This window comes from Oncorhynchus masou, chromosome 32 (genome assembly GCF_036934945.1).
Source record: "Oncorhynchus masou masou isolate Uvic2021 chromosome 32, UVic_Omas_1.1, whole genome shotgun sequence".
Taxonomy (NCBI): Eukaryota; Metazoa; Chordata; class Actinopteri; order Salmoniformes; family Salmonidae; genus Oncorhynchus; species Oncorhynchus masou.
The window spans coordinates 55683829-55755386 of record NC_088243.1 but is presented as its reverse complement, the minus strand read 5'-3'; the positions used below and the strand labels follow the sequence as shown (position 1 = coordinate 55755386).

Sequence of the window (71558 nt, the reverse complement as noted above, 5' to 3'; positions counted from 1 at the left end):
TGCCAGGCTTTCCTCCAGAGAGCCCACCTTCCTCACGCCCACCGCCCCGGCCCCATACTCCAGCTTCATGACGGCAGGGAACCTCACCACCCCTACACTGGCCCCACCAGGCCCCTCCTCCCCCCCACTGGCTGCCTTCTCCAGATCCAGGGCGCTCTCCACATGGATACAGGGAACAGCATAGGAAGAAGGGGAGGGAGAAAGGAGGGGAGCGGAGGGCCGGAAAGTGCAGAAGGACAGTGAGAAGGACGAGGAGGCTGAGGCGGATGAAGAGGTAGGGGCGGTAGTGTCGGGTTTGCCCATTGCCTCATTGAAGAGATCCCCCCTGTCAAAATCGGCCATAGCTCTCATGCTATCCCCTTCCATGTTGACCATGCCGTTGACCATACCGTTCTGCTGTCTTCCTCTCCTCTCATCTTCTCTAAACTCAACCAGGCCATCCGCCTGACCGGAGGGTTGCTCAACACTGGTCAGGTTAGTCCCAGTAGACTTCCGTAAGCCCAGGAGGTGCCTGTGGGTGCGGCTCTTCTCCTTCGCGATGCGGATGGCCTCTGGAGGAGGCCCCCTGAGCCCCAGCCTATCACAGACCAGAGACGTCAGCACCACGCAGTCATCCCAGAAACACACGCAGCCATCAGGGCGGAGCCCAGAGGACAACAGCCAATCACAAATGCGGGAGCAGTGCTGGTCGTCACGGCGGTGGTCGGGTAGGTCTGGCAGGGGCAGGAAGTGGTTGACCAGCTGGGAGGCGAAGTGGGCGGGGTCACAGTCCACAAGCAGGATCTGATTGGAGGGGAAGGAGTTGGTGAGGTCAGTTCAGCACATTAGCATAACTGGCTAACCAGTAACCATTAATGTGTCACTTAATTAGACTTTGCAATGCAGTAAAATGCACTTCTAAAATAGCGGAAAAGTCTGTTGCGGCAATCTATTCACTTTCATTAGTTCATTCCCCATGTAGACATTCACCTTGAGTTTGTACTTTTTGGCTGCTCCCCAAATGAACTTCTTACTGTGTCCTCCAGCTCCCACCACCAGCACAGTCTTCTCCTGCATCAGGTAGTACTGGGAGCGGAGGAGGGGGGTGAGGAGGAGGGTGCCCCTACTCCACCCCTCTATCCCACTGTCACATCCCTCCAGTCCCATCCCTTGCTCTGGGAAGGAGGAGCGGAGACAGAGGGAGGGGTGGAGGCCAAGGACAACAGGGCTGATGATGTAACCATCCATGGTGAAGAGGAGGTCTACGCCTAGGAGAGAGGGAGTAGAATGGAGGGAGTGGAATGGAGGTAGAGAGAGAGGGAGTGGAATGGAGGTAGAGAGAGAGAGAGAGAGAGAGAGAGAGAGAAGAAAGAGAGAGAGAGGAATGGAGGTAGAGAGAGAGAGAGAGGAATGGAGGTAGAGAGAGAGAGAAATGGAGGTAGAGAGAGAGAGAGAGGAATGGAGGTAGAGAGAGAGAGAGAATGGAGGTAGAGAGAGAGAGAGAATGGAGGTAGAGAGAGAGAGAGGAATGGATGTAGAGAGAGAGAGAGAGAGGAATGGAGGTAGAGAGAGAGAGAGGAATGGAGGTAGAGAGAGAAAGTGGAATGGAGGTAGAGAGAGAGAGAGAGAGAGAGAGGGAGAGGAATGGAGGTAGAGAGAGAGAGAGGGAGTGGAATGGAGGTAGAGAGAGAGAGAGGGAGTGGAATGGAGGAAGAGAGAGACAGAGGGAGTGGAAGGGTCAGACAGCAGCTCAGGGAGACATAGGAGTGTTGACAGAGTGAGACTTGTGATGGTATAAGTAGACCCATGTTTTCAGAGAGGCTTCGACATCAATCTGCAGTAATCTATATCAAGTCATAGATCAACTCAGACGGCCTCATGCTACATTAGAGGGAAAGCTTTGGCAGTTAGACAACACACACACACCTATCATGTCTGTCTGGGCGCCCGCTCCACCACGCAGTTCCGCGGACATGCTTGACTCTGTTTCCATGACAACACGAAGGCAGGACAGGGCGGTGTCCGTTGCTAAGCGATGGAGAGAAGTTGCCATGGTAGGGTCAGTGAAACCGCACTCTAATAGGGTGGTCTCCAAGGACTGAGAGAGGGAGTGGCTGTGAGAGAGAGGGGTGTCGGACATGCCCACTCTACACACCAACTGAGGGAGAGGGATAGAGAGCGAGGGGGAGGGAAAGAAGAGAGAAGTTAGTGAAAAGGTAATGGATTTCAAACATTGCAGTTAATGTATATGGTGTTTTACAGGAATTTGTCTCACATTCCCAAGTTAGACATTTACAGAGTTATATACATTCATATATATATATACACACATTCATATATACATATATAGCTCTGTAAATACACACGTACATACATATACATACATCTATATATATACACACATATATATCTATCTCTACACACACACGCAAATACATATATACACACGCTATAGGTTTACAGTATTGAGGGTCAATACAAATTGTGATGCACATAGTCAACATCTCATTTCTCTCTCCTACCTCGTTCTCTCTCGTTCTCTCTCTCTCTTTCGCTCACCTTGTAGAGGAGAGGCAGGTCCAGAGGTGAGCGACTTACGATGGCACACAGTCTGAAGGACAGGTCTGGAACCTGAGGCCTGCAGTCTGACACACACACAACAACTACTACTTCACTATGATAACACCAAGAGGATGTGGTAATGGCCGTAGTACATCACATTGTACTAGAGTCCTTACAAGTCATGTGAGGATCACATTCAAATAATCATGAAAATAAGGTCCTTAAACCTCTAACTACTCCCATCTGTCCCAGACTCAAAGCCCTCACCGGTGTACTGTTCCCAGGTGCGGTCCTCTACCCGCGGCCCAGGCTTCAGTGGGGAGCAGTAGGCCTCCAGTAGCACTGCCTCTCCAGGGAGGAGCTGGGGCAGGAGATAACCTACCTTGGCCCAGACCTCATCCCTGTTGTTCCTGGACAGGTAGACAGGGGGTGAGGTTGCCTCGCCCACGAACGTCCCACCACTGCGCCTGAGCACCACCTATACACAAAGTGAAAGGAAAGCTTGAGGAGTTGTGTACAGTTACACAAAGGCTGACTAAAATATCCTCTAAGAAACAGGACATACACTCTCAGATCCCTTCATATCCTCAGACTCCAGGAAAGAGTCCACCTTGTTTCGGACGGAGTTCATCCCTCCCTCCACCCCCTTTTCTAGGTGCACCACCTCCACCCCTCCTGTCCTGCCCTCCTCCAGTCCCATCTGTCCCGGGGGCAACAGTAAGGCCAGCGTCGGGGGGCAGTGGATCTTGGACTTTTGCAGCAGAACCCTGGTGGTCAGAACATCCCCCAGAATCGGCACAGTGCGCCGGAACCTCCGCTTGGGCAGTCTGTCTCCCGGGTCACTTCCTCCTCAGCCCAAGGGTCACATGACAGGAAGTAGGTGACCTTGCGAGGGGGGTTGAAGTTGGAGAGGAAAGTGCGGCCTCCCAAGTCAAAGGTGACAGCCTTGTGGACCAGGAGGGAGGGGGAGGAGTGAGAGAGCCAGGAAGGAGAAAGACACAGGAGAGCATCTCCTAGACAGAAGAAGAGAGAAATGGGTGGGGTAGAGAGAGACCGAGGGGGGTGGGGTGTGTGAAAGGGGTAAACGAGAGAGAGAAAGACGGAGGGACAGAAGGAGTGGGTAATGGGGAAAGTGTGGTCGAGAGAAATTGGATTGGGGTAAGAGAGAGAGAGGAAGAGAGAGGAGAGGGGAAGGGAGGGAAGAGAGATTCTTGACCGGTCACAGCTTTCCATGAAAATATAGAAAAAGGTCAAAAGTCATAGAAGCCTGTCAACTAAAGTGTAAAGTGTTTTAGTCTGTTATTGGTCATAACAGAGACAAAGCAGGAAGGAGAATTACTATTTATGTATAAATAGAGTAATGAAGGGCAGTGGCAATCTCATTAAATGTCAACCTGCACTAGTGATCTTTTCCCTCAACCTTTTGGCCATCAGTCTAAAATTAGAGCCATCGCTGTTTGCCTTTTCTCTGTAGGGGGTGATTATGTTATTTTATAATGACACCAATGAATCCCATAAAAGGATTACCATTCCAACATGTCTTTTCCCGGCGATCTGGCAAGGCAAAGTTAAGGTCCATAGATGGTGAAGAAAGCCTTGTTCAAGCTAACACCATTATGGGAGGCACTAAGGAACACTTGGAAGACCTCTTGGAAAACACTTTGGCACATACTTTGAAAGGAGGGGTGTATGTTTTAACTATTGCTATGGCCAAATAGGCTTTTACATTGAATTACTGTCAGGCATCTACAGGTTAGCACAAACTGGTACAGGTTGGTATAAAGTACCAAATTATAAATATAACGGAGTGATTTACAGCCTGTTTGTACACATCGGTTGTGTTTCCTGTCTGGCTGCGTTCTGCTAGCGTACCTGGGCTCCGTTGGCCTGCCTCCAACAGCAGAGAGAGGTAGGGGAGGGGGGATCCCAAAACACAGACACACAGCTCAGAGTGACTCATACCTAGAAGAGAAGGAAAACAGTACACCAGCCATTAGTGGCAAGGTCACATTCCCCATGCATCAGTGCAGCCCTTCACTATGTAATAGAAAGTAGTTAATGAATGTTAGCCAATACAAAAGTTAGGTCCAAAAACAACCATATAGGGGCCAGCAAATATGGCAGAAGGTCATCTTAGCTCATTGAAGGACCCACAACCTTTTTGCTTACACCCCCAGAGTCCTCTGGCCCTTTCCCCCCTGCAAACACTAAATGGGTAGGAAATAGGGGCTAGGGTCTTGCCTAGGGGTTGTTTTTGGACCAGGTAAGAGTAAACGGAAACACACCTGTTCACCTTGTAGCCCATTAACATATAGTACTAAACTCACTTGGTCTGGGTGACTCTGTGCAGGTTAAGATCCAGTGTTTGTGATAGGTTCACCTGGCCTGGGGGCTTAACTCAGGTGGTTCAAACATTCAGAGCGTTGTAGATAGAAAGGTAAGGTCATAGAGCGGCCACAATTCCCATGTCATAGGGATTGTAATAAACAGCGTCCAGTCTCTTTCTAGCCTGGTACATTTCTATCTGCGTCATCCTGTACGTTTCAGCCGGGTGATCGTAGCCCGGGTCTCACCCTGTGGCAGGTCCTGTGTTTCAGGCAGGTCGATCTCCCTCAGAGCCTCTTGCAGGGTCTGGAACAGAGCCACCTCCTGGTTGGAGGACCATACCCTCGGTCCTCCAGTAGCACATCCTCCTGGAGAGGAGAGGCTGGGGACAACGGTGGTGGGGAGAGCGCTGAGAGAGAGCTGTGGGAGACAGGATGTGTGGAGAGACATAACATAAATGTTAAAAGGATACCTGTTGAGAGATGGAGACGGCGAAAGAGAAGGGGTCATCAAAGGGATTGTAAAATGAGGGAACAGATGGATGTTCAGGGATAAAAGAGGACAAAGAGGACAAAATGGTGATCCTGAGCCAGAATAATGAGCCATTATAGCTTACTACTGATTTATAAACCATCTACAAATAACTACTTATAAACCATTTACAAATCCTCCATTAACTGTTTTTCCTTGATGTAAAACATGAATGTGTCTTACCAAACACTGTCTGAGAGGAACATGAATGTCAGAGTGCCACTGATACTGTTAAACACATGCCACTGGCAGCTGTGTGTGTACATCAAACCCATGTAGTAAACCCATTCATTAACACACACACACACACACACACACACACACACACACACACACACACACACACACACACACACACACACACACACACACACACACACACACACACACACACACACACACACACAGTTATGGATTTATTAACTTTAAAACACACATTTATTCTACCAAAGCATTGACTGATTGATATGTCGACCAGAAAACACTAAGAGCTCTCTCTTCTGGTTATATGGGTATTAAGATAATCAAATCAGTTTTATCCTTGAACAGGGGAAAAAAACAATGTTTGAAGTTGATATTAAAAACATTTTTTTTTTACAGAAAATTATATCTTAGAATCTTCGAGTTAGCTGACTAAATCATTAAACGTGCATTGTAAGAGTCTCCGTGGCTCTCTCTACTTCAATACCAGGTTGTGTGGGCGCTCAGATTAGATGCGATACATACTAACAAACCACATGCATTGTTATGCAAAACGATCACCTACACAGCAACGGCATTGTTTGGTGTGCAATCATGTGAGAACAATACACACGGTCCACTTGTTCTCTCCTTCAACTCTCGTCACCCTCTCTTTGTCCTCACTCCTCCTTCACCCCTCTCTCCCACTGTTTGCCCATCACCAGATATGTTTATTTACATTTTTTTATTTCTCTTCTAATGACCTAGACACCTGTAGGGTTTTTAAACTCTGTTTAATTCCCACCATCGTATACTTGTAGAGCTCCAGTAGTTTGCTGCCTCAGAGTAATATCTTGTCAAAGAATGCCAAGGTTTTCAGTTTCACATACTGTATAAGACATTCAATGAAACTATAAATACTTATTGGCACCGTAGAAAATACAGCCCCACCTCTCGCTCAGCATTACTTGCACTGTAACCTATGTAAATCAAACTTGACACTCTAAATTTAACACGATACGCACAGACCCTCAGACACTTTCTCTCACACACAGACAACAGGCAGAACTGTAACAGTTCCCGAGATTAACAGTCGCAGCTGTTTCCCTCCAATCTCTCTCTACTCCTCTCATTCTCTCAGCAGCCTCGCTCTGTTACACCTAGTCCTTCAGTCTCTGCCACCCTGTCTTAGTCTCTTTCATTCCCCACTGAATCAGCGATTCCCTCACAGGCATTACTGTCAAACATAAAATGTCTAACTTGTATTTCAACACATACATGTTGCACTCAATTGCATTTGCATGCTAAATACTGCAAAAACTATTCAAACAACTTCTAAAATGTAATAAAAATGCAGAGCAAGAAGAAGCAGACCTTTTATCATGCAATAACATACAACTATCACGTTCCCACAATTATAGGAGAAACTTTGGAGAAAAGCTAAAAGAACACTTCCTTAAAATATAAACATTGAAATCCTGCAGATATAAGCTCACATCAATGTCCATGCAACAACTCTCCTGATTAAACTCACCATAGTGTCTGCAGTGACCAAGTGGCAACCTGGAAATGACAGAAAGAGAAAGAAAGTGAGAGGGTAAGGTAAGAGAGGGAGGGGAGGGAGGGAGGGAGGGAGCAAACTGGAAAGGGCCAGAGGAGGGAGGGGGACAGAAAGAGGAAAAGTGGAACATACGGATAGCAGAGAAGAAGAGTACAAGGAAAACACAACAGATGACATGCTATAAAACCTGTCTGTTTTCTTGTGTAATATATTGGAAAAAGCCCACGTGAGCCTAATAAATCTAAGTGGCAGTATTATTAGTATGACCTGTAGGCTATTTATAAACACAAACACATTGTAAGAGCCAAGGCACTTCCATAGACCTTGGATATCACAGGAATACCAATCTGTTGTTCTGTTGTGATACCCTGCCATGCAAATGATGCTATGGATGTTACATCCCCAATTACATGTAAATACTTATTGGCGTAGTCGGCAACTTAAATGGGCAAGTTCACTTTCCATCGTTCAATCCCTTTCCGTAATTGAAGTCCATACAATAATCTCTGAAAGAACAATGGTAAATCCCTTGTACACCAAACACATTACAATCCAACAAGCCACTGATGCAGACCTTTGGAACATTTACATTTTAATAAAACCATTTAATATAGCCTACACTATCACAATAAATCCATTATTTATTTAAGGCAGGTCTGAAGAAACATTATGATATGTAGAAAATGTAGCCTATTTCAGATGAGCAAAATAGCATATTCTGAGTCATCCTTATGTATTTTTATTGAACCAAATGTCGACCGCATTATCTACCAAGGGAATTCTCTTCGATTACAATCACAGCCGTATATATTCCCCCCCAAGCAGACACATCGATGGCCCTGAACAAACTTTATTTGACTCTATGCAAACTGGAAACCACATATCCTGAGGCTGCATTCATTGTAGCTGGGGATTTTAACAAGGCTAATCTGAAAACAAGACTCCCTAAATTGCACAACCAGGGCTGGTAAAACCTTGGATCATTGTTATTCTAACCTCCGCAACGCAAATAAGGCCCTCCCCCGCCCTCCTTTCGGAAAAGCTGACCATGACTCCATTTTGTTGCTTCCAGCCTACAGACAGAGACTAAAACAAGAAGCTCCCGCACTCAGGTCTGTTCAACGCTGGTCCAACCAATCTGATTCCACGCTTCAAGACTGCTTCGATCACGTGGATTGGGATATGTTCCGCATTGCGTCCAACAACAACATTGACGAATACGCTGATTCGGTGAGCGAGTTCATTAGAAAGTGCATTGACAATGTCGTACCCACAGCAACGATTAAAACATTCCCAAACTAGAAACCGTGGATTGATGGCAGCATTCGCGCGAAACTGAAAGTGCGAACCACTGCTTTTAACCAGGGCATGGTGACCGGAAACGTGACGAAATACAAACAGTGTAGCTATTCTCTCCGCAAGGCAATCAAACAAGCTAAGCGTCAGTATAGAGACAAAGTAGTCGCAATTCAACGGCTCAGACACAAGAGGTATGTGGCAGGGTCTACAGTCAATCACGGATTACAAAAAGAAAACCAGCCCCGTCGCGGACCAGGATGTCTTGCTCCCAGACAGACTAAATAACTTTTGTGCCCGCTTTGAGGACAATACAGTGCCACTGACACGGCCCGCTACCAAAACCTTCGGACTCTCCTTCACTGCAGCCGATGTGAGTAAAACATTTAAACGTGTTAACCCTTGCAAGGCTGCAGGCCCAGACGGCATCCCCAGCCACGTCCTCAGAGCATGCGCAGACCAGCTGGCTGGTGTGTTTATGGACATATTCAATCATTCCTTATCCCAGTCTGTTGTTCCCACATGCTTCAAGAGGGCCACCATTGTCCCTGTTCCCAAGAAAGCTAAGGTAACTGAGTTAAACGACTACCGCCCTGAGGCACTCACTTCCGTCATCATGAAGTGCTTTGAGAGGCTAGTCAAGGACCATATCACCTCCACCCTACCTGACACCCTAGACCCACTCCAATTTGCTTACCGCTCAAATAGGTCCACAGACGACGCAATCGCAACCACACTGCCCTAACCCATCTGGACAAGAGGAATACCTATGTGAGAATGCTGTTCATCGACTACAGCTCAGCATTTAACACCATAGTACCCTCCAAACTCGTCATTAAGCTCGAGACCCTGGGTCTCGACCCCGCCCTGTGCAACTGGGTACTGGACTTCCTGACGGGCTGCCCCCAGGTGGTGAGGGTAGGTAACAACATCTCCACCCCACTGATCCTCAACACTGGGGCCCCATAAGGGTGCGTTCTGAGCCCTCTTCTGTACTCCCTGTTCACCCACGACTGCATGGCCATGCACGCCTCCAACTCAATCATCAAGTTTGCGGACGACACTACAGTGGTAGGCTTGATTACCAACAACGACGAGACGGCCTACAGGGAGGAGGTGAGGGCCCTGGGAGTGTGGTGTCAAGAAAATTACCTCAAACTCAACGTCAACAAAACAAAGGAGATGATTGTGGACTTCAGGAAACAGCTGAGGGAGCACCCCCCTATCCACATCGACGGGACAGTAGTGGAGAGGGTAGTAAGTTTTAAGTTCCTCTGCGTACACATCACGGACAAACTGAATTGGTCCACCCACACAGACAGCGTTATGAAGAAGGCGCAACAGCGCCTCTTCAACCTCAGGAGGCTGAAGAAATTTGGCCTGTCACCAAAAGCACTCACATACTTTTACAGATGCACAATCGAGAGCATCCTGTCGGGCTGTATCACCGCCTGGTATGGCAACTGCTCCGCCCACAACCGTAAGGCTCTCCAGAGGGTAGTGAGGTCTGCACAACGCATCACCGGGGGCAAACTACCTGCCCTCCAGGACACCTACACCACCCGATGTCACAGGAAGGCCATAAATATCATCAAGGACAACAACCACCCGAGCCACTGCCTGTTCACCCCGCTATCATCCAGAAGGCGAGGTCAGTACAGGTGCATCAAAGCTGGGACCGAGAGACTGTTAAACAGCCACCACTAACATTGAGTGGCTGCTGCCAACATACTGACTCAACTCCAGCCACTTTAATAATAGAAATTGATGTAAAAATATATCGCTAGCCACTTTAAACAATGCAACTTAATAAAATGTTTACATACCCTCCATTACTCATCTCATATGTATATACTTTACTCGAGACCATCTACTGCATCTTGCCTATGCCGTTCTGTACCATCACTCATTCATATATCGTTATGTACATATTCTTTATCCCTTTACACTTGTGTGTATAAGGTAATAGTTGTGGAATTGTTAGGTTAGATTACGCGTTGGTTATTACTGCATTGTCGGAACTAGAAGCACAAGCATTTTGCTACACTCGCATTAACATCTGCTAACCATGTGTATGTGACAAATACAATTTGATTGAACTAGGCAGTCAGTTAGGAACAAATTCCTATTTACAATGATGGCCTACCCTGGCAAACCCGGACGACGCTGGGCCAATTGCGCCGCCATATGGGACTCCCAATCACGGCCAGATGTTATGCAGCCTAGATTCGAACCAGAGACTGCAGTGAAGCATCTTGTACTTAGATGCAGTGCCTTAAACCGCTGAACCCACTTCCTCAGCCTCTCATTCACAATTTTACAAGCACTTAATAGTCTCATCCATCAGACTATTCTCAATTTAATCTGGTCTTTACATATAGCCTACGGCAATACAGCGCCTTCCAAAATAATTCACACCCCTTGACTTTTTCCACATTTTGTTGTGTTATAGCCTGAATTTAAAATGAATTAAATTAAGATCGTGTTAATGGCCTACACAAAATACTCCATGTCAAAGTGAAATTAAGTTTATAGAAATGTTTACAAATGAAAAGCTGAAATATATTGAGCACAGGAGGTTGGTGGCACCATAATTGGAGAGAATGGGCTTGTGGTAATGGCTGGAGCGGAATCAGTGGAATGGTATCAAATGCAATCAATCACATGGTTTCCATTATGAGCTGTTCCGCCCTCAGAAGCCTCCACTGGTCTTGAGTCAATAAGTATTCAACCCATTTGTTTTGATGATTTTTGTACAACGCGACTCCGACCAGAACATACCGGACCTATTTTTCTCTCCAAGTCCCCGGATTTCAACCCGCAAGCTCTGGACATTTACACCTGGATTTTGCAGCGAGCCTAGCAGCGAGCCCGCTGCTATCCGTGTGACTATTGGCTTACGTCGATCCCGGAGCAAACATCAATTATTCCGGAGCTAGCCAGCTGAAGAGTTCCATCAGCCACTCCTGGGCTTCAATCACCTATCCGGACCCGTTTTACTGCCGATGCGGAGCCCCACCGGGCCTTCACGACTGGACTATTGACGTTATCTGCCCGAGGGAGTTATCCAACTGGGCCCTCCGTCGCAACGTTACCTGAACGCCGATTTGCGGCCCGCTAATCGTTAGCTGTCTTATCAGCAGCTATTTGAATAGGTCCATCGGGACAATTTTCTTGGGTCACTATAACTATATCTATTTCGCCAATTGGATTAATCCGCTCTACTACACGGAACCCCACTAATCTACCGACGGAAACGCAAGAGGTGGCTAAAAACAGACCTCGATCCGATGCTAGCCTGCTACCGATGGCCCGGCTAGTTGTCTGAATCGCCGTGACCCCAAGCAACCTCACAACTCACTGGACCCTTATGATCACTTGACTAAGCATGCCTCTCCTTAATGTCAATATGCCTTGTCCATTGCTGTTCGGGTTAGTGTTTATTGGCTTATTTCACTGTAGAGCCTCTAGTCCTGCTCATTATACCTTATCCAACCTTTCAATTCCACCACCTACACATGTGATGACATCACCTGGTTTCAATTATGTTTCTAGAGACAGTATCTCTCTCATCATCACTCAATACCTAGGTTTACCTCCACTGTATTCACATGCTACCATACCTTTGTCTGTACATTATACCTTGAAGCTATTTTATCGCCCCCAGAAACCTCCTTTTACTCTCTGTTCCAGACATTCTAGACGACCAATTCTCATAGCTTTTAGCCGTACCCTTATCCTACTCCTCTGTTCCTCTGGTGATGTAGAGGTGAATCCAGGCCCTGCAGTGCATAGCTCCACTCCTATTCCCCAGGCGCTCTCTTTTGATGACTTCTGTAACCATAATAGCCTTGGTTTCATGCACGTTAACATTAGAAGCCTACTCCCAGTTTGTTTGTTTTATTCACTGCTTTAGCTCACTCTGCCAACCCGCATGTTCTAGCCGTGTCTGAATCCTGGCTTATGAAGACCACCAAAAATTCTGAAATGTTCATCCCTAACTACAACATTTTCAGACAAGATAGAACGGCCAAAGGGGGCGGTGTTGCAATCTACTGCAAAGATAGCCTGAAAAGTTCTGTTCTACTATCCAGGTCTGTAACCAAACAATTCAACTTCTACTTTTAAAAATCCACCTCTAAAAACAAGTCTCCCACCGTTGCCGACTGCTATAGACCACCCTCTGCCCCCAGCTGTGCTCTGGACATCATATGTGAACTGATTGCCCCCCATCTATCTTCAGAGCTCGTGCTACTCGGCGACCTAAACTGGAACATGCTTAACACCCCAGCCATTCTACAATCTAAGCTTGATGCCCTCAATCTCACACAAATTATCAATGAACCTACCAGGTACCACCCCAAAGCCATAAACACGGGCACCCTCAAAGATATAATCCTAACCAACTTGCCCTCTAGATACACCTCTGCTGTTTTCAACCAAGATCTCAGCGATCACTGCCTCATTGCCTGCATCCGTAATGTGTCAGCGGTCAAACAACCTCCACTCATCACTGTCAAACGCTCCCTGAAACACTTCAGCAAGCAGGCCTTTCTAATCGACCTGGCCGGGGTATCCTAGAAGGATATTGATCTCAACCCGTCAGTAGAGGATGCCTGGTTATTTAAAAAAAGCCTTCCTCACCATCTTAAATAAGCATGCCCCATTCAAGAAATTTAGAACCAGGAACAGATATAGCCCTTGGTTCTCTCCAGAACTGAATGCCCTTAACCAACACAAAAACATCCTATGGCGTTCTGCATTAGCATCGAACAGCCCCCGTGATATACAACTTTTCAGGGAAGCTAGAAACCAATATACACAGGCAGTTAGAAAAGCCAAGGTTAGCTTTTTCACGTAGAAATTTGCTTCCTGCAACAAAAACTCAAAAAAGTTCTGAGACACTGTAAAGTCCATGGAGAATAAGAACACCACCTCCCAGCTTCCCACTGCACCGAGGATAGGAAACTGTCACCACCGATAAATCCACTATAATTGAACATTTCAACAAGCATTTTTCTACGGCTGGCCATGCACTGCACCCCCCACAGCAACTCGCCCAAGCCTTCCCCATATCTCTTTCTCCCAAATCCAGTCAGCTGATGTTCTGAAAGAGCTGCAAAATCCGGACCCCTACAAATCAACCAGGCTAGACAATCTGGACACTTTCTTTCAAAAATTATCTGCTGAAATTTTTGCAACCCCTATTTACTAGCCTGTTCAACCTCTCTTTCGTGTCGTCTGATATTCCCAAAGATTGGAAAGCAGCTGCAGTCATCCCCCTCTTCAAAGGGGGGGGAACACTCTTGACCCAAACTTCTACAGACCTATATCTATCCTACCCTGCCTTTCTAAGGTCTTCAAAAGCCAAGTCAACAAACAGATTACCAACTATTTCAAATCCCACCATACCTTCTACGCTATGCAATCTGGTTTCAGAGCTGGTAATGGGTGCACCTCAGCCACGCTCAAGGTCCTAAACGATGTCATAACCGCCTTCGATAAGAAACAATACTGTGCAGCAGTATTCATTGACTTGGCCAAGGCTTTTGACTCTGTCAATCACCACATCCTCATCGGCAGACTCGATAGCCTTGGTTTCTCAAATGATTGCCTCGCCTGGTTCACCAACTACTTCTCTAATGGAGTTCAGTGTGTCAAATCGGAGGGCCTGTTGTCCGGGCGCCTGGCAGTCTCTATGGGGGTGCCACAGGGTTCAATTCTTGGACCGACTCTCTTCTCTGTATACATCAATGATGTCACTCTTGCTGCTGGTGGGTCTCTGATCCACCTCTACGCAGACGACACCATTCTGTGTACTTCTGGCCCTTCTTTGGACACTGTGTTAACAACCCTCCATACGAGCTTCAATACCATACAACTCTCCTTCCGTGGCCTCCAATTGCTCTTAAATACAAGTAAAACTACATGCATGCTCTTCAACTGATCGCTACCTTCACCTGCCCGCCCCCGTCCAACATCACTACTCTGGACGGTTCTGACTTGAATATGTGGACAACTACAAATACATAGGTGTCTGGTTAGACTGTCAACACTCCTTCCAGACTCAAATCTAGAATTGGCTTCCTATTTCGCAACAAAGCATCCTTCACTCATGCTGCCAAACATACCCTTGTAAAACTGACCATCCTACCTGCTCCAGCAGGTATATCTCTCTGGTCACCCCCAAAACCAATTGTTCCTTTGGCTGCCTCTCCTTCCAGTTCTCTGCTGCCAATGACTGGAACGAACTACAAAAATCTCTGAAACTGGAAACACTAATCTCCCTCACTAGATTTAAGCACCAGCTGTCAGAGCAGCTCACAGATTACTGCACCTGGACATAGCCCATCTATAATTTAGACCAAACAACTACCTCTCCTCCTACTGTATTTATTTATTTAGCTCCTTTGCACCCCATTATTTCTATATCTACCTTGCACATTCTTCCACTGCAAATCTACCATTCCAGTGTTTTAGTTGCTATATTGTATTTTCTTCACCACCATGGCCTTTTTTTGCCTTCACCTCCCTTATCTCACCTAATTTGCTCACATTGTATATAGACTTATTTTTTGACTATGTTTGTTTTACTCCATGTTTAACTCTGTGTTATTGTGTGTCAAACTGCTTTGCTTTATCTTGGCCAGGTCGCAATTGTAAATGAGAATTTGTTCTCAGCTTGCCTACCTGGTTAAATAAAGGTCAAATATCATTATTATTATTATTTTTTAAAAAATGTGCTTTTTCAAGTCACATAAGTTGCATGGATAATGTGCAATAATAGTGTTTAACATTATTTTATAATGACTACCTCATCTCTGCACCCCAAACATTAAATTATCTGTAATTATCTGTCAGTCGAGCAGTGAATTTCAACCACAGAGTCAACCGCAAAGACAAGAGAGGTTTTCCAATGCCTTGCAAAGAAGGACACCTATTGGTAGATATTCAATGTCTGTTTTTTTATTGGCTCTCTCTTTGAGCATGGTGAAAGTGTAATTAATATATTAATTACACTTTGGATGGTGTATCAATACACAGTCACTACAAAGATACAGGCGTCCTTCCTAACTCAGTTGCCGGAGAGGAAGCAAACCACTCAGGGATTTCACCATGAGGTCAAGGGTGACTTTAAAACAGTTAGTGAGTTTAATGGCTGTGATAGGAGAAAACTGAAGATGGATCAACAACATTGTAGTTACTCCACAGTACTAACGTAAACGAGTGTGAAAAATACGTTTGTATATCACGTGTCAAACTCATTCCACGGAGGGCTGAGTGTCTCCGGGTTTCCGATCCTCCTTTATACTTGATTGATGAATTAAGGTCACTAACTAGTAAGGAACTCCCTTCCCCTGGTTATCTAGGGCTTAATTGACAGGTAAAACCGAATACCAGCACTCTAGTCTAGGCCCTCCATGGAATGAGTTTGACACCCCTGCTGTACAGAATTAAAATATTCAAAAATGTGCATCCTGTTTGCACCAAGGCACTAAATTAAAATACAAAGCGTGATGATTTGGGGGCAAATCCAACACAACACATCACTGAGTACTGCTGAGTTTTTATTTTATAAAAATAAATGGAATAGAGCTAAGCTCAGGCAAAATCCTAGAGGAAAACCTGGTTCAGTCTGTTTCCAAAAGACACTGGGAGACAAATTCACCTTTCAGCAGGACAATAACCTAAAACACAAGACCAAATATACACTGGTGTTGCTTACCAAGAAGACAGTGAATGTTCGAGTGGCCTCGTTACAGTTTTGACTTAAATTGGCTTGAAAATCTCTGGCAAGACTTGAAAATCGCTGTCTAGCAATGATCAAAAGCAAACTTGACAGAGCTTGAAGAATATTAAAAGGAATTATGTGCAAATATTGTACAATCCAGGTGTTCAAAGCTCTTAGAGACTTACCCAGAAAGACTCACAGCTGTAATTACAGCCAAAGGTAATTCTAACATGTATTGATTCAGGGGTGTGAATACTTATGTAAATTAGATATTTCATTTTTCATGTTTTCACTTTGCCATTATGGGGTATTGTGTGTAGATGGGTGAGGGAAAAAAATATATTTAATCTATTTTGAATTCAGGCTGTAACACAACAAAATGTGGAATAAGTCAAAGGTTATGAATACTGTCTGGAAAAAAACAACATGTAATCCATAGAGCAATTGGAACAATGATTGGGCTTGTAAGAACACATTTCACTAGACTCTGTAGGCTGGGATGGGCTTCCCAACCCTGTCTCAGGGGTTCTAGGTCTATAGGCTGCCCCACTTTAGGTGTGATATACAAACCTTATCAACACATATAGGCCTATGGGCTCGGCTACATGATGCCGTTTCTTGCCTTAAACTGCTCACGCTGGGCATCATTCACAATGAATAATATTCTCACCCATCAGACTATTCTCAATTTAATCTCGTTTTTGCATATACTAAATAATATGTGTGAAATGAGTTTTGATTTAGAATGGACCACTATCACGTACCTGTCGGAACAGAAAAAAAAACACATCATCTATATGCCCTTGAATAGCAAATGGAGGACGCTTTTCCCGCTGTTCATTTTCATGCCAGCTAGGTGGGCTACTCCAGTAGTAAAGCGAAGCAATGTGCTTAATATATGAAAAGTGGAGAAATAAATATAGTAGGCCTAGCATATAGAAAGCTGATGGGATCCTCCTTTTTTTTAATAGAGGGCACCAAAACTCTGTTTTCTCACGCAATTGCATGTTTTTATTTTTATTTATTTACTTTTCTGCTCTTTTGCACACCAATATCTCTACCTGTACATGACCATCTGATCATTTATCACTCCAGTGCTAAAATTGTAATTATTCGCCTACCTCCTCATGCCTTTTGCACACAATGTATATAGACTCCCCTTTTTTTGTACTGTGTTATTGACTTGTTAATTGTTTACTCCATGTGTAACTCTGTGTTGTCTGTTCACACTGCTAAGCTTTATCTTGGCCAGGTCGCAGTTGCAAATGAGAACTTGTTCTCAACTAGCCTACCTGGTTAAATAAAGGTGAAATAAATAAAAAATAAAAAAAAGAATAGCCTATAGAAATGTTGCACAACATGGGCTCATAGGAACACATTTCATTCCATGCATCAACCAGCTACGAGGAACAGGTGATCCTACCCCCGCTCAAACTCTAATTGCCAGGGCTCTCAAATACTTAATTCAATTTTCGATTGTATTTATGTCAGCGTGATTTGAAGGAAAAACAGAGCACTGACTACCAGGCCATTAGCGACTGGCTGTTAATGACCAGCGGCATCAGAGTGCAGTTTTGGAGAAGACTAGTTACCATGACTCAGCGGTGATGTGGAATTTGACTGCGGTCATGACTCGCGACTGCCGGTGTGGCGATAATACGTCGCCAAAACAGCCCAACCCTGGTTGTTGTTGCCCTTTAAGTCAGCCAATCTGTCTGAAGCTTGCCAATGTAAACAGACAGAGGAGATTGCGGGAGTCCAGGACAGGCGTTGATTGGCAGCGGTCTAAGGAGCCAGGCTGTACCCCTGCTCCACCTCTGCCAGCCCTGTACAGGGCGAGTGTCAACTAAGGGACGATCCCCTACCGTACCAGGTGTCATGGAGGTGTAGGATAGGGATGGCGGAGAAAGGTACAGTCTGACACTATCAGTACGTCTCACTACTTCAAACAGCCTCTACCTGCCGGCCTCCCTGGCTCTTAAGACACTGAAAACACACAATACAGACAAAAGTAATGTTATCAGAAGTAATCAACAGTTATCAACCTAATGATTGACGCAAACAGGTGTGTTATGTTTACTGTTGCTGAGTCACTAACCTTGTTCACCGGACACCTCCTCACTATACACAATTAGCTTGGGGACGAGGTTACTGAGTCACTCACACGCACGCACACATGCACACCTGCTGTAGTAATCAAACGAAAACAAGAGGCTCCAAAGACATCACATTCTGTTGGTATAATTTGGCATTTTATTAAAGCAGTGTAAAAATAACATCCTATTGATATCCAGCACATATTTACATTTGAGCATCTTCACATAATTTAAGAAAAACTTGAAATGTACTAGTAGGTTTTCTGAGTAGACCTTTTTAAAGTATTTGTAAGTCTGGGTTTTGTGGCACTCCCGTTCTGTAGGCTCCTCACTGGGATGCAGAGGTATCCACCTTTAACAACAAAACAAAGCATTAACAAATGTCTGTACCCTAAAAACACATACACGGAGTATACAAATCATTAAGGACACCTGCTCTTTTCATGAGATTGAATGACCAGGAGAAAGTTATGATCCCTTATCTATGTCAGTTGTTAAATCCACTTTAATCAGTGTTGATGACGGGAATATTTTAAGCCTTTTGACAATTGAGACATGGATTGTGTGTGTGCCTTTCAGAGGGGGAATGGGCAAGACAAAAGACTTAAGTGCCTTTGAACGGGGTATGGTAGCATGTACCAGGCGTACCGGTTTGTGTCAAGAACTGCAAGAACTGGGTTTTTCATGCTCAACAGTTTCCCATGTGTGTCAAGAGTGGTCCACCACCCAAAGGACATTCAGCCAACCTGACACAACTGTGGGAACCATTGTAGTCAACATGTGCCAGCAACATAAAAAATGTCCTTAATGTTTTCTACATTCAGTGTATATGTATACCTAGGTACACACTCCCGGCCTGTGTTAGGGCAGAGTCCTCACCGTGCAGTGTGGGGGCAGGTGATGTTCCAGCAGGTGTGCTGCTCTGAGGCGGATAGTCTCCTGGTTGCTATACTGGATGGCTTCCAGCACAGGGAGCCCACTCTGCCTTACAAACTCCTCTGCAAGCTGAGAAGAAGCACCGCTTCATCAATGTCATCGTCTAGCTGCCTGTGCTAGTTTGTTTCTGCCAGATATGACATTTACAGCCCCTTTCTCCATACATAAACAACGCAAGACTGCACATTAAACAGTGTTTACGGCTAACAACAAACTATGACATCTGCATGGCAGGCAGCCATCTTTAGTTTGGCGGGGGGGGTGTTGGGAGCCTTCCCTACCTGTGGGTCACTGGCCATCAGCTGGCCCAGCACCTCCAGACTGAAGGTCACCACCTCGGTGTCGGCCATCTTGAGTGTGGCACAGAGAGCAGGCAGCAGGCCAGCTTGAGCCAGGTGGAGACAGTACTCTCTCCCCTGATGGGCAATGTTACCCAGGACCCTTAGCACCTGGTGGGGTGAGGGAGAAAGATTTTTAATTCAATCTAAATGTCACATCCTTTCCCAGACCCAAGTGAAACTGCTGATGTCTATAGTGTGTGGCTCGGTGGATTGGAACAGTGGACGGAGAAGCATAATGCTGCCCACAACTAGGTTGAACGTGCCAAATAATACTGGGAAAAAATGTGTATTAACAGTAAGTTGTAAGTCACGTGAAACTGCTGATGTCTATAGTGTATGGCTCAGTGGATGGAGAAGCATAATGCTGCCCACATCAAGGTTGAATGGGCCAAATAATACTGGAAAAAATGTGTATTAACAGTAAGTCGTTAGTCAAGGGAAGTGATGGCTTGACAACAATGTTACTACCATGAACAGAAGCGTCAGTGCACTGACCATGATGTTAATGCCGTGGGGGAAGGGCAGGAGCTGGATCAGAGCAGGAACCAGATTCAGATAGAACAGGGCAGAACAGAACACACTGGAGTCTGCAGCAGCTGATGGGGGGGGGGTGAGAGGAAAGATATTCATGACCGGTTATCAGCTAAACAAGTGTTCAGACCCTACATAAGTATTCAGACCCTTGACTACGAGACTTGAAATTGAGCTCAGGTGCATAATAGTGCCATTCATCATGTTTGAGATGTTTCTACAACTTGATTGGAGTCCACCTGTGGCAAATACAACTGATTGGGAATGATTTGGAAAGGCACACACCTGTCTATATAAAAGGTCCCACAGTTGATAGTGCACTTCTGAGCTAATACCAAGCCATGAGGTCGAAGGAATTGTGTCGAAGCACAGATCTGGAGAAGGGTACCCAAAAAGTTTTGCAGCACTGTTGGTCCCAAGAACACAGTGGCCTCCATCATTCTTAAATGGAAGAAGTTTGGAACCACCAAGACTCTTCCTAGAGCTGGCCGCCCGGCCAAACTGAGCAATCGGGGGAGAAGGGCCTTTGTCAGGGAGGTGACCAAGAACCTGATGGTCTCTCTGACAGAGCTCCTCTGTGGTGATGGGAAAACCTTCCAGAAGGATAACCATCTCTGCAGCACTCCATCCTTCAGGCCATTATAGTAAAATGTGGCCAGACGGAAGCCACTCCTCAGTAAAAAGGCACGACAGCCCGATTGGAGTTTGCCAAAAGGAACCTAAAGACTCTCAGACCATGAGAAACAAGATTCTCTGGTCTGATGAAACCAAGATTGAACTCTTTGGCCTGAATGCCAAGTGTTACCTCTGGAAGAAACATGGCACCATCCATACGGTGAAACATGGTGGTGGCAGCATCATGCTGTGGGGATGTTTTTCAGCGGCAGGGACTGGGAGACTAGTCAGGATCGAGGGAAAGATGAACGGAGCAAAGTACAGAGAGTTCCTTGATGAAAACCTGCTCAGGACCTCAGACTGGGGCGAAGGTTCACCTTCCAACAGGACAACAACCCTACACACACAGCCAAGACGACGCAGGAGTGGATTCTGGACAAGTTTCTGAATGTCTTTGAGTGGCCCAGCCAGAGCCCGATCGAACATCTCTGGAGAGACCTGAAAATAGCTATGCAGCGACGCTCCCCATCTGGCTTGCATCCCCAGTGATTTTACCCACCACACACCGCTACTGCCCTGACTACGTGACCAGTTACAGTTGCAACTTTCCCTGGCCAGGTCAAATGATACATTTGTCCCGTCAAAGGACTTACTTAAATCATGTTTGAATGAGCTGATATTTATGATATGTATATAACACAGGCATTCAATATGGCCGAGCTCTGGAGTGTGAAGGGAGAAATGTAATATCGCTGCTGAAAATATGATCACTTTATATGACAAGCAGTTATCTATACAGATTTAGAACACAAAACAGATGTACGAGTCAATTCCCTCTCTCCCTCTCTCACCTGTGAGGTTGTTGAGGACCCAGATGCTCTCTCTGGCCAGGGCTGGGTGGGTCTGGAGGAAGGCCTGAGGAAAAGCACACAGCGCAGCCAGGAGACGGCTATCGTTTAGCTGGGGCTGCAGGGCCCCCAGGGGCCCAGATAACAGCAGGTTCCCCACACAGCGCAGCAGGGGCCAGATCAACTGGAGAGGAGAGAGCGAGAAAGGAAGGCGGGATGTAAATTATGACAGGAGCCGAGGTTATCTACATTGCTATTCATCTCATCAAATTGCTACCTTGTGTTCTGGTACAGTTGGTGTCTATCAGACACACAGAGTTATACAACACATGTAGTTTGTTTGGAGGAGTAACTTCGAAAAAGAGTTTGGATTCAGCAACTACTCACCAGCTCAATTCCCTCCTCTATACTTCCTTTAGCAACAGCAACACCAAGTGTCACCAAGAGGGAAGTGCAATGTAGAAGAGTACCTTGGGCCACCAGTGCCCCATTGTCCACGTTGCTTTAGACAAGAGAGCAAAAAACAGACAAAAGAATCACACAGTGCCACCACATTGTATCCAGTATAACAGCACCATATCCATGGCAACCACAAACAGACACAGTAGCTGGTCCTCCTGGGTGACACCCAGGTTAAGGTGATATAGTGTGCATCCCAAATTCCCTACAAAGTGCACTACTTTTGACCAGGACCATAGGGCTCTGGTAAAAAGTAGTGCACTATACAGGGAATAGGGTGGCATTTGGGATTAACTGATTCTAAGGTGAAGTGTCTGACCTGCAGGCCAGGTAGTGCAGGCACCAGGCACACTCAATGACTGGTCCCATGCCAAACTGAGAGTCAGGGGTCAACACTGAGAGGAGGTGAGAGATCAAACCAGACGCCAAGACTGCCCTACAGACAAACAGACAGGAGAGCATAGCCCTGACTACAAACGGGATCTCTCAACGGCATCTCTGAATGGTGTCTGATGAGGTTTCCATAGTACAGTATAAATAGTCTCTCTCAGTTTAGCTACAACCATGATGTTAATTTACGGGATGATTCTCTCTGTGACGTAGTTCGCTGAGATGAGCTGGGAGAGGGTGAACCCTACTGCTTCAACCACTGCCAGGTTAGTCCTGTGAATCTACACACACAAACAGATTAGAGTGTGTTATAAAGGAGACAATGGCAGGTTGGTCGATTAACAGACTGTACAGAGGTTTATAGCTGACCTGGATGCAGTTGTTCAAAGCAGGTATGATGCCCTGAGCTAGAAGCATATCTCTCACATTCTTGCTGTCTGGACACATGTTACCCAGGGTGTAGAGACACAGCTCCTGTAAAGAAACACAACACATACAAAAGTGAGAGAAAAAAAACATACGAGTGTAATAATTCACTAGGCTGTTTGATAAGGCAGGTACTGTGTACGAGCTGTAGGACTGACAGTGAACTTGGGGCTCTGTCCAGAGAGGAAGGTGATCAGGTAGGGTGTGGCCTGTCGGAGCCTCAACGAGTCCACCTCGCTGTGGGGGGAGTGGGACAGCTCGTGGAGACAGCGGGCAACCTCCAGACGACACTGAGGGTTGGGGCCACAGAGGTTAGTCACCAGGATCGCAATACTGTTCGGCTGCCTGAGCACATATGGAAAGGACAGAGACGAGAAATTAAAGGCCCATACTGATATATACACGTATATACAGTCCCTTATCAAAGAAATATTAGATTACTTCACTTTTTATTGTGTTGGTGGGATTAAAATGAATTTAATTGTCATTGTCAGGAATTCACCTTTCAGCAGGACAATAATTTACAACTGGAGTTGTTTACCAAGAAGACAGTGAATGACCCTGAGTGGCCAAGTTACAGTTTTGCTTGAAAATGTATGGCAAGACTTGAAAATTGCTGTCAAGCCATGATCCCCCAAAATCTTGACAGAGCTTGAAGAATTTTGAAAATAATAAATGGACAAATATTGCACAATCCAGGTGTGCAAAGCACTTATAGACTTACCCAAGAAGACTCTTCGGTATAACCGATGCCAAAGGTGTTTCCAATATGTATTGATCCAGGGAGCTGAATACTTATGCAACAACTATATTTTAGTTACAGGGCTGCCAACTTTTGAACAAAGCTTGGAGATTTGCTATGTGAATTTCATTGCCCCGTAGCACAACCACTAGAGGGGGAACATTTGTACTGTTTTAAAGCAAATTTCCTGCAATTCGACATACAGTATTTTGACACGGCTTAGGCCTATGACCAAGGTGGATTTTTTTTATTCATAAAAAACACAGGTCAGGTGTATTCAGGATGCTTTGAACATTAAATGAACACTCACAAATTGGACGACTTTGAAATGTAATGTTTCAAAATTAAAAAAAAGTGGTTTGACACTTTATTCAGACTAATTCAATTAGATAGGGAGACAAGCAAATGCTTGAGGTAGTGGGAAGGTTGGAAGCAGGGATTGATCCCTGTTCTCAGTGTTACCACTACACCAAGGCTCTGCACAGAACATAGTAATGGTTGATGGCAGTGGTTAACCAAATCATAGATTGCAGTCTCCTTGTCCATACTGTAGACTGCTTTCAAGGTAAGGACAGAAACATTTAGTATTTTATAATTTGGGTGAACTCTCTCTTTAAAATAGGGCGGGAAGAAAATACACCCCTGATTTACGTTTCCCAACTGCTGGGTGTTTGAAAATGTTCTTCTTATAAACACTTCATTTCTCAACATCAACAAACCTTCAAGAAAAAAAAATGAATATCAATATTCAGGTGGTTTATACCTACTAGTTAAAGATCCTTGCCATCATCTTACTCTACAGAGACAACATATGACAAGTTTATGAGTTGCCTAGCATGTGCACAATACTAAATGCCTAATTATTTAAAGATTCTTGGAGCATTTAATATCCAATGCTTATTTGTATGACTTATTCAAAACTGTCCATGAATGGCTGCAAAAATACATAGCCTCGTAATTGTTTTTTCAAAAGACAAAGAGATGCATATGAGATTTAAAATTTGATTACACTGGCCAAATTGGTAAGAAGTGGATTAATAAACAAAGCGTGGGGAATAACAGTAGTGTTCTTTCTGACAAGCACAGTAATTACCCTAATAATCTCTTGAAGACAAGATGACAAATCTGCCCCTACACTCTAACAATATGATGTTTCTATTTATTGTCCCGCCTCTAGAATCAAACGTACACTTTTGGGTTCACAATCTGATTATGAAAAATAATTTTGTCAGTTACAAATCAGGTCACCAGATTTCCCTGCTAAAACGTACTGTAGGTCTGTCTGCTGCCTTTTCGTTGTGACAGCCTAAATGCCAATCACCAAACGAGGGGGACTAATGCAGGTGTGACTTAAACCGACTTCAGTACATACTGTCAAAAGGCGGCATTCTTGCAATAGGGACGGGAGCAAAAGCAACCTCATTTTGTTGACAACACCGTACATAAAACAGCACTACTCTTTTTACAGTTTTATAAACACAGCGGAGAACTTTCTCTCTCTCTCTCCATTCAGCTCCACTCTAATCTTGAGGGGCGTTTCTTTAAAACATGCATCCAATCCCCTTGTTCCCTTACATAATGTGACAGGTTCACAGTGCTGTGGCAAGACAGGACAATGATACAAGTTCCGCTCGTGATGTTTAATTGCAGATGCTCCAATTTCAAAACGATTTGGAGCACAGTTGAAAAGTTAACTCGCTGACTATACAATGGACGAAATATAAAAATAAATGCAGTACTTTTTAATGCGTGAGATATAAGAGGTGTACCGTGAGAAGAGGGTAAAATGCGTGTCTCAAGGCCAATGCATGAGAGTTGGCAGCCATATAGTTATTGTATTTTAATTAATCTTTAAAACCTCTTAAGGATAGGACTCTTTTTTTTCATATTCAACATATTCTATCAAGACTGCCCAAATGTGCCTAATTGGTTTATTAATAACTTTTCATGTTCAAAATTGTGCACACTCCTCAAACAATAGCATGGTATTATTTCACTGTAATAGCTACTGTAAATTGGACAGTACAGTTAGATTAACAAGAATTTAAGCTTTCTGCCAATATCAGATATGTCTATGTCCTGGAAAATGTTCTTGTTACTTTCAACCTTATGCTAATCGCATTAGCCTACATTAGTTCAGCTGTCCCGAGGGGGTCCCACCAATCCTGTAGAGGTTTTAAAAATATATAGTAATATATAGTATTTTGTGTAGGTTGTTGACCAAAAAAACGTGTAAATACATTTTAATCCCACTTTGTAACACAATACAATGTGAAGAAATGTACACACACAAAGAGAGAGACAGAGAACAAGACCTTCATACTTGATAAGGATGAGGTGGGCTGAGGGGCTGCGGAGGGCTTTCCTCAGCGCTCTTAGGTCAGCTTCTTTCTTCACCAAGTCCCTGCCATGGCGAACCATGTTGAACAACTCTACCACCTAGATAGAGAAAGAAAACCAGAAAATAACTTCTGTTATACTCAATTAACAGTTGATGTGCTTCTCTGCTGGGTTGCTGACTAGAATCTTCATCTCTGACAGTGGTTGTTATACAAGGGCCCAATACCTGATCGCTGGCCAGTGTGTCCATGGTGCCATCCTCCTCCTCGTCATCATTCAGCAGGAGTCTCTTGCTGACCAGCTGGCTGTCCTTCCGGGCCCGTCTCAACTCTACAGTGAGAGACCCAGCAAATCAACATAGAGCAATGACAACAGTAAACGGCACAGTGCTCATGTGGCATATTGTACTGTAGTGTGATATATTTAATAACTACAATGGAGCGGGTAATTTGTCATGGGAATACGTTAACACGCAGCCCGCGCACGTAACATCAGTACTGGGAGGCCATGAGATTCCACCACCATGCACGATTTGTACGGCTCCGGGTACTTTGAACAAATATGAAATCAGTTTAAGGAGAACAAGTGTTTCTAACGTGTTGTATTCATTTCACAATAAGATACAGCAATGTTATAGAGGGAATATATTGACAGCGTAGCTTGTCAAGTCTAATCACAGCTAGCAAGGTAACGTTAACGTTAGATGGAAAACGTTAGCCAACATTCAGCTAGCTCACCTTTTTCATGTTCTCGTCTCTTGAACTTGAACTCCTCCAAGTCGCTGACCTGACGTCCAGCCTTGTGGCGGACTGCGTTCAACCTCCACATTTCATCTATCGACCAAGTTATCCATTCAATTACCTAAACAGCTACGTTAATAGGCCATATGAGATAGCATTTGATATTTTCAGACAAGACTGTTGACATCATCTTCTTTGCCGGAAAATTGGATACATTAATGTTATTACACAATGTGAGTACTTCCACCTATCGGACAGGCGTGGCATGGTCCAGCTTCAGGAAAGCTCCTTCTTCTGTGATTTTTATGGCGGACTACACCAAAAAATGTGTATTGCCCCACCAACTGGATGATTTGAACCCCCCCCAAAAAAAAACAACTCCATACGTAATAATGAAACTAACCTATCCACCATAATACAACACAGTTTGTTTTGGCAATGTACTAACTCCCACTTCTTACTTATTTGAGTTCTCCATATCACCCTTCTCTCATGCACTGTGTACACTAGCATAAGACGCAGAGAGGGCATTGACCATTTTATTTATTTTACCTTTATTTAACTAGGCAAGTCAATTAAGAACAAATTCTTATTATCAATGACAGCCTAGGAACAGTGGGTTAACTGCCTGTTCAAGGACAAAAAGACAGATTTGTACCTTCCCAGCTCAGGGGTTTGAGCTTGCAACCTTCCGGTTGCTAGTCCAACGCTCTAACCACCAGGCTACCCGGGGCGGTGCTAACATAGCGTGAGAGGCGGTGAAAAATAAGCTTTTCCCAACTTTATGCAAATCACCAGAGGCGACCAATCATATCAAGTGGTTTCTATGACGAATTTGATACTATTGCAACCCAAGGCTGGAGACTTTCTTCAGCGAAGATGGCTGACAAAAGTACCAGGGCGGAAGCAAATGTGAGTGATGATAAAGTCATCACGAATCATGCAAAAAATGTACAGTTGAGAGGAATATGTCAGTTAATGTAGAGATAAACAATTATGCATATTTTATATCATAAAGTTAATTTACAAAATTTTGATTTTGCGGGTGGCAGCGTAGCCTAGTGGTTAGAGCTTCTGATTAGTAACTGAAAGGTTGTAAGATTGAATCCCCAAGCAGACAATGTACAACTCTGGGGTTCTGCCCCTGAACAGGCAGCTAACCCACTGTTTTACTAGGCCGTCATTGAAAATAAGAATTTGTTCTTAACTGACTTAGTTAAATAAAAGACAAATATATTTTTTTAAATGTGCATGCTAGCTGACTAGCTAACATTAGCCAGATAGTTGGCAAGCTTTATGGGTGTTGTGACATGAGTATGAAATTGTAATTCTGGTTGTTGAATGTTTTAGGGACTCCTGAAACAATCAGCAAACCAGTTGTCTTATGAAATAGTGGATGTAAAGAATATAGCTAGCTGAAACATTTACTGCAAAGTGAATGTACAATTTTGTAAGCTTGCCTTGTTTTATTGCCATGCAATGCAGATAGATGAAATAACATAGCTGGCTAACTATTTTCTTGCTTATTGTGCAGTGAAATACCTGAATGCCTATGGATGTGTCGCTAGCTATTTAGCCGATCTATGTATAGACCCTAAAACATTTGTTATACATATTAGTTCAGGACCTAGCTATAAATATCAGCTATCATAGACAGTTGTATCAACTTCAAAACAGTCTGAATTACATTAATGAAGCCTATGGATTGAGTAGATTATAATATAACTTTGTGCCAAGGATGCAAGTCGTATATACATGTAGTTATTAGCATGCATGAGATCCCCACATTGGAGCCTGTGCATTTAATATATTCACTGATCATATACTCTACCTTGGCAAATAAAGGTGCAGTTCAGGTATAATTGCTTTGAGATTATTTTTCAGTCATATCCAATACCAGGAGTATCAAATTCCAGCATTTGAATGATGCTGTGTCTGCATGTATGTATTACAGTTATACACTTCAATAGACTAGAAACATGATTTAACTAGTTAAAGGCTGTTTTGTAGTTCATATATATAGAAATAGAATTAAGAAAATAGTACACTACATTTCCTATGCATCATGTAAATACTCAAACCGGTTCATCTCAATATCTAATTTCCTTCATCTGCATTGATCTGATGAACACAGGATAGGCGTAGTATTTCACCAAATGAGAATTCATTTAAACCAGTAGAGAATTTGAAACGCTTTATTGAAAGAAGTTAATTATCCAAGTGTTATAAATACATGCATTATAAATATTATGATTCTAATATTATAAATACAAGTTCAATCTGTACTTCAATGCACATCTGTTGTGCATTATAAAACAGAGGAAGAAAGAGTGAGTGTCGAGAGAGGTGTAAAAGACAGAAAGGGAAAGGGGTATGTGTCACACCCTGACCAAAGTTTGCTTTGTATGTTTCTATGTTTTGTTTAGACAGGGTGTGATCTGAGTGGGCATTCTATGTTGGATGTCTTGTTTGTCTATTTCTATGTCTGGCCTGATATGGTTCTCAATCAGAGGCAGGTGTCAGTCATTGTCTCTGATTGGGAACCGTATTTAGGTAGCCTGTTTGGTGTTGGGTTTTGTGGGTGATTTGTTCCTGTCTCTGTGTTTGCACCAGATAGGGCTGGTTTTTGTTTTTTTCCCCCCACATTTCTTGTTTTGTTAGTTTATTCATGTATTGTGTCTTTATAAATTAAAACATGAATAACCAACACGCTGCGTTTTGCTCCGCCTCTCCTTCACCACAAGAAAACCGTTACAGTATGAACATAAGAGCAGTGTAGGCAGCATATGATTAATGAATCACAGTGCTACTGTCACGTTCTGACCTTTATTTCCTTTGTTTTGTATTTATTTAGTATGGTCAGGGCGTGAGTTGGGTGGGCAGTCTATGTTTGTTTTTCTATGATTTGGGGATTTGTATGTTTTGGCCTAGTATGGTTCTCAATCAGAGGCAGGTGTCATTAGTTGTCTCTGATTGAGAATCATACTTAGGTAGCCTGGGTTGCACTGTTTGTTTGTGGGTGATTGTCTATGTTGATTGCTTGTGTCATCACAGTTCTCATTTAGCTTCACGGTCGTTTGTTTATTGTTTTTGTATTCAGTGTTCAGTACTTTCTTTAATTAAATAACAAGATGAACACAAACCACGCCGCGTTTTGGTCCGCCTTTCCTTCAACAGAAGTAAACCGTGACAGAATCACCCACCACAACAGGACCAAGCGGCGTGGTAATGGGCAACAGCAACAGCGGCGCAAAGAGGAATGGACATGGGACGATGTATTGGACTGCAAGGGTTGCTACACATGGGAGGAAAGGATCGCCTTCCATGGGAAGGCGGGAAAGGATCGCCTTCCATGGGAACAGGTGGAGGTAATCGAAGCAGAGACTGTGAAGGAGTTAATGGGGAAATTGGAGGAGAGAGTTATGAGGGAGTTGCTGTATTGGTGCATGAGGCACGGAATTCGCCCGACGGAGCGTGTTGGGATTTGATGGCACCTGGGTCAGCTCTCCATACTCGTGCTGAGGTGCGTGCTAGTCGGCTGGTGAAGATGGTGCCAGCCTCACGCACCAGGCCTCCTGTGCACCTCCCTAACCTTGCACGTCCTGTGCCAGCTCAGCGCTACAGTATGCCTAGCAGTGCTAACCGTGGCGGGCGTGGTACTGGTCAGGCACCGTGTTATGCGGTGGAACGCGTGCTTATCCCGGTACGCTACCTCTCAGCTCCTCACATCTGCCGGGCTAGGGTGAAGATCCAGCCAGGGAGGTTGGTGCCAGCCCTGCTCTCAAGATCTCCAGTACGCCTTCACGGTCCGGTCCATCCTGTGCCAACTCCACACACCAGCCCTCCGGTGGCAGCTCCTCGCACCAGGCTTCCTGTGCGAATCCTCGGCCCAGTACCACCAGGGCCAGTACCACGCATCAGGCCTACAGTGCGCCTCGCCTGTCCAACGCTGCCAGAGCCTTCCTCCTCTCCGGCGCTGCCGGAGTCTCCCGCCTGTCCGGCGCTGCCGGAGTCTCCCGCCTGTTCGGCGCTGCCAGAGCTCCCGCTCCTCATTCCAGAGGCGCCAGAGCTCCTCAGTCCAGCGCTGCCAGAGCCTTCCTCTCCAGCGTTGCCGGAGCTACCCGTCTGCCCAGCGCCATCTGAGCCACCCGTCTGCCCAGCGCCATCTGAGCCACCCGTCTGCCCAGCGCCATCTGAGCCACCCGTCTGCCCAGCGCCATCTGAGCCACCCGTCTGCCCAGCGCCATCTGAGCCACCCGTCTGCCCAGCGCCGCCAGTGCCGCCCCGTCTGCCCAGCGCCGCCAGTGCCGCCCAGCGCCGCCAGTGCCGCCCGTCTGCCCAGCGCCGCCAGTGCCGCCCGTCTGCCCAGTGCCGCCCGTCTGCCCAGCCCCGCCAGTGCCGCCAGTCTGCCAGGAGCCGCCAGTCTGCCAAGTGCCGCCAGTCAGCCAGGATCCGCCAGAGCCCCTCAGCCCCTCGGCGCCAGAGCCCCTCAGCCCCTCAGCGCCAGAGCCCCTCAGCCAAGAGGCGCCAGAGCCCCTCAGCCAAGAGGCACCAGAGAATCATACTTAGGTAGCCTGGGTTGCACTGTTTGTTTGTGGGTGATTGTCTATGTTTGCTTGTGTCATCACAGTTCTCATTTAGCTTCACGGTCGTCATTTGTTTATTGTTTTTGTATTTAGTGTTCAGTAATTTCTTTAATTAAATAACAAGATGAACACAAACCACGCTACGTTTTAGTCCACCTTTCCTTCAACAGAAGTAAACCGTGACAGCTACCCTAATATTTTCTCAGTTCATCACAATTACATAATAGTGTCTCTAGTGGTGTCTTCTAGGTGGCGATGACGGCACTGGGGGTTGGCATCTTCTCTCACATCAAAACATACCTGCAGATGAGAGACAGATGGAGAGTGAAAGATTGCATGTTTAAGCCTTGTTTTCTTTTTTTATTCTAACACTGTCAGTCATCATAATCATCAGGAGGTGAAATGCAAAACTGACCTTGGATCATTACCTCTGGGACTACTGCATCTCTATTTCAATGTAAAGCATTGCTTTAATAATAATTCCTGTTGACCTGACCAAGTGACCTCTCACCTGTGATCATGTTGTGCCCTATACGTAGCCAGTTCAAATGCGGGAGGGGTTCACTGACACAGCTGATATAACCTAAAGGTGAAAGAGAAATTTATTGAGAAAATAAGGTGGTTCAAGAGGAATCTGTATGTGTGGCCTCACCTGGTGTCCACACTAAGTGGCTGCAGAGTACTTTATGATGAAAAACATGAACGAACACATGAGGACAAACAATATAGCTTAGTTATAGAAATTATGAAGTGTTTTAGTATTCTCCATGGTTGGCCCTCTTGCCTATTCTTTCAAGGTGGAAGGAGCCACAGTTATACACCTGAGTCTGCTTACTGCACAACACAATCCATCAATCAGATTGATACATGAGTGTGGAGGTGTGGGTTATATGATGTCTAATTGTTCTAAATGTTTTCAATATGGGTGACTTAAAATAGTATTTTTTGTTTTTGTACAGATGTCACACCCTAACTGCACCCACCTGTGAAGTAGAAACTGGGAATTGAGTAACTGCAGTTGACATAGCTAAGTAAATGGAACAATACTCTTATTGTAATGTGAATGGCTCTTAAAAGAGCCTTTGGTTGTGCATAGTGTAGTCTATGGTGTTCCCAGGGAACAGCACCCTCTTCAAAGAAGTAGGAGATGAAGATCTCCCGCTCACAGATTGCCTCTCTTGCTGCGTTGTTGGACCCCATCCTTGAAACATCCTGCAGAGCACCAGACTTCTCCTCTGGCACCCCTGGTGAGCTGCAGATCCCTTCCTGGTCCTCGTGTCCATCCTCATGAAGTTATGCAGGACACAGGTAGCCTTCACATGCCTGAATTCCTCCAAGAGGCAAATGGAACCACATAAAAGTACCTGCTCTATCCAGAATAGCGAACTCTCTCACTTCGAAAGTTGGGGCTGCTAACATGATCATTTTACCTTCTTCCACGGCTGTTAGCTAGCTACCTACAAATGCATTTGGACTTTTTTTACAGTGATAAATACACCACAATAGCTAGCTAATATTAATTTAGGTAGCTGATGATATTTAATTAACTTTGACCGCTATCTATGCAGGATGTAAAGTTGGCTAGATAGCTAGCTATCCAACTAGCTAGCTCATTTAGCAGCTCATTTGAGTTAGTCAACATTGTAGCTAGTTAGCTAATAATTGTTAGAGTTGCGTCAATTTGAATCTGGTATCAGCATAAATATGACAATGAGTCACCGATTGTATGCTATGTATTTTTTATTAGCTAAGCAATAAATGGTAAATGCAATTTTTGTATCTACGGGCTCTCTGTCCCACCTCACAGGGCAACAGAGAACTGACTTGTTCCTGACAAAGATATTATAATATACTCTGATGACAGAAGTAGTTCCTGCAGCCGAGCCGGCCTGTCAGAGTAGAGACTGGGCGTGGTTTAGACTCACCCAGCCTATCGTTGATTGTTGGCGCAGAGGCTGGTCCCAGCCCCCTTAGCGCTTCAGTTGATAGATGTAACTGTTGCTGTGAAGAATATCTATGCGCTCATGCTCGATACCGTTATCTCGCACCTGGCTCCTGTTATCTAACAAAAGACCGTTTGTTCTCGCAACACTACATTCTGACTGTGCCCCCCCAACTCATTGCACAGGTCCTGTCTTCATGTTATTCTGTATTTTTTCATCATGAGAAAGGCCCATGGCCCTGAAACTGTTAACAATGTTTCAAGTCAGCTATGTTGCATAACATACATACATACATACATCAACACAAGCCAACAGCAGATAATATTCAATCACATATATGGTAACGGGCTATAGTGCATAACACAGAATCCTCATATAATACAGTGTTTTTTTTACATTTTCGAAATGTATTTACTTACTTAAATAGGTTCTGCCAGCCAAGTATACAATTGGAAACAGAGCAGCAACGTTTGTTTGTCACCAGAGCGTTTTATTTAGAGCATATTACTTTTGAACTATTTATCCATTTAATAACCAGACCTTCATACAAACTTGCTATGCTGAATTCTTGACGCAAAATCGAACATGCTGCCATACTTTGCCAGCACGTCCACAAGCGAGTCACAATGGGAGGCCTAAGGGGCACTCTGCAATTTACCGCTTGCGAGTGAACATAGCAATTTCTTCTGAAGCACTTCATTGCCAGCAAGCTGATGTTCAAGCTCCTCCAGCATCAGCATGTCCTTCAGAGAAAGCACAATGTCCTCTGGCAAAACCATGTCCCCATGAGACCCATTGGTCAGTTGCATTAAGAGGTTCCTGTTTACTGTGGTATTGCAACTCTCTGATATCCTCTGACAATTTCCTCAGGTACTGAAGAATCAGCCAGTGGGAACATATGACAGTGGGCGATTTATACACTTTTGAAACCTATTCCTTTCGAATTACAAGATAAAAGCTCTATGAAAACAGTTTTAAAGATCAACATTATATAACATTTCACTTTATGTAATTTTGGAGCCCCTCACACTACAACTAAGCAGCACATGTTGCAGTTACCTTCAGACTGACGAGCAGCAGGGGCCAGTAATGAGGAGGATTGTGCTGTTTGAACTGCGTTATGTTTGAAGCAGCGTTATTTTTTACTATATTGGCTCACTCCAATATATTGGTATCACTTCATGGCGGGGGGATACATCCGAGGTGATGATTTACAGATTTACTCCCGTGTACACCTGTGTCATGGCTGGGGTCCGCCCCTATATATAGACCACATGTCCTCGACATACATTCTCTTTCATTTTCTCGGAGGATGTACATATGGTTTGAGGTACAAACTTTCTGAAGTTCGCTTGGTAAGTCACTGTTAAGCGTAATAGCTTGCATGGAAGTATACTCACTCGCTGTTTGCAGCCTGGAGCAGCTGGCCACATGGACAGCCCCTCCTCTTGAGTGTGCCACCTGCTGTATCTTCCGCCCGTGGTTTGTCGTGCTTGAGTTTCGTTAGCATTACACGACGACGCCGTGTGCATCCATTAATATATTGGTGGCTCTTGCTGCCACAAACTATATTTTCCTTACACAACTTGCAGACTGGCTTGTTCTGTTGTGAATTGCTTTAACATTCTCTGCTAATCACCCTACAGTTTTTTTTATTTTCCCTGCAGAATGTAAGAGTATTGTGGTGGGCTTCCACTACGTTGAGACATTAACTTTAGAGTTCCTTAATAATATCCTCTTGATACTACCCATCCCGGATCCGGGACCGTATTCATCGACTGACACTAATTAGCATAACGGAAATATTACTAGATAAATATTACTAGAAAATATTCCTATTCATGAAAATCACAAGTGAAATATATTGAAACACAGCTTAGCCTTTTGTTAATCACCCTGTCATCTCAGATTTTCAAAATATGCTTTACAGCCAAAGCAAGACAAGCATTTGTGTAAGTTTATCGATAGCCTAGCATAGCATTATGTCCAGCTAGCAGCAGGTAACATGGTCATGAAAATCAGAAATGTAATCAAATTAAATTGTTTACCTTTGATGAGCTTCGGATGTTTTCACTCACGTGACTCCCAGTTAGATAGCAAATGTTCCTTTTTTCCAAAAATATTATTTTTGTAGGAGAAATAGCTCCGTTTGTTCTTCACGTTTGGCTGAGAAATTGACCGGAAATTGCAGTCACGACAACGCCGAAAAATATTCAAAATTAGCTCCATAATATCGACAGAAACATGGCAAACGTTGTTTATAATCAATCCTCAAGGTGTTTTTCAAATATCTATTTGATAATATATCCACAGGGACAATTGTTTTTTCAGTAGGAGCCAAAGGAAAAATGGTTGATACCTCTGTATTTTACGCGAGAATCACTCTGGGAGCCATCAGGTGACCACTTACACAATCTAGCCGCTTACGCGTATTCTTCAACATAAAGTCGTAAAACTACGTCACAATGCTGTAGACACCTTGGAGAATACGTAGAAAAAGTAATCTGGTTGATAGCCCATTCACTGCTCAATAGGGACGCATCGGAACGCAGAGCTTTTAAAACATGAGTCACTTCCGGATTGGATTTTTCTCAGGCTTTCGCCTGCAATATCAGTTCTGTTATACTCACAGACAATATTTTTACAGTTTTGGAAACTTTTGAGTGTTTTCTATCCTAAGCTGTCAATTATATGCATATTCTAGCATCTTGTCCTGACAAAATATCCCGTTTACTTTGGGAACGTTATTTTTCCAAAAATGAAAATACTGCCCCCTAGTCACAACAGGTTTTAACGGAGTTACTTCATCATATGGTGCTGTTTTGTTTTCTACTTGGATATTAAACCGGCTAGGTAATATTGCAGTTGACGTAAACAAACCCATAAATCAAATCCATTACCTGGTTGCTGTTTTATGTCTGCCTGTTTATCCACACAAGTCTTCCCTGTTTGTTTTTTTAGAGATACTGGGTAATTTATCCCTCACCGGGTTCCTATTCCTCCAAGTAGGTCATGACAGAAACTCTCCCAGGGTTTTGAACCCCTGCTCCGTGGCCTTGCTGGCTTGGCTGAGTTTATGGCTTCCATTTGTGACAGGTGTGATGGTGGCATCCCCCCTGGAACTCCAAATACCTAGTGTATGCATTACCTGGGTTTGAGCCACGCGGAGAGGGCGTGGAGCGCCCTACTGGATGCCTGTTTTGCGTGGTGTTCTCAGAACGCCTGCACCTGGCGCGATTGGAGGCCATGCGAGAGTGGGTCGGTTAGGCTCTGGCTCATGCTGGGGACAAGCTCCCTCCTTCAGGAGTGGTGCGCCAGTGAGCTTTTAGTCTATCTACTGGGTCCAGTACTCCTCCCAGGAAGTGTGGTTGGAGCCACCGCAGGCAGAGCCCATCTGCTGACAGTCCTGGACGAGGGAAGGAGTCGGTCCGCTGGGACGGAGTGCGCATGCCCTGCGTCAGGAGGTTGATAGCTTCGATGGCGATGACAGCTGTTCCCTGTTGGCCAGTGATATGTTGTTCCTGGGTGACGATGCTGGCACTGTTCACCACCATAAGCTGGGCTACCAGGCTGACAGGCCATCAGAAACCGGCAATGGGGCTTCAGCGGTTTGAGAGGCTATGAGGGGCCTACTCACTCAGGTAGCCACTGCACTGGACATCAAACTGATGGACAGTGATGACTCTCCAGCTTTTCCCATCTCTGCTGAGTTCCGCAAAGCCTTGTAGGAGAGCTGGGCCTCTTCCAGGCGGTGCTTCCTACTTACAGCAGAAACTGGACCATAGAGTTATGTTGCGGGCGCAGAGTCACTCGGCCTCCGAGAGTACCCGACCATGGACACCATGATATCGGCCATGGTCCTGGAGTTTATAGGGCGGAACCCGCAACTGAAGCCAGGACCACCCCAGAGTCTTTGATGCGGACTTGAAAGCCACATATGGGTCCCTCTGCTCTCTTGGCCGCTGTACCAACGCAGCCATGCTGCTGCAAACCTACCTGCAGACTTTGTTGCCCCGGCTGAAGGGGGGCACAGAGGAGGTCCTCCGGCAAGCGATGGTGGTGTCTTGCCTGCGTTCCCTGCTACATAGGGATGTGGCCCGCTCCAACGGATGGGTCATGGCGCAGGTCGTTACCTCTCTAGCTGGCCCAATCCCGTCTGCCATCTGCTCTCCGGAACACATGTGCCACTCTCGCCATCACCCCAGGGCTAATGTTTGGCCCAGGGGTTAATGACATTCTGGAGCAGACCGATAAGGTTCGTAGGGACCGGGAGACCCTGAGATGGTTCATGCTGCCTCCTCAGGCCACGGGTCTAAGGCAGACGGACCGTTGCCACTCACCTGCACCCGAATGACGGTGGGGTCCCTCTCCTGCCCCTTCGCCTCGTGCTGAGGAACAACAGTGGGGAGGAGCACAGCGTGCGGTGGCGCAAAAACCTGTCAATCGTCACCGCCATAGGGATGTGCCTGGGGGACCCAGGCGCTTGGGGTGAAAATGAGACGGGCCCCAGCAGGAGGGCAAAGTGGGAGCAGTGTGTGGAGTCCTCATGGGTGTTGTCCACAATGCTCAAAGGATACCGACTCAAATTCCGGTGCTGGCCCCCATCCTTCAGGGGCCTTTGTGTCACCACGGTGGCCAACCCACTGAGGACAACCCTGCGGCTGGAGATCTCCTCACACCTGGAGACATCAGAACGGCGAGGTGGCTTCTACCGATTCTGGACCTTCGCAACCTCATTGGGTACTTGAAGGTACTGAGGTTCCACATGCTGTCCCCTGCCCTTGTGTTGCAGGCCGTGTCCAGGGACCAGTGGTTTTTGACGCTGGACCTGAGGGATGCGTACTTCAATGTTCCTGTTCATCCAGCTCATTGGCAGTACCATATTCACTACCTGAATGTGGCAGTGAATATGCTGAATTACCTGAATGATTGGCACATCTCCCACATGTAAACGACAAGAGTCATTATCTGATGCCCACCCAGATGGTTGGCTTCATTGAGGGGTTCAGAGCCCGCCACCTTGGGAATGGAGCCTATATTCCCAAGGTGGTGCAGCAGCTGTAGGACAAGTTCGAGAGGACACAGGTGGACCTGTTTGCCTCCCTGGACAATGTGCACTGCCCCTTGTGGTACTTCATGTCAGAGCCACCAGGGCCTCTGGGCTTGGATGCTATGGCACACGATTGACCAGGGCTGGAGCTTTACGCATTCCCCTGTGTTATATTATTTTTTTTTACTGCTGCTCTTTAATTACTTGTTACTTTTTTATCTCTTATTCTTATCCATATTTTTTGAAACTGCACTGTTGGTTAGGGGCTTGTAAGTAAGCATTTCACTGTAAGGTCTACCTACACCTGTTGTATTCGGCGCATGTGACTAATAAGATTTGATTTTCCCCTGATCCAGGCTTTCCCAGAGCATCATCTGATCCAGGCTGTGCTGGATAGGACCAGGATGTGGCATCTGAGCATCATCTGCTTCTGGTGCCCCATACTGTTGCACTGGTATTGAAGTGTTGCCTGAGTCATGGGGGGTGAAGTAAGTCCTCAAATAACTGCAGTCTCGCTTGGATGAGGGCTTAGCAGCCTCTACACTGAGAGGATATTTGGCCGCTATATCTGCCTGCCATGTGGGGTGGATGGATAGGCCAGTGGGGCGCAATCTCTTGGTCTTCAGGTTTATGAAGGGGGTTCGCCGCCTGCGTCCAGCTAGGACCCACTCAATGGGGCAGCAGGGTAGCCTAGTGGTTAGAGCGTTGGACTAGTGACCGGAAGGTTGCAAGTTCAAAACCCTGAGCTGACAAGGTGCAAATCTGTCATTTTGCCCTTGAACAGGCAGTTAACCCACTGTTCCTAGGCCATCATTGAAAATAAGAATTTGTTCTTAACTGACTTGCCTGGTTAAATAAAGGTAAAATAAAAAAATAAAAAAATGGTGACCTGGGATTTGGATATGGTTTTGGCAAAGCCGCCTCTTGAACCGTTGGAGTCTGCTTCCCTGATACATCTCTATGAAGGTGGCTTTCTTGGTAGAGATTACTTCCATGAAGTGGGTGGGTGTTCTGAGTGCTACCGGATGGTGTCACATCAGCTCCTGCCACACCCCCTAGAGGTCATCTGGTGTCTGGGTGACCTGCAGCTCCTCCCCCAGTACACTCTCTCTCTCCCTCCCTTTCTGTTTGTGTGTGATTGTGTGGTTGGAGACAGGTATGCTGGAGTCAGAGCAGATCACTTTCAGCAGCAACTCGTTCCATTATCAAGACCTTTACTCAGTTCTACCATTTCCACTCTGCCAGATTGTAATCTCTGCTCAATCAGTTTATGCTTCTAGCTATTATTATTATTCAAGATCCTGTTACCCTGCTGTACCTGTTTCCCTGCTTGACGCTGTTTATCCTCTTACTGTAGTTTTGCTGCCCTGACTCTGGCTTCTGTCTCCTGTTCCACATCTCACCACCCTGCTACCCTGTTCTGGACTCACCACACCACTTCTCCTTGGATTCTCCTCTGGACCTGTTTACCCTGTCCCAACCCAGCACACTTCAACCTCAGCCTCAAACATTTGGTTTCCTTCAACTCATCCAAGCTTCCCCGGATCTGCACTCCATATCTCCCTGTCCATTCATCTCTGTTTCCTCGTCTAAGTCCGCTCTTGGGTTCCCCTGTGCCACTCCGCATAACAGATGGACCCCGGTGGGAGGAGTATATCCCTCCGCCTTAACACTTCATTCCTCCTGAAGGTTCTGTCAAACAGGTATGTGAACATCCCTTTTATCCTGTCTGCTTACGGACCCCCTCGGCAGTGGTGGGGAATCTGGGCCTCCATCTGGCATGCTGTGCCCTATGAGGGCACTAGCTGCTTATGTGGAGGGGACACGGTCAGTGAGAACAACAGACCAGCTCTTTGTCTGCTATGATGAGAGTCCTGGGGGCTGGGCTATTGTGTCCACTATCTCACTGGATAGTGGACATGATCACGACAGCATACCGCCTGGCTGGCAGGCCAGTGCTAGGATCTGTGTTGGCACATTCAACACGAGGTGTGGCTGCATTCTGGGCTCTACTGAGAGGACTGCCTCTCGCTGATATCCGTGTTGCGGCCAGCTGGGCATCCTCTTGCACCTTTGCTCAGGTAAATGTGGCACCTCCCTCTGCGGTTGGTTCAGCAGTACAGGAAGTCACCTCCCCGTCCGGGGACAGTGCCAGGACCCCCCTTCCTCATTGACGGCCCCTGCGTCTCGGTCCTGCGCTGGGACTTCGCCGCTGGCTGGCCAGGTCCCTCTAGCACTGACTAATTCTGGTACGGGTATACCAATATATTGGAGTGATCCAATATAGTGAAACATAAAAGGTTACATATGTAACCACGGATATGTGAGCTGTATATGGATCACTCTAATCCTCTACAGTACTAGAGGAGCCTCAAAAATGATGTAGAGAACGTGTCACGGCCATGGGGTCTATATATAGGGCCAGACCCCAGCCGTGACACAGGTGTACACGGAGTAAATCTGTAAATCTTCACCTCGGATGTATCCCTCCGGAGTGATACCAATATATTGGAGTGATCCATATAGCTCACATAACCGTGGTTACATATGTAACCTTTGATTTGGAAGCTAGCTACTGCTGGAGGAATGAAGCGCATGCAATCTTAATCAGTCAACTGACGTGTTTCATTTGAACACATGGAGTGAACAAGACAAGTTTGTTCATGGCTAGCTAGTGGCAAACTTTCCCAGTTGAACAACGTTTCGACTGCAAGGATTCGCTTTCGACTACTTGCTAGCAAAGGTAACGAACACTTTCCATAAACGTTACATTTTCTGTCATTTCTCCTTTATTTCTATATCCTACTTGTAAAATGTTTTGAATGAAATCTAACATTGTTTCTGTTGATAATCGTTGCATGAAAGCAATACTTATCGTGAATCACACCGGTGGTAATTTGCTGACAGAATATGTTTTTTTTGTGTGAAAAGATTGTGGAGAATTCTTCCCTTTTCTCCTCCGATAATATGATGGGCAAGATCCGGTACCTTCAGGCTGGTGAGCAGCTGGCGCCTGTGACGAAGAAGACTGAGGACCTGTTCATAACAAAGTTAAGCATAGTTATTTGTCCTATACCTCTGAGTTCACAGCCAAACTATTTCAGCATTCCTTCAAAAAACACAAGATTATGCTTAAGAACTAATAATGTTATGCGATATACTTCATTACATTCAGTACATAAGAGGCCCCCCACCCCCCAGCAGAGAGTGACAAAGAGGGTCTAGAAGATACTGTGCAAATGAAATGCAGGTTGTGAAAATTAGACTTGTACTTTGTATGAACAATTCATTGCCAAGAAATGACATCTTGGATCTACTTTTTTTTTGTGTGTGGAATCAACCCTTTTTGGGGTGAATTTGGGGGTGTTTGGCGTGGGTCGTGCTGGTTGTGATCAGCGTCAGACTCATTCGGTTTGATCAAATTTAGGATTTCGCCTGGGAATGACAGCAAGCATGAAGTTTTCAGAGTACTAGTGTTAAGATTCCTTTTAATTTCAAAAACTAAATCTTACTTTCTTTTTCTCTGGTGAGACTCTGGCTCTGTTTCCAGGCTTGAATGTTTTTCTGCTCGAATCAGGCACTCATGGGCTTTCTCATATGAATCTGAAACATCCCAGAACAGGAGCTTATCTGTTCATCTGTAAATGTCTGCAAACGAGACATTTATATATTCTGTTAAAGTACTCACTCTTTGTCTTCAGTAATTGAATTGAATACACCTCCCGTGTATCAATGTCCGGCCGTTCATGTGACATCACTGCCTTCCTTAACTTCTCTTGGCTCTTGTATGGAGGACAGTAGCATTTGTCCTTGGTGCACCAGGTTTTTGAGATGACAGCTAAACTGTCATTTTCGTTCTGGAAATTAACCACATCAAACATGGTACTGTGAACTAAAAAGCAAATAAGGTTACACAATTAGATTAGTTTACACAAACATTTCACAATAGTAACATCTAATTGTAGGAGTTTAAGAAAATCCCTTCAAGTAAATAATACATTTTCTGTAATGTTTTTTACTGACAATTTACCTTAAAGAGAACGGGGAAACCAATATAAATAACATTGGTGCTTTGTATCCTACAAATGGAGTAATGGCATCCCAGCAAAGCCCTCTTCGCACGAGAGTAGAACACTCGACACACAACTTCTGAAGCACTTTTGTGGCATGAGTGAAAAGAGATTCATCTTTCAATCCAGAGAGATGGAAAATATCAAGCGGTGATGATGGCAGGGGATATGCGAAAAGGTCTGTCTTGTTCCTAAATGTTTTGTACACCGTGGCATGTTCCTCCCCCACAAGGTTTTGCACTAGGACAACCCCCTTGTTCCTCAACTGGACACAGTTATTCCCAGTGGACATCTGCATGGAGAAGTGAGTGAGCTGCATTTTTTTATACTGCTAGACCATTTGGGACTGGGCCATTGTCATGCTGCTTTTGAAGTGTTTTCTCTGCGTCTGACTGTGTTGCTCTCATTGCCTCTCTTTCTGACGGCCTCCGTATAACCTGCTCTAAAGGCTTGTTTCGCTTTCTTATCATTCTCTTTACCTGGCCAAGAAAATTCTCGAAGGGAAAGCAAGAGATATTGTCAACACCAAATGCTTGTGCTTCATGGCTGAAATGGGTTAGGCAATGTATATTATGTTTTCTTTCCCATACAGGCAGCTGCAGTGGTCCACAAACAAAACCAGGAGGTTTCCTGCATAGTCTGCTTGGTCTGCACACAAGGATACACGTAAGAAGATGGTCATGGCATCTGCAAGCAACATGAAGTTTTCATACATCACCCTTGGAATATTCCCTTTTAAACAGACAGGCCCAGTGTACAAGAGGAATGTACGGAACTCAGTTGCCTTCCAACGGTCAGACTCATTCAGTGGTTCTCTTGATTTCTGATGGGAGTGTGAGGTCAGCTGTGAAGATACATTTCTGACAACAGCTGGACCTAAACATGTTTTCAGTAGCCCTTTCTGACATAGTTATCAGTTTCCGTGTAACTCTCAAACATACCAGGAGCATGTAGTCAAGAGGAAACGGCGTCACCAAACCATTTGACAATGATCCTAAAGGTGTTGTCTCTCTGTCATCAGTCAAATCATCAAAAGTGTTGTGGTTGGACCTCGACTGTTGTTTCTGGGAAGGTCATACAATTCAGGTAGTAGACACCCATTTGACGGCATTTGTCACAGCCATAGTAGCCATTGTGACCTTTTGCATTTCTGACAAAGGTCCTGGCTGGTGCGTCACAAATAATGGCAGAGATTTGGACTTTAAGATTTTTGTCTCCAAAAAAACACCTTGAGTTTCCAGCTGCTGCATTTCCTCAAGTCATGCAAAAAATCAAGACGGTTTGGTTTCTTCTTTCAATTTGATGGCCTTTGTATAGAGGAAGGCCACCAAAATTGATTTGGAAAGACACTGACTCAGACAACCTTGTATGAACAGATGTTGTAAGGTGGGACGTTACATTAGCTAGTCTAACGTTAGTGTCTGTCAACTAACTTCCAAGTCCCTAATGTTCACCCTGAAGGTATTGAATGATTGCGTTCTGAGCCCTCTCCTGTACACCCTGTTCACCCACGACTGCGCGGCAACGCACGCCTCCAACTCAATCATCAAGTTTGCGGACGACACAACAGTGGTAGGCTTGATTACCAACAACGACGAGACGGCCTACAGGGAGTAGGTGAGGGAACCTCGGAATGTGGTGTCAGGACAATAACCTCACACTCAACGTCAACAAAACTAAGGAGATGATTGTGGACTTCAGAAAACAGCAGAGGGAACACCCCCCTATCCACATCGATGGAACAGTAGTGGAGAGGGTAGTAAGTTTTAAGTTCCTCGGCATACACATCACAGACAAACTAAATTGGTCCACTCACACAGACAGCATCGTGAAGAAGGCGCAACAGCGCCTCTTCAACCTCAGGAGGCTGAAGAAATTCGGCTTGTCACCAAAAACACTCACAAACTTCTACAGATGCACAATTGAGAGCATCCTGGCGGTCTGTATCACCGCCTGGTACGGCAACTGCTCCGCCCACAACCGTAAGGCTCTCCAGAGGGTAGTGAGGTCTGCACAACGTATCACCGGGGGCAAACTACCTGCCCTCCAGGACACCTACACCACCCGATGTTACAGGAAGGCCATAAAGATCATCAAGGACAACACCCACCCGAGCCACTGCCTGTTCACCCCGCTATCATCCAGAAGGCGAGGTGAGTACAGGTGCATCAAAGCTGGGACCGAGAGACTGAAAAACAGCTTCTATCTCAAGGCCATCAGACTGTTAAACAGCAACCACTAACATTGAGTGGCTGCTGCCAACACACTGACTCAACTCCAGCCACTTCAATAATGGGAATTGATGGGAAAGGATGTAAAATATATCACTAGCCACTTTAAACAATGCTACCTAATATAATGTTTACATACCCTACATTATTCATCTCATATGTATACGTATATACTGTACTCTATCATCTACTGCATCCTTATGTAATACATGTATCACTAGCCACTTTAACTATGCCACTTTGTTTACATACTCATCTCATATGTATATACTGTACTCGATACCATCTACTGTATCTTGCCTATGCTGCTCTGCACCATCACTCATTCATATCTTTATGTACATATTCTTTATCCCCTTACACTGTGTATAAGATATTAGTTTTGGAATTGTTAGTTAGATTACTTGTTGGTTATTACTGCATTGTCGGAACTGGAAGCACAAGCATTTCGCTACACTCACATTAACATCTGCTAACCATGTGTATGTGACAAATAAAATTTGATTTGATTTGATTTGGTGATTGACACATGACCGTTCCTAGTATCCCTGTTAACATTAACCTTAGCCATACTGTTTGTCATGATATAACATATAAAAAAACTTAAACGTACTTTTAATAACTCAACTCTCAATTTTTAGGTAACATCAACTCACCTTGGCTTTATACTGAGACCACAGAGACACCGACTGGGCTTTAATAGAGACAGATGCGTAAGCAAGGTGATCCAGATAAGCTGTTCCCTCCAGAGGATTCCACAGGACAATGTTTATATGTGTACCACACGGACCACACAGCCATTATGACACGCCTTTTAATGGTTATTCGCAAACCAGAGTGTAAGAACACCTTTTCAATGGTGATTCATGAACTTTTGAGAATTTGGGTGCAGGTCTGCAATGGAAGACAATCTCTGAAATATGTATCGGAACGACTAAGGCTTTACATGAATTTCACATTAAGTCGTACGGTGTTTGCACTTCTATATTCGTGGAATCAAGCAGTAAAGGTACTCATCCCAACTAAAAACAACACCGTCATTCTCGAAAGGTTACGAATCACCATTAAAAGGCATCCTTTACCTGCTGTGTGCTACCACTTATCCCCATTTGAATGTCATGATTGGTACAACCTTTTGGACAATTTAATGGGGTGTTAGCTTGAATTTGTGGATTCTTTAACTTGTTCCTCAGGCTCAGGTATGACAACTAGAATTAAACATTTTAGAGATAGTGAGGGAGGGCAGGAGAGGACAGCTCAGTATATGATATGATTTTTCATCGATAGGTGTTGCTTTGTTGTTCAAGCAGGTTCTAACCATAAGTACAAATCACAAACTGAATTGGTTTGCAAAGTGTTAAATCAATACTACATATTGTGTATACGATTACCTGTCATCTTAACATTTCTTAGAATATAATGTTGGGGAGGAGGGTGAAATTCATACGTAAAACAATTGTGATGAAAGTCTACGGATCTTTAATTGTGGTATTTCTTCGACAGGACTTCTCTCTGCTGTCTGGATCCTGAACGATGTTGACAACACTCAACCTCACTCCACTAGCTCATGCGCCCCACAACATTAGACATGAAGCCTTCCTGTCCATCCTCAATACCTTAAGCAATAGACACACAATGATATCCCCATAGACATGTAGGGTGGTTTGTGCCCATATTCAGTTTAAATGCATTCCCTGGTTGGCATGAATCTTCAGTTAGAACATTTTACTGACTCATCTCTGATCAAGATATTCCACGAACGATTGAAAGAAATTGATCTTTTTTAAAACTTGTTGAGAACATCGTTTATAGTTTCCATTAGGAAATGTTATGGAAGACTTCACAGAAAATATTGCCTTGGGGCTTCTTAAGTCTAGAGCCTGCATTGTTTGTAAGTCTAACATCTATTGTAAATACATTACGTTTCAGTTTTGTGCTAAAGGTTGTCACACAAGACCATGTTAAAGGCAGTATTGTTAACTTATACCTAATCTTAATGTGTGTATTGTTGTAGAATAAAGATGCATTTCCTGTCTTTTTTTGTTCTATATTCACAAACTCACCTTCACAATGCCCAAGATTAGTGAATGGGTTAAAAGTAAGTATAAGAAAAAGCAAAAGTAGTGGAACTTGCCATTACATTGAAATTGCATTATGCGATGACAAAATGTGGAACTTCAATGGCCATTTTCCAGAAAATGCTGAATGGTGCAGTTCAACTGTCAAATCTGTGTGGTTTATATACATCTATATATAAAAAAAATGTTTTCAGCAACATTACTTATTCAATTTATGAAAAGGTGTTACAGCAGGTCGCACGCACGGGTCCGCATATCGTCATGCCGAAGTTCCTCCACTGAAGGGCAGACCTCCACCTAGCATAGCGGCTTGCCGCTCAAGAAACGCTAGTGGATGGATGAGCAATTGCTGACCATCTTGTAGATGGTCTGCTGCCAGAGGCTCGACCGCGGCAAGCCGCTAATGGCGTGCCACCCAAATAAAACACTGGCGGACCGACAGGTCATTGTTAGCTGGGTAGGCGCTGAGAGCTTGTGCCAATAATGCAGGTAACTCCTTCGCTGAGAAATCTTTCAGCCCCAGGAACTGCTCCGCAGCAATCACAATGATTTATATTTTCCTAGGCTTCTCTCCACCTTGGCAGTGCCATTAATTACCACAGCTATAAATGCCACAAAGTCCCTTCTGGAAAGAAATTCATCAAAGTGCTGAAGAAGACTCCCAAGACCAGAAAGAGAAAGTACTTGAAGACAAGTTTTTGGCACCTCAAACCCACTAACAAAATGGACACAAACACAAACTGTGGAAAAATGGCTTTATTTTGTGAAAAAGATACAGTAAACACATCTGACCATGAAACTTAAAAAAAATCTATTTTCCTCATAGTATCTATCAAATATTTCCATATTATGCATTTATTACAAGGGTGTAAATGGTTAAAAAATGGCTCTGGGCTTCATTACTGTATTGAGGTTCCTCTGATCATTCGCTCCACTTAGGACTGGCCTTATCCACCATGTGAGGCAAAGCAGCAGAAGCTGTCGTAAACGTAACATTTCATTAACAAAATCATTCCGTTTTTTTCGCTGTCACAAGGACATGCAAGAAAACACCATAATTAAAATGTACAGTAACATAAAAACAGCTGCGGCGCATCACATAGTATGCCATCTTCAAATAGGAAAACAGTTAGAACCTGTACAGGACATGCAGTTACAGTTTAAAAAAAAAAAATTGATAAAACAAATAGGCAAAAAAAAAACACTGTTTCAACTTTAGCAAAACGGGAAGAGTTAATTCGTTACAGTATACAATGTAATAAAAAATAGAACAAATCCCCAGTTGATCTGGTCCAGGGAGACCATCCTGTGGACAGACAGTCTTTACCCGTTGTTGCTGCACTGCCATGTAGGTAGAATGGATCCAGGTCCACATACACTTGAGAGGCCCCTTTTAGATGGTCTTCATCTCCAAAGGCCTTACTTACTCTTAGATGATTTCTTTTTCTGAGGAGAGAATAAAACACAAAACATTTACAGCCTTTATTCTTTGGCCAGGTATAGATAGGTATGAGAGCTGAGGCATGCAGTGAGTAGTATAAGCACGCTGGAATGCGAGGTCAAGAAAAAGCACGTATGTCAATGTCTAGCTATAACTTCTGCGCCTTGATGATGAAGATGAGGTAAACTTCCTTACCTTTTTAGGTGGGGTCTCTGTGGGTGCTGGAGGGTGCTGTACAGGGATGGAGTCTTGGGCAGGTGTGGCTGGCATCTCAGACACTGCAGTCTTTGAGAGTTTCAGCTTTTTAATCTCTGTAGAGTTTTTATTTATATAAACGTTATTACACAATCATTTTCAGTATAGACTAATATACAATATTTTTTTTTCATTTTCTGAAACAAGGTTTTTAGAGGAAGTCACTCACTTTTCTTCTCTGTTGGAGAATCAGGTGTTGATGTGGTGGATGGAGGTGGTGGTTCCTTGTCAACACAGTTCTCATTCGTTTTCTTCTTCTTATCCTTTTCCAGTTCCATCTTAGTCTCATTCTCCTTTCTTATCTCCTCCTGTTTCTTCTTCGTTCCCTTCTCCTTTTTTGCACCATTCTCCTTAGTCGTCCTCTTCTTTTCCTTCCCTGGTTCCTTCTCTTCTACAGTCTCATTGTTCTTTTCATCCGTCTTCTCTTCGCCGGTTTCCCTTTTCTTCTTTTGAGGTTGTGGTGAATTGTCATCTGTTTTAGTCTCATTGTTCTTATTTTTCCTCTTCCTCTTCCTTTTGTTGGCTGACGATTTTCCATTAGGTGTTGGGGTAGGAGGCGTGGTGGGTGGCTGTTTGTCTGCCACAGTCGTAAGGTTGGCAGTATTAGTGTTGATCTCTGCTTGGCCTTCAGGGAATGGGGTGGGGGGTGTTTTGACTGATGGGGTGGGAGGTGTTTTGACTGATGGGGTGGGAGGTGTTTTGACTGATGGGGTGGGAGGTGCTGCCTTCTTAGCCTGACTGGACTTGGCTTTAGCAGATGTCTTGGTCTTCACATTCCCATCTTCCTTCTCTGCTGTAGTCTTGACCTTTTCAGCAGCACGAGACTTTCCCACTGCAGCGCCAGCCTTGGGTTTAGGTGTCTTCGATGCAGCTTTAGCCCTGGGCTTCGTCGGCGCTCTTATTTTCTTCGCTGCTGAGGCAGGGGCAGGTGGAGCGTTCAGCGCAGTGATGGCGTCCATTTTGGCGATGTTTGTGTCTGTGGACAGAGGTGGGTAGACAGTAAATAAACAACATGACTAGCTTGGAGACCTACTCTGAACTATCAACTGTCAACACCTGTACTTTATATAAAAGATGTCATACAGTTCTGTTTATATCGACTCACAAAGTTACTCCATAATTAAGTTATTAAAGGGTGATGCTGTGTGTCTTCTGGCTGTTATGATGCTTTTGGATCCTCCCCCGCTCTCTGACTCATAACACCTCTCTGTCCACTCATCTTCCTCCTGCTCCCTTCCCCCTTTCACCTGACCCTCACTCGCCCTCCTCCTTTTCCACAGTTTTTCCCTCTCTTGCCTGATAGTTCCAGTGCCAGTCTCTTCCACTTCTCCACGTCCAGATCGGAGTCAGAGTCCGAGCCAGAGTCGTCTCCCCCTGTAGGAGGAGGACCAAGAACGGTCAGAGGCAGAGCAGCCATGACAGTCTCAGGGGAGGGCTTCTTCCTTTTGCCTTTAACGGGGGTGTTCCCTGGTTTGTCTTCACCTCTTTTCCTCTTGGCTGATGGAGCTGAGGCCTGAAACAAGGGTTGGTAAGAAGAATTCCGTTATGCAGAATGATCTAGCTCACAAGCACTTAGAGAATATGGTTCCCAATGACGATATACGGATGAGAAAATAAGTCAGTGCAATTTAATACACAGAGAGTTAGTATCTGTACTTGTGCTTTCTTCGATGAGGTTGCTTTCTTGTCTTTTGCAGCCACCTTCTTTCCTTTATTTGTGGCTGGAGCAACTACATACAATAAAAAAAGAGACATAAAACATACAGTAATGAAGACCATCAATGCAGAACACACATCGGGCCACATTGAGGAATTTGCAACAAAATCCTGCACCATGACACCAGTACATACCAGCAGGTGTTGCTGTAACAGCTGTAGTTTCCTCAACGGAGTAGTCTCCACTACGGACACTCTTCTTCTCAATGGCTTTTGCTGTGGGTGACTGGTGAAGGAATATCAAAAGGTTAGAATGAGGTTAATCACCACATACATCTCATAGCATAGCTCCTGGTTTGAACAGGAAGAGGTATATTGATCTTACAGTAAGACTGTTCAGCAGTAGGAGCAGGTCCTTAGAAGCAGATGTATTTCCCTTTCCCCCACTCTGGGCCTTCTTAGCTGAAGCAGGGGTCTTAAGTTGAACCTCAGCATGCTTTGCTGGGGCTTCATCTGGGATGTCTGATGGTGAGTCATTGCTGTCATTGGACGACTCTGGTGCTGTACTTGTAGGTGTGACAGTGGGTGTTGCCTGGGACTTGCTTGGGGTAGCAGCAACCACGGGCTTAGCTGGAGTAGCGGGAGTGGCTTTCGTCTTGGCTTTTGATGTTGCTTTCAGTTTCGCTTGTTTCGCTGGTGTAGTTTGTTGTTTTGAGGTTGTTATCTGCAGCAGTGTGAAGATGAATAAAATGAGACCCTAACGTCCATAGACAGTACAGAGGAAAATATTAGGGACATACTATTATGTATACCAGCAACATATTCACTTTTAAAACTCACCGTTGCTGGACTGTCCTCTTCGCTGTCTGATGACGAATCAATGCAGTCACTGGACTCCTTTCTAGCTGGGGTCTTGCTTGGAGTGGCAGCGAACATTGGTTTAACTGGGGTACTCGGAAGGGCTTTCGTCCTTGCTGTTGGTTTCGATTGCTTCACTGGTGTATCTTTCGGTCTTGCCGCTGTTGTCTGAATCAGTGTTAAGACAGACATTTATGATGAAATATCTGAACAAAACCTACAGATTATTCCATACTCTACAGGAATAGACTAATACCAACTCACTGTTGCTGAAACACTGCTGTCACTAGATGACCCTGGTTTTGTAGTCTTGGCGGTGACAGTGGCTGTTGCCTTAGGCTTGCTTGGAGTGGCAACAGTCACTGCTTTAGCTGGGTTAGCAGGAGGGGCTGTTGTCACGGCTGTTTTCTGAATCAATGGAATATAAAGAAAAATATTTAACCCAGTGTTTCATTTCAACAGTCCTCCTATTGCTGGAATCACTGGTATGGCTTTTGGTGTTGAGATTGTGGTCCACAACAGTGTGACGATGATGAAAAAGATATCATTCATAAATATATAAAGGATAGATTATTATACAGCCAGAATCTGATTAACTCTTTAAAACTCACCGGTGCCGGACCCTCTTCTTCACTGTCTGATGACAAATCAATGCGGTCACTGGACTCCTTACTAGCTGGGGTTTTGCTTAGAGTGGCAGCAACCACTGGTTTAAGTGGGGTAGCCGGAGGGGCTTTCGTCCTGGCTGTTGATGTTGGTTTTGTTTGCTTCCCCGTTGTAGCTGTCGGTGTTACAGCTGTTGTCTGAATCATTGTGAAGACAGATACAACGGTGAAGAAATATGTAAAGAAAACGAATGATAAAGATTATTTCAAACTACACAGGGATATATGAACTCTTCAAAACTTACCACCGATGGAACCTGCTCTTCACTGTCTGACGAATCACTGCTGTCACTAGATGACTCTGCTGTTATAGTCTTGGCTGTGACAGTGGCTGTTGCCGTGGCCTTGCATGGAGGGGCAACAGTCGCTGCTCTAGCCGGGGTAGCATTATTAGCGGGTTTCGCCGGTGTTGTGGCTGCTTCCTGAATCCGTTTGATATGAAGATAATATTCAACCCGTTGTTTCATTTGAGAGGGTAAGAAAATATAAGATCATTCTACAGGAATAAAATAAATGTTTTAGTAAAGAAAGAAAAAACTCACCGTTGCTGGACTGTCCTCTTCGCTGTCTGATGACGAATCAATGCAGTCACTGGACTCCTTACTAGCTGGGGTCTTGCTTAGAGTGGCAGCGACCACCGGTTTAACTGAGGTACCCAGAGGGGCTTTCGTCTTGGCTGTTGATGTTGCTGTCTGTGTTTTCTAAATTGTGTAATATAAAGAAAATGTTCAAACCGGTGTTTATCATGCGAAATATAAACCGACACTTATACAGAAATGATTTGGGTGATTTCAAGTCTTTAAAAAAAACTCACCACTGTTGGACCTTCCTCTTCACTTTCTGATGATGAATCACAGCTGTCACTGGAAGCCTCTGGCGCTGTAGTCTTCGACTTGGTTGTTGGCTTGGCCGTTGACGTTGTTTTACTAATTGGTGTTACCGGTTTTGCAGGTGTTGCTTTTGGTGTTGTGGGTGTTTTCTAAATTGGTGTAAAAAAGAGTCAAATATAAAATGTAATTCGGGGTCTCATTTCTGAATGTAATATATCATGTATCCACACTCCAGAGGTAAACTCACCACCGCGGGACTCTCCTCATCGCTATCTGATTCACTACTGCAACTGGATGAGTCGGGTGCTGTAAATGTAGCAGTTGTTGTAGCCGTAGCCTTGCTTGGAGTGGCAACAACAACTGCTTTAGTTGGAGTAGCTTTCGTCTTGGCTGTTGATGTTGCTTTCTGCTGCACCACTGGTGTAGCTTTCGGAGTGGCAGCTGTTGTCTTGAATCAGTGTTAAGACAGATATTTATGATGAAATATCTGAAGAGAACATACAGATTATTCCATACTCTACAGACAAAGACTAATACAACTCACTGTTGCTGGACCCTCCCCGTTGCTGCCTGATGACGAATCAATGCTATCACTGGACTCCTTACTAGCCGAGGTCTTATTTGGGGTAGCAGCAACCACTGGTTTAACTGGGGTGGCTTTCATCTTGGCTGTTGGTGTTGCTGTCTGTTGCTTCACTGGCGCTGTCTGTGTTTTCTAAATTGTGTAATACAAAGAAAATGTTCAAACCGGTGTTTATCATGCGAAATATAAACCGACACTTATACAGAAATGATTTGGGTGATTTCAAGTCTTTAAAAAAAAACTCACCACTGTTGGACCTTCCTCTTCACTTTCTGATGATGAATCACAGCTGTCACTGGAAGCCTCTGGCGCTGTAGTCTTCGACTTGGTTGTTGGCTTGGCCGTTGACGTTGTTTTACTAATTGGTGTTACCGGTTTTGCAGGTGTTGCTTTTGGTGTTGTGGGTGTTTTCTAAATTGGTGTAAAAAAAGAGGCAAATATAAAATGTAATTCAGGGTCTCATTTCTGAATGTAATATATCATGTATCCACATTCCAGAGGTAAACTCACCGCCGCGGGACTCTCCTCATCGCTATCTGACGATTCACTACTGCAACTGGATGAGTCGGATGCTGTAAATGTAGCAGTTGTTGTAGCCGTAGCCTTGCTTGGAGTGGCAACAACAACTGCTTTAGTTGGAGTAGCTTTCGTCTTGGCTGTTGATGTTGCTTTCTGTTGCACCACTGGTGTAGCTTTCGGAGTGGCAGCTGTTGTCTTGAATCAGTGTTAAGACAGATATTTATGATGAAATATCTGAAGGGAACATAGATTATTCCATACTCTACAGAAAAAGACTAATACAACTCACTGTTGCTGGACCCTCCCCGTTGCTGCCTGATGACGAATCAATGCTATCACTGGACTCCTTACTAGCCGAGGTCTTATTTGGGGTAGCAGCAACCACTGGTTTAAATGGGGTAGCTTTCATCTTGGCTGTTGGTGTTGCTGTCTGTTGCTTCACTGGCGCTGTCTGTGTTTTCTAAATTGTGTAATATAAAGAAAATGTTCAAACCGGTGTTTATCATGCGAAATATAAACCGACACTTATACAGAAATGATTTGGGTGATTTCAAGTCTTTAAAAAAAAACTCACCACTGTTGGACCTTCCTCTTCACTTTCTGATGATGAATCACAGCTGTCACTGGAAGCCTCTGGCGCTGTAGTCTTCGACTTGGTTGTTGGCTTGGCCGTTGACGTTGTTTTACTAATTGGTGTTACCGGTTTTGCAGGTGTTGCTTTTGGTGTTGTGGGTGTTTTCTAAATTGGTGTAAAAAAAGAGGCAAATATAAAATGTAATTCAGGGTCTCATTTCTGAATGTAATATATCATGTATCCACATTCCAGAGGTAAACTCACCGCCGCGGGACTCTCCTCATCGCTATCTGACGATTCACTACTGCAACTGGATGAGTCGGATGCTGTAAATGTAGCAGTTGTTGTTGCCTTGGCCTTGCTTGGAGTGGCAACAACAACTGCTTTAGTTGGGGTGGCTTTCGTCTTGGCTGTTGATGTTGGTTTACTGGTTGGCGTCCCTGGTGCTGGCGCCAAGGGTGTTTTCTGAATCAATGTTGAGACAATTAGAGATGTGACACAATCTTTACACAAAGGGTTTTATCTGTGAATGTAGAGAAAGGTTTAGAATATTCTGCAAAGGAATAGATTAACTCACCACTGTTGTTGCCTCTTTCCTGTCTGACGACGTATCAGTGGTATTGCTGGAGGCCCCAGATTTAGGCGTGGAAGTGGTTGATAACTTGGCTTTGGTTGGGGTCGATGGTGTAACCTCTGACACGGCCTTGATCTTTGCAGCTGGAACATGATTGGCTTTGGGCGTAGCAGGGCTTTTCTGTAAACAGCAGAGGAGAGGAAGAGAAGAATCCATCAGTAACAACAGGGAGAAGAAGAGCTTATATTGGATTTGTAATCATGTCACTCTATTGGTGTTCACCAGTACGTTTACATCTGTGCTTGCTTACTTGTGGCGGTGTCTCCTCACTCTCAGAGTCCTCTGAGCTGTCTGTCCCAGAGATCTCCTCCACTACTATCCCCTTCCCTCCAAGAGTCGTCTGCAATGCAGTCTTGGCCTTAGTTGGGCTGGCCTTAGCTGAGCTCTGAGGCTTTGGGGTCTGGGAGGCTGGAAAGACAAGAGCAAGGAACAAGACATGCATGATATTCAGATTTAAACCACAACCAAACAACTCATTTCTTGGTTGTTGTCTACATTGGTCACCTACACGTTTACTGAAAAAAGCCTTTACCTTTAACAGGTGTTGTTTCTTCCTCTGCTGAACTCGAGCTCTCTGTGCTGCTTTCAGGGTCTGCTTGACGGTTATTTTTTAACTCAGAAGAATCCGGTTCTGTTCCAGTCTTTGTACTCTTGGAAGCACTGAAGAACACAGTTGAACGTCAAAATCAACCCAAAGCTAATCAGTTAATCAGACAAAAATAATGGCCTGTATTTTGAGAAAACCTATAGGCTAGCTACTCACTCTCCAAACCATTTATTGTAGATGTCCAGTAGTGAAGTTGACAAGGCTTCTGGTTCTCCGCACTAGACAAAATATTAAGAGAAACAAAATCAGACAAAGGGAAATCTAGCTAGCTACATAACTAACACAAGACATTCTACACAGCAAAGTTCAATTTATTAGTGTAGTCTCCAAGTATAGTCTACAGTCTCAACCAAGAGGTCTGGGCCTCCATGGCACTGGCACAGTAGTGCAGGGCCCATAGGTAGACTCTTGTTCAAGCGCGCTCTGGCTGTTCGATAACTACACTGTTACAACTATGTTATTTCATTGTAACAACGACACCGTTATGGAAGTACAAATCTGCAACAAAATATCGCGAAGTTTCCCTTAATGGAGTGATAACGTTACATGTTACAATGTATGACGCATGAAACAGATAGATATAGCGACCTTCACATGCTTTTTGAGTTCTTCTGCAGCTTTCTGGAAGCCGTTTTCCTTCAAATGTCGATAGATCAAATGGGTCAATTGATGACTTGACCCATGCTTCTTCTTTTGAGACATATTCCGACGTTAACACAAACACAACAACTAAATAACAGAAAGTATAACGAATTGAATAAACTTGGCCACATCAGTTTGCACGCTTTGGTTTTTCACATCGTGCATGGTAAGCGTTTTAACTTTGACCCTTGCCTGTATTTCCGGCGAAGTCGTTGTGCATAATGGGAATTGTAGTGCGGTGTCAACTACTCTACTCACTCTATATTCCTAGACGAGTCCACCTAGCGGCCTACGTATGATAAGGCTGATCTTTTACAATAAAAATGATCCCTCTACTGTTAGTTTTTTTATCACTTTGGTGCATTTTTCACAAGTATGTGGTACATTTTAAGCACACAAATCTTAACAGATGATCAAAATGGCTTGTGTTTCAAAAATCACATTTTCATTTGACTGAGTACAACAAACAAATCCAAACATTGTTCACTGCACCAAATCACTCTTTCAATTTGGATACAAATATATGCTTTTCAAAATGCATTATTCACTTAACTTTTGATATGATTTGTCATTGGTTAACAATACAATTAACTATCACTTAATCAAACTGCTCAAAACGAATAACTACTGAACCAAAATGATGTAGTGCCTAGTTAACATATATAGTTTGATAACCGCTGAACACTGTATTTTATTACATTTTTTTACCTCAAAAATGTATCAATTTGACATCAATTTAGTTTGGAACATAAAACCAAATCATTGATGGATGTGGCTGTAAATACTTTATCATTTCCTATCAGCCTGTGTGCTGCAATAGGACAAAGTGGAAAGAGTCAATGTACATGCTACCATTTGGAATTACTGTGTCGTGTACAACGCACTGCTGAAACACCTGGGTCGTATATAACAATATATTCCACTCATTATCTGAATTACTGTACATTGATACGCTGTAAGCTGCTGAATTCAAAACAGAGAGACAGGCGATGCTGTGTCAGTTGACAAGTCAGGTAGAAAAGGTGATCTCATACAAAGTTGCATGGTGTAGAAATGGCATACAATGCTGTGCTATGTTTCTGCAGTAGACAACTGCTTTATAATACCTCTATTTCTGATGATTTGTCCTATGTATGTACTTATAAGGATAATTCAACTGTAAGACTGACATATTTCTCAACATGCTCACAACCTGCTATTGGATACAAATTATTTAAAAAACTGCATGTCAAGTTATAGTCAAATACTATATGGAAAGTGATAATTACCATCTACTATTCTTTCTAGTAAGCACTACAAAAAGAACAGTTTTGAAATGTGTATCTTGTATTTTTGCTGTTGGATTAAATTGTAGTTAAAATGACTAAATGCTGAGCCTATCAATCATTATTGGATGTATTGGTGACTAAATAAAATGTGCTCATGGTATTTCATATAAAACTTAGATTTAGCATGAATGACTCAGGGGTGAAAGGTTATCTGAACCCCCAATGAATCAAAGGAACAATCAAAGGTTCTGAACGTAAGAGAGGGGACATTACAAGTGCTATCAGTTCAGAGTTTTGTACTTAGAGTTTTGAAAATGTACTACTTACATCTGAAACATTTGTCAAAGGGATTGGGAAAACTGCAATGTTACACAATTAATTAATTTTAAACCTTTCACATAACTTTGGCATACCGTTAGCCTACTCTTGACTGTTAGAATTTAGAAATCTTAAGTTCAATATTTTATACTTTTAGATGTAAAACTGTGGCTTCCTTCAACCATCTGTAAGATATTATGACCTGGGGCTGAGCACAGCCGGCTGTCACATAATTGCCTGGTCATTATGATCCTGAATGAACTAGTGTGAGAGCCTCAAGGTTACCCAGGCCCATCCGTACAAAGGCCCCTCTCTCTTTCCTTCTCTTCCTGTTTCTTCCTTTCCCGTCATAATTTCCCATGATTTCAATCAAAAAAAATCCCAATCAGACATCTTGTCTTGAAAATCAAAACACACATCTGAAGACTAGCTGACTTTAGAGCACTCCACTCCCCTCAGAACCATGGGATTTGGACTGATCTCACCTGGCAGCGTTTTAGCGGTAGAGGTTGAGAAGGACTAGATAATTCTCTGATAGCTTGGAGACCTGCAATGGCAATGCAGTGGACTTGGATGTCATGGGTTCTTTATATTTTAAGTGTTAGAATATTAGTGTTGTTTTTTCTCCTGGTTCTTCAAGGTGGCACAAGAGGACATGTAAGCTGTTTCATACACTTAGCAAATTTGTGTGTGTGTGAAAGAGAGACGAGGAGTGTGTGTGAGAGAGAGTATGTGTAAATTGCTGCGAGACCAACTTTATCTCCACTAAGAAAAGAGGAAGGAAAGGCTTCATGTGCTTCAGTCATGTTTCTCCTGTGGTCTGAGAAGCTATGAGTCAGCAGGTCCAAGCGTCACAACAGGAAGAACATCCCTGGGCCAGCCAGGCCACCGGGTAGCGCCAGATCAGATGCTCCACCAGCCATCCTGAGACAAATCAAATACACAAATAAAAACTTCTTCAAAATGTGCCAATGTGGTCAGATCTGATTGGAGCAGGTGTGTTTGGATAAGGTGTGGGCCATGGGTGGAGCGGCGTGGAGGGTGGGGTTTAGGGGGGGGGGGTTGTGTGGTTGGGATGAAACATTGTGGTGTGGGACCTAAAGGGGGTGGGTTTCAACATACCACCTGGATGTGAGTCTGAAAGCCAGTGGTGGTGGGGCATTTTGTTTGGGTCAATCTGGGGGAGAGCATTGCTTAAGCAGGGGGTCAGTGGGAGCAGGGAGCTGAAAGAGACCCATTCATGGAGGATGGAGGCGAAACCAGAAATGGAAAGCAGTGTGTATTCCAAATACAGCGCCAAACCTGACAGTAGGTCTTAACCAGCTTGAATTCACCACCTCTCCGTTCCAACCCTATCCTGCACGAAAGCACACACACACACACACACACACACACACACACACACACACACACACACACACACACACACACACACACACACACACACACACACACACACACACACACACATACACGCACAAACGTGTTATGGAGAAATTAAATGGTTGGTCATGGAGAGCTGCAATGCGAACTCAGCTTCCATTTCCGCTATGTTCATTGGTTAGGCCATCAAAGTTTTATAGAAGAACTACTTGTGGTAAAACTGGAAATTGAATATTTTATTTAGGTGTGTGTGCATATAGTGTGTGATATAGAGTGCTTTATGCTGCTTCTACACCCCTACACATAGTTCCTGAGTAGTAGACACAGAACGAGCCTGGAGACCTGGGGGAGCGTTCCCACTTGCTGTGATTGTATGAAACACACTGAGGGACTGAGCTTGTTACCCTTCTAAATGGACGTCTGTTTAACGGAAGTAAATATACATCACATTCCTAGATTTAAGCCACTCAAGTCCCGGCTACCGCTCTTGCTTTCTACAGGTAATTAACCTGTAGCCTAGGCTTGTGTGCGGCTGCTCGGCCATGGAAACCCATTTCATGAAGCTCTTGACGAACAGTTCTTGTGCTGACGTTGCTTCCAGAGGCAGTTTGGAACTTGGTAGTGAGTGTTACAACTTAGGACAGACCGTTTTTACGCGCTACGCGCTTCAGCACTCGGCGGTCCCATTCTGTGAGCTTGTTTGGCCTACCACTTCACGGCTGAGCCGTTGTTGCACCTAGACGTTTCCAGAACCTTCCAAAAAAATAAGGAAAGAAAAATGGTTGAAAGGGGGAAAGAGAGAGAGAGAGAGAGAGAGAGAGAGAGAGAGAGAGCGAGCAATGTGCAGGTTTACTGGCAGTGCTGCGTTGATTAGAAAGGGGGTAGTGTTCGTAGGGAGGGCGCAGCTGTATTTAATAACAGCGTCTCTCCCTCTGCCAAACGCTACATCTGGTGGCTACCAACACAGAGCACCACAGCTCACTACTACCTTTTCATTGAATTACTTCCTTTCATGTCCCCACGTTTTCTTAGAAAGTGAAGAAATTAAAACTGCTAATGGTAGTAAAGTGATGGAGGGATATGTGTGAGACGGGTAACAGTAAACTAAAGGATCTTTGATGAGTCCGTCATATCTCAAACTCCTGTCCTCATTAAGAAACCAACCCACACAAGGTCATATCGTCTTTTACTACGGCTTATTTGCTCTCAGAGTCAAAAAAATAAAATGTTAGAGATTAATGTCAATGCAGTATGTCTTCCAGGCCTTTGTCAGAGTAGGCAAAAGCAAACTGTGTGTTACTAACTGTGGTGGGTTGATTTGTGTCAAGAAAGTGTTTCAGACTTTTGAATTTCCCATTTATGAGTTCTCCTTTAAATGAAATAGGGTCATGGTTCTGCGTTTATATCCTTTGTTCATTTGGAAGTAGCAACGGGAAACTTTTCATTTTTTTTTAAAGATGTAAAGGATCTTGTTCATTTAACTCCAGAAATACACAAGTTGTCGTGCCAATAAACAAACAAATAGAAAGTGAAACGTTGAAGTTCTTAATGTTTATGACATCAATAACCATTTTTAACGTCAATGGTATAACTCATTTAGTCTTTATTGATAACACACTAATCCTCAATATCCCATTGAAACCAATAAAACAGTGTTTTTTTAAAGACTTCTGTAGTAAATCCTTCTCTTGGCTGTTTGGCCCTGCTTTGAAGTGTTGGTCTAGTTAGTCTCACGGGGCCATCTTTAAAAATCTCGTATTTATGAAGGAAGCGGTTCACACTGGTCTGCTAATTGTAGAGACCAAGACAAACATGAAGTGGATGAGATGGAATATGTGCATGATGAAAACTGTACGGTGTTTGGTGTGGGTTCAGATTCCACTTCTGACACCATTAATGTACAGTGCCTTAAAGTATTCAGACCCCTCAACTTTTTCCACATTTTGTTACCTTACAGCCTTATTCTAAATTGTATTAAATCAAAAAAAAGTTCTTTATCAATCTACACATAATAACAAAGTGAAAACAGGTTTAGACATTTTTGATAATTTATACAAAATAAAATAACAGAAATACCTTATTTACACAAATATTCAGGCCCTTTGCTATGTGGCTCGACATTTTGCTCAGGTGTATCCTGCTTCCATCCTGTTTCCTATAAGTTTTCTACAATTTGATTGGAGTCCACCTGTGGTAAATTCATTTGATTGGGAAAGGCACACACCTGTTTATATGGTCCCACAGTTGACAGTGCATGTCAAAGCAAAAACCAAGCCATGAGGCCTAAGGAATGTCTGTAGAGCTCAGAGACAGGATTGCTAAGAGGCACAGCTGTGGGGAAGGGTGCCAAAAGAATGACTGCAGCATTGAAGGTCCACAAGAACACAGTGGCCTCCATATTTATTTATTTATTTTTTACCTTTATTTAACTAGGCAAGTCAGTTAAGAACAAATTCTTATTTACAATGACTGCCCAACCCGGACGCTGCCCTATTGTTAAATCGAAGAAGTTTGGAACCACCAAGACTCTTCCTAGAGCTGGCTGCCCTGCCAAACTAAGCAACCCAGAAGCCAGCCATCTCTGCAGATCTCCATCAATCTGGCCTTTATGGTAGAGTGGCTGGACGGAAGTCACACCTCAGTAAAAGGCACATGACAACCCGCTTGGAGTTTTCCAAAAGGCACCTAAAGACTCTCAGACCATGTGAAACAAGGACTGGGAGACTAGTCAGGATTAGGGATGCACAATATATCTGTGAACATATCGGAATCGGATGATATTGACTTTTATCTCCCTCACCAACTTTAAACATCTGCTAACTGAGCAGCTAACCGATCGCTGCAGCTGTACATAGTCCATCGGTATATAGCCCACCCAATTTACCTACCTCATCCCATGCTGTTTTTATTTTATTTACTTTTCTGTTCTTTTGCACACCAGTATCTCTACCTGCAATATGTTCATCTGATCATTTATCGCTGTAATTATTCACTCCTATGGCCTATTTATTGCCTACCTCCTCATGCCTTTTGCACACAATGTATATAGATTATCTTTTTTCTACTAAGTTATTGACTTGTTTATTGTTTACTCCATGTGTAACTCTGTGTTGTTGTCTGTTCACACTGCTATGCTTTATCTTGGCCAGGTCGCAGTTGCAAATGAGAACTTGTTCTCAACTAGCCTACCTGGTTATATAAAGGTGAAGTTGTCTAGTTTAACACCAATGTGCAAAACCGATGTCAAAGCTGACGTGCATATCTATATAACGTAGGTACATGATGTAATGACGCCACATAAAATGTACAAGTGTGTTACAAGTGTAACACAGCATTCCTAACCTAGCCCACAATGTCTGCTGTGTGGCTCGAGCAGTCATTTGAAAGAGTAAGAACATTTCAGCATTTCAACTCAAAGGCGAAATCCATTAACTCCAAGATTTTGCCAATCAACCGTTCTCTGTCATAGGTGATGTTGGCTTTCGCCGACTGGTTGTGCACCAGTACACACTACCAAGTGCGCTATTTTTCAGATGTTGCCCTACCGGAGTTTCAAGCGCAGGGCACAGCAGATGTTTATTGGAAAGGACAACAGTCGGCGGCAGGTAGCTGGGTCCAGGGGCAGGCAGAAGGTCATACACAGGGGGTCGAAAAGGACAACAGTACAGGCAGAGAAAAGGCTAGTAACATAGTACAGGAGATCAGGCAATAGGTAGACAATAGGAAATTCGATAGGCTAAGGTACAGGCAGGGAATAGACAAATAGACGTCATTAGTGAGGCAGGCAAAAACTACTGCTGTCATACACAGGAGGAGTACACCACAGGAAACCCAGCGCTTAGAAAGATGTGTATCTAAAAAATTAAAATAAACAATACCTCATAGTGATGGGGTGCAAAGAACTAAATAGTGTGTGATAATGACATACAGGTGTGTGAACAGGTGAATAGAATTCGAGTGATTGGGATCTGGAGAGTGAGCTGCTTTCAGGGGATCTAGGTGTTTGAGATTGTGAGTTGGAAGCAGACGTTTCAAGTTTGGTGGAAACACACCACTGCTGGGAAAATGTGCATATTTTCATTATGCAGATTTTTTAATAATCACATGAAAGTTGCCAATTGGATGGAAACCTCGCTACTGACATGAATCATGCTATATGTGGTAGCCTACTTGCCTGTTGTTTGCAAGTATTATTTATGAACCTCTATATTTGTCTCTTATATTTCGATATTGTGTAAGAACACAGTTTGACAGGACGAAAATATAGTAAACAAATACACAAAAATACCTCTCAGAAACCAGATACACTAATTACTCAAGCGTCTGGGATCGAGTAAAGTTGTTTTCGTGGGCATTGTAAGGTATCTGTCATACTGTCCTCAAACATAGTAACTCTTCGTTTTGACTAATATCGTAGAATTATCAATGGAATTATTGTTGGCAGTTAGATGTTTTTTAAAGGCCCGTGATGGAATAAGCCTTCATCATGATGTCAACCCTGACATCTCCTCCTCATCCTTACCCTGGCTCTTTGGGCCTCAGTTGTCTTTGGGTGCGGTTGTGGCTGGGGTTAGGGGGTTTGAGGACTAATGTTGATTCTGGTGATGTTGTTGTTTACTCTCAGAGCATTCCACAGCTCCCTCAGTGTGCAAGTGCGTGCGTGCGTGCATGATATTGTTTTAGCATGTGGAGCGGATCATTTTCCTGGCATATTACAGTAGGAACGGTCATCAAAATTGTTAAAAGATTTGAAAGCAATTCTAATAAATGCAACAGTTGTACAATGGATGAGGATACTTCAATCCATCAGATATTGACTGAATAATAGCACATAAAACATTGTACTGGCACAAACTAATAATGAATGGAGTTCAGGTATTTTGGCGGGAATTCAGGCATTCAATTTATTGTACAATTTCACATGATTGTCTTATGATGCTCTCATACATACGTTTTCTTACTATATCAGGTCTTTAAAAAAAATACTTTGTGATAAAATAAAGAAAATTGTATGTGCCTCATTTGAAAAAACACTGAGTAAAGAAAACATTAAGGACACCTGCTCTTTCCATGACATAGACTCACCAGGAGTGTCAAGGTGAAAGCTATGATCCCTTATTGATGTCACTTGTTAAATCCACTTCAATCAGTGTAGATGAAGGGGAGGAGACTGGTTAAAGGAGGATTTTGAAGCCTTGAGTCAACTGAGACATGGATTGATACATGGATTGTATATGTGTGCCATGAATGGGCAAGACAAAATATTTAAGGGGCTTTGAACGGTGTATGGTAGTAGGTGCCAGGCACACCAGTTTGTGTCACACTCCACAGTTTCCCATGTGTGTCAAGAATGGTCCACCACCCAAAGGATATCCAGCCAACTTGACACAACCATGGGAAGCATTGGAGTCAACATGGGCCAACAACCCTGTGGAACGCCTTCGACACCTTGTAGAGTCCATTCACCAACGAATTGAGGCTGTTCTGACGGAGAGTTAGATGTGTGAAAAGGATAGTTTGACTATTGTAAACTCTATCATACAGTATATCGTGATATGTGGTCCAATCACTTGTTCCAATTAGACTATGGCCCACCAATGCACAGCACAACCTGAAGTGATAACAGTTGAAAGAGTTCAACCTTTTTAAGAAAAAAATATTTTAGAGTTTGGCAATGTAGATGTTGATAGTGGTTTGAAGAGAGAAATGTGGGCACGTCAGCCAATGGTTAGCCCAGGGGACGTGTAAGAACCTCGACCATTAAAACACAGCACAAGAGTGGTAAAGGGTCACCAGAACAAAATGTAAGTCATCAATCCAGCAAGATTTCAGTAACAAGTGGATTTTGCAACCCTCAAACACAGGAAATAGATGGCAGTGTTGCTGTATCACAGTGTGACCCCCACATCTTCAAACCCTCCACAGTGATCCCACAGAGACAAACACTTTCTCCATTTATCTGTCTCTCTCTCTCTTTCTTTCTGTATTATTCTATGTATCTGAGCCCACTCTTTCCCTTTCAGTTACAGCAAAATGTTCAATGACATTTAAAGGATGAAATGTACTGTGTCAATGTCCTCTCTCATTCCGCTGATGCCTGTATAGATTCTGATTGGGTAGCAGGTCTTTGGTTCTGCTGCGGTTCGCAAAGATGACCCTCTTTACCAGCATTCCAAGCCTCTCCCAGTCCCTCTAGGAAAGTTATACATAAATAAACAAGGAAAGGTACACCTCAGGTACACCTCTTCTTTTTTTTTCTCACTTTCTTCTGCTTTGACCTGCCTTAAACTCACCCTCAGACCAGGCCAGCCCTGACTGCAGAGTAAAATGTATTTTCTGCTAAGTAAACTTCCCCTGCTTCAATTTCATTCCCTTTAAGGCGGTCTTACACGTCCCCTGGGCTAACCATTGGCCAATGTGCCTGCATTTCTCTCTTTAAACCACTATCAACATCTACACTGCCAAACTCAAAAATAGGTTTTGATTTTCTTAAATATGTTGACCTCATTGACCTGTTATCATTTCAGGTTCTGCTGTGCATTTATGGGCCTTAGTCTGATTGGAACAAGTGATTGGACCACATATCACAATATATGAAAGAGCTTACAATTAAACTAATATTTTCACCCATCTAACCCTCTGTCAGTGTCTACTATACCCGTTAGTCTGTGAGCTGCACAACAGTTGCTCTCTCAGTGAATGGAACTCTGTAAAATCCCCTTCAAACCTATTGAAATGGTGAAGTGACCACAGAGCAGAACTCCAGTTTCCAAGTTTTCCTGCAGGATGGGTGTCTGTGATTTGTAAGTGGCTCTTTCAGAAGCCTGGTAGGAGATGTTATCAGGTCGGCTGTATGTACTCTGGATCTGTGAGTCTTGCTCTTTCTCCCCCAGCTCTGCAGCCCTCGTAAAATAGCAGGGATAATGAAAGAGGGTCTGTGAGCGGAGCTGAGTGGGGAACACTGTCTGTGATTGTGTCGTGGGTTTAGGGGCCCCAGCCTAATCACAGCTCCCCAAGAACCCCCCGGGCCCATATCATGTTTTCCTAGTGTTTGGGATTCTTAGACTGTGTCTATAATTTAGAGAAAATATTAGACATAATTTTTTACATGAATTCATACACATGAATCACTACAGAATTACAGTGCATCTGGAAAGCATTCAGACCCCTTGACTTCTTCTGCATTCTGTAATGTTATATCCTTATGACTAAAATGGATTTAAAAATGTAAATCCTCATCAATCTATGCACAATATACCATAATGACAAAGCGAAAACAGGTTTTTAGAATGTTTGCAAATGTATAAAAAAATTCAAAACAGAAATACCTTATTTACATAAGTGTTCAGACCCTTTGCTATGAGATTCAAAATTGACCTCAGGTGCATCCTGTTTCCTTGATCATCCTTGAGATGTTTATACAACTTGATTGGAGACCACCTGTGGTAAATTCAATTGATTGGACCACAAAGACTCTTCCTAGAGCTGGCTGCCCGTCCAAACTGAGCAATTGAGGGAGAATGGCCTTGGTCAGGGAGGTGACCAAGAACCCAATGGACACTCTGACAGAGCTCCAGAGATCCTCTGTGGAGATGGGAGTACCTTCTCTGCAGCAAGGACAACCATCTCTGCAGCACTCCACCAATCAGGATCTTATGGTAGAGTGGCGAAATGGAAACTACTCCTCAGTAAAAGGCACATGACAGCCTGCTTGGAGTTGACCAAAAAGCACCTAAAGGATTCTTAGACCTTGAGAAAGAAGATTCTCTGGTCTGATGAATCCAAGATTGAACTCCTTGGCCTGAATGCCAAGAGTCACGTCTGGAGGAAACTTGGCACCATCCCTACCGTGAAGCATGGTGTTGGCAGTATCATGGTGTGGGGATGTTTTTCAGCGGCAGGGACTGGGAGACTGGATCGAGGGAAATATTCTTGATGAAAACCTGCTCCAGAGAGCTCAGGACCTCAGAATGGGGTGTAGGTTCACCTTCCAACGGGAAGGGTAAATCAGAGTACAAGTTACCACTGAGATAATACATTCATACAGATAGCATCAGATTTATCTGATTAATTTTTTTTACCTTTATTTAACTAGGTAAGTCAGTTAAGAACACATTTTTAAGATAGAATAATACTATAGTATCCATGTTTGGTATCTATCACAGTGTATAGTCAGTCCTCTGAATACTGTACATTTTGGCCCTTCAGATGGGGAAGGGCTGACGAGTCCTTGGGCATTGTCCTTTGTTCCATTCCTTGTCTTCCTTGACCATTTGCATGCAACTCCAGGTAACAAAGAGCACATAAATTAGGGCTGAGCCTACAATCTGCTTTATCTCCCAATGTATAGCACAAGTTGTCTGCAGGTATTAACTTAAAAGTAGATTAAAGAATGCACATTTATTGAAAAATTTCAAAATAATTGTTTTGGTCCAGACCAGTCATAGACTTCCATGTTTGGCCCAAATCAAGGCTGGTCTAGACCTACCAAATCTGAACCAAAGATAGACATCTATGTTTGGGCCAAATCAAAGCCGGTCCAGACCTGTACAAAAAAAAGTCAACGTCCGTGGACGTTTAAATAAACAAAAAAAACGACGAAAAAAAGACATCCAAAAGATGTAGTGTTGGTTTGTGATTAGTGGGTTATTTTAATGAGCCAGGGCAAACTCATTCGGGTGGGGTTAATACTACCACTGTGGAAAGAGGAATGTTTTGTAAGGAGTCTTAAACAACATTTTAAGACACGTCAGCAAAAGGTATGTAGGTAGTATATATCTCTGATCATTACTCACAAGGTTCGTGGACATCATCATCATAGCGCGAGGAGAGATCAAACCTCTTCAGTAGGTGCAGGCTATAAAGTGTAGTCTACTTTTGCTAGAGGGATACTGTACCTATCGTTTTAACATGCTTTTCTCGTTTATGACAACGTTATACAAGGAATTAGGTATATATTTTCACTTATAGATTGCCTAAACATTTAAAGGCGCGCAGTTACCATGGCAGTGTCAGCTCTAACCGGATTCTCCGTGGTCAGTTTGCTCAGTCTCGGCTACCTGTCGTGGGACTTAATGAGTCCGAACCAGGTGGAGAGCGAGTCAGTTCCGAACTTTCGAGACCGGTCACCGGTACCGCATCCCCCTCACATCATCTTCATCATGACGGACGACCAGGGATTCAACGATATCGGTTACCACGGTTCCGAAATCCAGACACCGACGCTGGATAAGCTGGCCGCGGATGGAGTAAAGCTGGAGAACTACTACATACAGCCCATATGCACGCCATCTCGCAGTCAGCTGATCACCGGCAGGTAAATGCATCTTTTATCACCAGATCTGAAGTAGCCTAGAGAGTTGTTCTTTTGTAGTCAACTAATTCATGATGTATTCAGACAGATGTTTTTCTCTATGTCTTTTTTTTCTAAGCATTGTTGTATTTTATCTGTAGGATCTTTTCCCTATAGTTGGAGTAATGTAGAGGAACCAATACCGAGTAGCCTCAATAGTAATGGAAGAATAGATGGATCCTGTCAGGGACGTTTTAAAGGATTTGACGACATTGGTGGCTGAGCCCAAAGCCAGTAAGGGGGTCCAGGCAAAAAAACAAGGAATTTCAACTAAATTCATGAATTTGGTGCACTTTGACATGAATATTGAGAGATTAGAACATTGAGAGATTATATATTTTTCAGATAGGTTACACCTTCCCACCTGCCACTGCAGACACTGCCAGTACTCAATTGCAGTAGCTATGCTGGGTCTCTCTACTCTGGAACACATACATTACTGTTCAAACATTTGGGGTCACTTAGAAATGTCCATGTTTCTGAAAGAAAATCATTTTTTTTGTCCATTAAAATAACATCAAATTGATCAGAAACACAGTGTAGACATTGTTAATGTTGTAAATGACTATTGTAGCTGGAAACGGCTGATTTTTAATGGAATATCTACATAGGCGTACAGAGGCCCATTATCAGCAACCATCACTCCTGTGTTCCAATGACACGTTGTGTTAGCTAATCCAAGTTTATCATTTTAAAAGGCTAATTGGTCATTAGAAAACCCTTTTGCAATTATGTTAGCACAGCTGAAAACTTTTGTACTGATTATAGAAGCAATAAAACTGGCCTTCTTCAGATGAGTTGAGTATCTGGAGCATCAGCATTTGTGGGTTCGATTACAGGCTTAAAATGGTCAGAAACAAGGAACTTTCTTCTGAAACTCGTCCGTCTATTCTTGTTCTGAGAAATGAAGGCTATTCCATGCGAGAAATTGCTAAGAAACTGACGATCTCGTACAATGTTGTATACTACTCTCTTCACAGAACAGCACAAACTGGCTCTAACCAGAATAGAAAGAGGAGTGGGAGGCCCCGGTGCACAACTGAGCAATATATTTTTTGTATATTTTTTGACCACCAAAAAAGGGCTGGAACAAATATATCCATATATCTGTTTGTTTTCAACTTTTTGATCATTCATAGTTGATACATTGATTACACGGAACCCAAACCGGCTGCGCGCGTGCGCCATCGTGCATAAATGTATTTTCTCCCCCCATACCATACACGATCACGACACGCAGGTTAAAATATTAAAACAAACTCTAAACAAATGACATTAATTTGGGGACAGGTTCGAAAAGCATTAAACATTTTTGGAAATTAGTTAGCTAGCTTGCACTTGCTAGCTAATTTGTCCCATTTAGCTAGCTTGCTGTTGCTAGCTAATTTGTCCTGGGATATAAACATTGAGTTGTTATTTTACCTGAAATGCGCAAGGTCCTCTACTCCGACAATTAATCCACACATAAAACGGTCAACCGAATCGTTTCTAGTCATCTCTCCTCCTTCCAGGCCTTTTCTTCTCTGGACTTTATATTGCGATTGGCAACATTCATAAATTAGGTGCATCACCTCTACCGACCTTGTTCATCTTTCAGTCACCCACGTGGGTATAACTAATGAGGAGATGGCACGTTGGTACCTGCTTCTATAAACCAATGAGGAGATGGAAGAGGCAGGACTTGCAGCGCGATCTGCGTCACAAATAGAACTGACTTCTATTTTAGCCCTTGGCAACGCAGACGCTCAATGGCGCTAGCCAGCCGTGTGGGGGAAATAATTGAATAACAGATTTCTAAATTAATTTTGCAACGCGAGCGTTGTAGTCAAGGTATTAAGCTACTTTCATTGTTAGTCAATTACTTTAGGGATCAGACATTTTATGCCTTTGTGTCCCTCTGCCCAGGTACCAGATCCACACTGGCCTGCAGCACTCTATCATCCGACCCCGTCAGCCCAACTGCCTGCCCTTTGACCAGGTCACCCTTCCCCAGAGACTGCAGGAGGCTGGCTACTCCACCCATATGGTAGGCAAGTGGCACCTGGGCTTTTACAAGAAGGAGTGCCTGCCCACCCGCCGAGGCTTTGACTCCTACTTCGGTTCTTTGACAGGCAGCGTGGATTACTACACCTACAAGTCATGTGACGGCCCAGGGATGTGTGGTTTTGACCTCCACGAGGGGGAGACGGTGGCATGGGGTCAGGGGGGGAAGTACTCCACCCATCTATACACCCAGAGGGTGAGGAAGATCTTAGCTGCCCACGACCCTCAGGCACAGCCTCTGTTTATATACCTCTCCTTCCAGGCGGTGCACACACCTCTCCAGTCTCCGCGGGAATATATCTACCCATACCGCAGCCTGGGCAACGTGGCCAGGAGGAAATATGCAGCCATGGTGTCGGCTGTAGACGAAGCGGTGAGGAATGTGACCTATGCTCTTCGTAAGTATGGCTACTACCAGAACAGTGTCATCATATTCTCCACTGACAACGGAGGCCAGCCCTTCTCCGGGGGTAGCAACTGGCCTCTGAGGGGGCGTAAGGGCACCTACTGGGAGGGGGGCGTGAGGGGGCTGGGCTTCGTCCACAGCCCCCTGCTGAGGCGCAAGAGAAGGGTGAGCAAGGCCCTGGTGCACATCACTGACTGGTACCCCACGCTGGTTGGGTTGGCTGGGGGAAACGTGTCACAGACCGAGGGGCTAGATGGATATGACATGTGGGGGGCCATCAGTGAGGAGAAGGAGTCCCCCCGACTGGAGATCCTCCATAACATCGACCCTCTCTACAACCCGGCCCGGAGCGGCTCCCTGCAGAGTGGCTATGGCATCTGGAACACAGCCATCCAGGCCTCCATCCGCGCAGGCGACTGGAAGCTCCTGACCGGAGACCCCGGATACGGAGACTGGACCCCGCCCCAGATGCTCCCTGGCTTTCCCGATGGCTGGTGGAACCTGGAACGCCACCTGGAACCTCAGAAGTCAGTATGGCTCTTTAACATCAGTGGAGACCCGTACGAACGCTATGACCTGGCCGAGCAGCGACCAGACGTGGTCAAAGAGCTCCTGGCGCGGTTGGTGTTCTACAACCGGACTTCGGTCCCGGTGCGGTACCCCTCTGAGGACCCCAGGGGCGACCCAGACCTGAATGATGGCGCGTGGGGACCATGGGTGGGGGACGAGGAGGAGGACCACTGGAACGGGGTTTATCACAAAAAGACCAAGAACCGGAAGAAGTACAAGCTGTCCAAAACCAAATCTTTCTTCAGGAGACTTAACACTAGAATCATGTCCAACCGGATATAGGAGCTGCTTTAGTCTAAAGCCTCCCTATAGAGATGATGTGGAACCAGACTTTTAAAGCAATTACTTGTTTACACTCCACAAGTT

The 71558-nt window shown here is 44.2% G+C and overlaps 4 protein-coding genes across 4 annotated transcripts in view; 1 reads left to right on the top strand and 3 right to left on the bottom strand.

Moving 5' to 3' along the window:
• The window catches only part of LOC135526243 (carnosine synthase 1-like), an 11867-nt gene extending 4658 nt beyond the window's left edge, over positions 1-7209 (bottom strand). Inside the window, 10 exon segments of the mRNA XM_064954427.1 lie at positions 1-783; positions 970-1247; positions 1906-2137; positions 2539-2624; positions 2809-3019; positions 3107-3327; positions 3330-3554; positions 4414-4503; positions 5115-5286; positions 7112-7209. The exon segment at positions 1-783 is cut by the window's left edge and continues 4658 nt beyond it. Of these exon segments, the coding sequence (XP_064810499.1) occupies positions 1-783; positions 970-1247; positions 1906-2137; positions 2539-2624; positions 2809-3019; positions 3107-3327; positions 3330-3554; positions 4414-4503; positions 5115-5286; positions 7112-7114 (2301 nt within the window). The 5' untranslated portion in view covers positions 7115-7209.
• An 11187-nt stretch (positions 7210-18396) lies between these two features.
• tmco6 (transmembrane and coiled-coil domains 6) lies at positions 18397-26858 on the bottom strand. The gene is made up of 13 exons (XM_064954426.1): positions 26628-26858; positions 26117-26220; positions 25874-25989; positions 22967-23153; positions 22752-22856; positions 22572-22663; positions 22312-22428; positions 21921-22035; positions 21537-21717; positions 20035-20135; positions 19480-19647; positions 19142-19267; positions 18397-18614 (listed from the first exon to the last, which is right to left on the bottom strand). The coding sequence occupies exons 1-13, from the start codon at positions 26716-26718 to the stop codon at positions 18591-18593; spliced, it is 1527 nt and encodes a 508-aa protein (XP_064810498.1). The 5' UTR covers positions 26719-26858; the 3' UTR covers positions 18397-18590.
• A 20471-nt stretch (positions 26859-47329) lies between these two features.
• Positions 47330-56030, bottom strand: LOC135526241 (mucin-2-like). The gene is made up of 25 exons (XM_064954425.1): positions 55799-56030; positions 55367-55428; positions 55136-55263; positions 54854-55011; positions 54547-54723; positions 54234-54434; positions 53970-54134; positions 53685-53855; positions 53387-53590; positions 53123-53287; positions 52838-53008; positions 52541-52741; positions 52278-52442; positions 52006-52164; positions 51709-51885; positions 51410-51601; positions 51063-51206; positions 50781-50966; positions 50326-50664; positions 50136-50226; positions 49941-50014; positions 49581-49797; positions 48454-49260; positions 48225-48340; positions 47330-48034 (listed from the first exon to the last, which is right to left on the bottom strand). Exons 1-25 carry the CDS (start codon positions 55910-55912, stop codon positions 48008-48010), a joined length of 4611 nt encoding a protein of 1536 aa, XP_064810497.1. The 5' UTR covers positions 55913-56030; the 3' UTR covers positions 47330-48007.
• Positions 56031-67637: 11607 nt separating this feature from the next.
• arsia (arylsulfatase family, member Ia) overlaps positions 67638-71558 on the top strand; it is a 4114-nt gene continuing 193 nt past the window's right edge. The window contains exons 1-2 of the mRNA XM_064955687.1: positions 67638-68137; positions 70079-71558. The exon at positions 70079-71558 is cut by the window's right edge and continues 193 nt beyond it. Of these exons, the coding sequence (XP_064811759.1) occupies positions 67824-68137; positions 70079-71474 (1710 nt within the window). The 5' untranslated portion in view covers positions 67638-67823 and the 3' untranslated portion in view covers positions 71475-71558. The remainder of the gene's footprint in view (positions 68138-70078) is intronic.

Coding starts and splice junctions, on each gene's coding strand:
- tmco6 (XM_064954426.1), bottom strand. CDS start 26,718: ATGTGGAGGTTGAACGCAGTCCGCCACAAGGCTGGACGTCAGGTCAGC. Junction 20,136..21,536: donor GGTCCTCAACAACCTCACAG/GTGAGAGAGGGA, acceptor CCCCCCCATCAG/CTGCTGCAGACTCCAGTGTG. Junction 19,268..19,479: donor TGATGGCCAGTGACCCACAG/GTAGGGAAGGCT, acceptor GCTTCTTCTCAG/CTTGCAGAGGAGTTTGTAAG.
- LOC135526241 (XM_064954425.1), bottom strand. CDS start 55,912: ATGTCTCAAAAGAAGAAGCATGGGTCAAGTCATCAATTGACCCATTTG. Junction 55,429..55,798: donor AACTCAAAAAGCATGTGAAG/GTCGCTATATCT, acceptor TATTTTGTCTAG/TGCGGAGAACCAGAAGCCTT. Junction 50,015..50,135: donor TGTTACAGCAACACCTGCTG/GTATGTACTGGT, acceptor TATTGTATGTAG/TTGCTCCAGCCACAAATAAA.